This window comes from Erythranthe guttata, chromosome 12 (genome assembly GCF_056151865.1).
Source record: "Erythranthe guttata isolate IM_541 chromosome 12, IM_541, whole genome shotgun sequence".
Taxonomy (NCBI): domain Eukaryota; kingdom Viridiplantae; phylum Streptophyta; class Magnoliopsida; order Lamiales; family Phrymaceae; genus Erythranthe; species Erythranthe guttata.
This window is the reverse complement of record NC_142544.1, coordinates 8,796,033-8,868,121: the sequence shown is the minus strand read 5'-3', so window position 1 is coordinate 8,868,121 and position 72,089 is coordinate 8,796,033. Positions and strand designations below refer to the sequence as shown.

The window sequence follows — 72,089 nt, the reverse complement described above, 5'->3', positions numbered from 1 at the left end:
ACATCTTAAGCTGCAACATAATTTACTGAAGCTTAGCTTCTTTAAATAATGACTTCACTGTGATGAATTATTTTTCTAAATCAGTAACTGGAAGTCTTTCACCTTGAAACGTGATCATGCTTCATGTAAACATTTGGGAAAAAATTCCACTCACATAAGTCAAACTCCTCTATTTTGATAGTCATATCTTAGTAACTGAGGAACCTTCAAACTGAACACTTGATCATGTTCCATGTGAATTGTTTGACTTGAAAATAAGAGTTTTTTTTTTTAAAAAAAAAAAAAAAAATATATATATATATATATATATATATATATATTATTAGATATATATAATAAAATCTATGCCTGTTAGCAAATTTTTCTCACACTATTAATCATTAATAAATTTGTTTTTTTATTTTTGTGAATATTTCGTGAGTGATACTGTTATTATTTTTATTACTATTATTTATATTGAATTATCACTAGTTATATGGGTCATGGGGTACATGGGTTAATCTTTCATTTTCCACTAAGTCCACTCCTTATTGTGCCATGTGTCACGTTTTGCCTTAAACTGCCAAAGGAAGTGTTATTCTCCTTAATCACACTTTCTCCAAGAAAAACGCACCCCACTTCTTCATCTTCCCCACTTCGATTTTTCTCAGCAAAAATTAGGGCTTATAAATTTCGTGCTTAATCTTTCGAAAATTCACACTTTCAAATCAAAAGCACAAAGAAGAAATTTTTATCTACTGTATCATGGCATCTCCACCTAGAAATCCCCTTCCAGCCGAAGATGATGTCCACAACGATGCTGCAGCACCTTAACCAGCAGACCCAAATCTGGCCATCATCGTTCATCCGGTCAACCTTGATGCTCTTCCTATCAGCTACATTGAGCCCGGCGACGAGTTGAATCCGATTGACCCAGACAACTTCGATTTCGTGGGTCCCTCTTCCACTGCCGGAAGATTTCCTACTCGCCGGTCCAAGCGCATGAACCCCTTTCCAGATCTGAATACTGCTGGTTCACAACGCCGGAGGGGTGAACACTCTCCCAGAAGAGGAAGCAGAGGTGGAAGAAAAGGAGGCAGAGGTGGCCGCACTCCAGTTCGGCCAAATCCACGAAGAGGTCTTCATTTGGTAGATGATGAAGCAGGGGATCCTACATTTGCAGTACCACATGCTCAAGTCTTGTCCTCCAGCTCCTCCGAGTCATCATCCAACAACTCCCCAGCATCAACTCAGGGGGAGACATCTCAGCCCAGCATGGCAACAACAGCCTCTCAACATCCTGTTCCTGAAGGTGTTGCTGCACCTGTTTCTGAAGGTGTTGCTGAACCTGTTCCAGAAGATGCTGCTGCACCCATTGCTTCAGCAAATGTTCCTCAGAATGCTGCTGAGGGTGCTGCTCCTTATCAGGATGAAGAAATGCCTGATTTTTCTGGGATGTCTTCTGCAGAGCATGTTGACATTCCCACTGTTGATGCTCAGGAATTCACCACTACTGAAGAAACTCCATCAGTACCTCATGCAGACCCTCTGGAAACCTTGGCAGAAGCAGCAGTTCAAGCAAATACATCTCCTCCTCAGGCTGAAGAACCAGAGAAAAGTGATGACAGCTGGGAGGTTCCTCTAGCTGCTTTTCGCAAAAACTTGCCCTCTTCAGATTCAGACAGTGAATCTTCTGAAGACTCTTCTCAGCAGGAAGAAGATGTTGTCCCACCTGCTGCATCACCTGAACCAGCATACATTCCTGATGAACTGGAAGATTCAGAAGATGAGGACTCCTCCTCAGAAGAAGAACCAGACTTGGATGGGACCTTTTGAGGTAAACAATGCCTTCAGTCCTAATTTTTATTTTGAATCTGATTCCATTTTGAGTCCTCAAGTCATGAATTGTCAATTCATTGAGGAAAAGAAAATTTCCAAGGAAGAGTTTGATAGGCATAGAATCACAGCTTTTCTTCATCAAAGAAACATTCTTAGCCTTGTTGACATTGCCTGCTCCTATGATCCCACTGTGGTAAAGGAATTTTATGCAAATTTGCAAACCTCTTTTTTAAAGAAAAACTCTCCAAACTTTGGCAAAGTTTTTGTGAGAAATTCAATCTTCTCTTTTTCTCCCAAAATTATCAACTCTCATCTACAAACTCCTACTGTGATTGATGAGGATAATTATGGTGATTTTACTGAGGTTTGTAAAGTTATTTCTGGAAACTGTTTAAAAAGTTGGCCTGCACACCCTAGAAAATTTAAGGTTTCTCAACTCACTGCATTCTACTCTGTCCTGTTTAGACTCACAGTGATGAATTGGATTCCATCCAAAAATGTCTCTGTGGTAACTAAACCTCATGCAGTACTCATGTACAAATTGGGGATGGGATTACCAGTTGATTTTGGCAAACTTTTCTTCAATACTATAGGTCATCTTGCCCAGAAAATTTCACCCTCTACTCATCTTCCTTATCCTTCTCTCATCTATTCCATCTTACTCTCTCAAAATTTGGGACAAGATGACTCTGAGTATCTTCACACTCCACAAGGCATGATCACTGTATCTCAAAATTTTCTAAGAGCTCCTCATGTCCAAGACCTTCCCTGGAATGGAAATAATTTTCTCTCAAGTGAATCAGGTCAAAATAATCTGGGTACTGAAGGTGTTGCTCCCAATGTTGACAACACTTCTAACATTCTTGTGTCTGTTCCTAGAGATCTTCTGTTACAGCAGCTTACTCACTCTCTAGCTCAGATTACCTATCACCTGACCATGGTGGACATGCTCCAAAAGGCTCTTTCTGATCAAAAAGGGGGAGAAAAAGGTCATGAAGCTGAAGCAGGAACTTCCCACCCTTTGGATGCCAGAGGCAGAGGGCAAGGAGTTAATGAAGAAGGAGCAAAGAATGAGGGTGAAGAGGAGAGCAGTGGATCCAGTGCAAGTGATGGAGGAGCAGCAGCAGCTGACACTGAGGAGACTTTGGAGATTCTACTTTAAATGTTTTCATGAACAATACTTTGATTTTGTTCTGTTTTTATTTTCCCCTGAACTTTTAATTAGGATTGCGCTTTGGTTATTTCTTGTTTAAGTTTTTGTTGGACTATCTTGCTGAATTTGTTTTGAATTGATCTTTCTATATTTTTTTTGTATTCTCAAATTCAGGGGGAGTTCAAGCAATATCTCAGGGGGAGTTCTAGCTAAAATTTAGTTTTGATCAGAAAGTTAAAAAGGGGGAGTTTGAAACACGTTGTTATTTACAAAAGTGTTTTTTAACTCTCTTACTTTCAAACTAAATTTTAGTTATTACTTAGTGGGCTAAGTGTTATGACTTAGTGGGCTAAGTAGTGATTAGTGGGTTTAATTGTGGGTTTTATTCTAACTTCCTAACTAACCCACTAACCCATTATCTTGAGTGCTCTTGTGGTTGGTTTCCTTGCAGATCATGGGCTGGGGAGTGGAAGCTTGGCAAGTCTATAAATACCAAACTCAAGACTCAAGAACATCACAGATTTCGAAGAAACAAAAAGAGACCTGAAGTTTTAATCTCGAGAATTTTAGTGTGTTTCTAGGATCTGTTGTACGTACTCCTTATGAGTACATTCTTTGAAATCTAGAATTTTTAATATTTTTCTTTTAGTATCTAGATTTGATTGTAAGAATGATCTTGAAAAAGATTCATTCATAAGGAAGAAGTTTTCGCACCTCTTCTGTTTGTATTCTCAGAATACTGATTTTAATATATTTTTCCGTCCTGTAAAGGGCAAGTTCACAAGTCTTTACTTGTGAACATTTTTAATTCTGAGTACTGTCTTTTAATCTTTATATTTCCGCTGCCTGTTGTCTCAAGTGTCACAACATTTCAGATAACATCTCTGTATTATACGAATTCGGGACCATAAATTCTTTCAAATCTTTAATCTCTTGATTGATTAGATGATGAGTGTGATCGAGCTGATTGAGAGCAATTAAATCACTTGAATATGGTAAGCATTTGAATTTTGAAACTCAAAAGGAGTGTTCTTCCTTAAAAAACGATTTTCAGCAAAACATCTTCCAGCCAGCTTCAGCAACGTCCGGGCTAACTTCCGGACAGCTTATATATTTTGAAACTTTGATTGAGGATTGATTTAAAATCTTTCCAAGTCCGAAAATATGATTCGTTTAAATCAATGAAAAAACTTTTTTCAAACAATTCAAATAATTTTGAATATTAGACCATTTTCCAAAGATAGAAGATCTTGAATTTCGAAAAAACCTTTTGCTTCCAAAATCCCATGGATATTTTCTTTCAAATCTCAGCAGACCCTTTTGAAATAATTTTCAAATAAAAAAGATTAATTTTCGAAAATAAATTATCATTTTATAAAGGGCTAATTTTCGAAAATAAAGACCAAACAAATTGGGCTTATTATTTGATCCAAGAAAGAAGAATTTGGACCAAGACTAGAAAGCCGTATGGAGGATCGTTTGGATCTTGTTCTCGGGATAGTTCAAGGACACTAGGCCTCTAATGGATTCTGTCACTCTGGTCTTGATTAATTCCGCCTTGATTAATTTGTCTAATAAAACCACGACTTAAAGAAATACTATTAGATCAAATTAATTGTTTGTAAATCATCACATTCGAAATTCGAAAGTAACCTTTCGGCTAACTAAAATATTGATTGTGTTTTAGATTTTTTTAATCATCTTAAGTTTAACTTCACATTTGTGGTCTTTATTCCTCAAATCCAGAGTCCGGAAAAATTAACAGAATACTGCCCCCATTAGCCTATGTAATGTGTTATATAAATTTGGTTCGAAGAGAATTGCAAATCGTACTAAACCTGTCCTTAACGATTTAATTTTGCAAACCCAGTCAACCTTTGTTCCTAAATGCCTTATCACTGACAACGTCCTTGTTGCCTATGAGATCAATCACTTTATTAAATCAAATTATTGGAGGCGGACTAATTACATGGCTCTTAAATTGGACATTAGTAAGGCTTACGATAGAATTGAACGTGTTTTCGTTAAGAAAGTTCTGTGTAGACTAGTCTTTCCTAATCATTTGGTCGAGCTAATCATGTTGTGTATTTCATCTGTTTCTTAATCATTTCAATTTAATGGTTCTCAGTTTGGTTTTGTCCAACCGACCAGGGGGCTTAGACAAGGGGATACGATCTCTCCATATTTGTTTATATGCTGCACCGAAGCCTTGATTGCCATGATAAAAGGATCTGTAGAAGCGGGGGAGTTGAAAGGAGTACAAATTCAACCTACTGCGCCTACGGTTTGTACATTGTGTTTTGCCGATGCCACGCTGATTTTCAGCCATGCAACGTCGGATGATGCACAAATGCTGAGACGTATTCTTTCATCTTATTTGTTAGCTTCGGGTCAGGAAATAAATCTCGAGAAATCTACTATGGCATTTTGCCCGCGTACACAGGAAATAAATCTCGAGAATTATTACTCGTCGGCCTATCCACTCGGATTTCCCAAACACTGTGGCAGACTTAATTGTGACGGGTACTCGCTTATGGATATGGACCTTCTAGAAGAGACATTTTGGCCAGTTGATCGAGATCGAATTATGGCGACTCCAATAGGTGATATTTACGCACATGATAAACTTATTTGGCACTTAACAAAATCTGGGCAGTTTACGGTAAAGAGGTCTTATCATGCCATATTGACACAACAAAGTCTGGGAAACCGAGCGAGAGGGATGGATTCGAACGGTGGGGGTCTGAATCGAAGGTGTAAGTTCATATGGCAGCTAAAAGTTCCACCGAAACTTCAGATTTTCTTGTGGACGGGCGTGTCTTGATATATTACCCACCAATATCGAACTTTTTTGTAGGAAAGTGATATCATCTCCGTTTTGCAGCCATTGCCCAACCAAACCGGAAACCGTTATGCATGTCTTATGTCATTGTCGAGGAATGCTATATGGAGTTTGGCGAGCACCACCGTTTAATCTCCGTGCCTTGAATATGGAGGAAAGCTCATCGGTTTGGCAGTGGCTGGACTTGCTCCAAAAATTCTCTAGATAGAAAGCATTTTTTTATTGGCGATGGTGGTAAGCTGGGCTGCGTGGGATACAAGGAACATAATGATGCATGCTGAAGATTGTAGAGGAATCCATGAGATGGTCTGCTGGAGCGTCTCATACCTCAAAGCTTTTGAATGGGCAAACCTGAACCCACCGGAAGGAGAAGTCAAGGTCAAAGTAGATGCCGCTTTTCCTCCCGATCAAGATTATTTTCTTGTAGCGATGGTTGCAAGAGATTCGTCGGGCGCCTGCCTCTGGTGGAGTGTTAAAAAAGTACAAGGCCGTCCGGATATCGTAGTAGACGAAGCTCAAGCTGCTCAACATGGTATGTCGGTAGCGATGGAGAAGTGGTGGCCCTCTTTAATTCTCGAAAGCGATTGTAGTCAAGTCATAGATGCATTGCAAGATGGAGTTCATGCATTCCTTCCTCTTGGCACGTTTATTGAAGACATTTTAGAAGTTAGTAGTTATTTTCATGCTTGTTCGTTTTCGTTTGTTAGGAGACAAAGTAATCGTCTTGCTCATGCTTAGCCTATTCAACAAACCATGTATCTTGCGAAGGCGCTGCCTTAGCCCATCTTTGGCGGATTTAGCCTAATAAATGTGGTCTTCCTATTCGAAAAAAAAAGGAAAAGAAAAAAAATAAAAAATTAAACTTATTTGAGATGGAAATGCAATGGGAATTCGAATTGAATGTGTCGACAAAACTTTAATAGAAATAATTCAATCTAACAATTCTAGGGTCGAATAACAAAATTGGACATCAAATATCAATTTAATTTATCCTACAATATTTTGATAGCTAAAAATAAACAAACTATACATACACACTAAAAATTACTATTATAAAAATTCCCTCAAAAAAAAAAAAAAGAAAAGAAAAATAAGTAAGCATAAACATGAGGAATACGAGAATTTGAAGGGGTGTGTGCGGGTGGGGCTGGGAGTGTGTATGAGAGAGAGTATATTTAAAACTCGGGCTATTCGACAAAACCTAGACATGGCCATGGGCGGGTCGGTCCAGCTGGGTCCGGGTCCGACTTTTAGAGGACCCAAAACCAACCCGTGGGAGGCGGGTCCGGGTCCAAATCTGTTTTCCAAATTATTATTTTTTTTTTCAAATTATTATAAGAAAGAAAAAAAAATTGTAACTTGAAAAAACTTGAGATTAACTTTAAATTAAAAAAAAAAGTTAAACACGAAACAATTTTAGAAAAAAAATGAAACGATTAAGACCTTGAGACATAAACTAAATAAATTAAAAGTTGTGAATATTGGATAGGGGTATTTATAAGTGAAACTAATAATTGAATTTTTTTTTTTCAAAATATCAAAATTCAATCTTTCTTTTAAATTAAATCATAATTTTTTATATTTTTAAAATTCAATATATATGCATTTGTTATTAGTGAAGATTTTTAATATCAATGACGATAAATATGACAATTAATAATTTATTAAACATTAGTTATACAATTATTATAATCAGTTTACAGTGTTATTTATATTTATATACTTATAGTTACGCTTATTATAACAATTAGTTATTTTGCTTGAGTGGTTAGTACTCTGCTAAACCATTCGGGCCATCCGGGATGAAGCCCCAAACCCATCATTTTTGTGTTATTTCACATAAAATTCGCGTGGATCCGATGGATACTCGGGTCGGGTCGGCGCAGTCGTCCGGGCCAGAGCCGTTATGTGGCTGTGTCTAACAAAACCCCCTCATTGAATTTTGACTTCACCATAAATCATTTTTTATTAATTGATATTTGTTATAAACCCAACTAACTCGAATTATCCAAATTGGCCCCATTTAATATTACTGAAAGTTACCATATTATATTATTATGGAAAATCAATTAATTTTTTTCTCGATATGCAAATCCCCTTGATATCTCCCTATATCACGCCATTTCAGTTTCTATTTTTTCTTTCTTTTTAATGGTTTTCTTTATTTCAATTTAAAACAAGAATTGATTATTTTTATTTTTATTTTTATTTTATTTTGAATTATTTTTTTCTTATTTAAAATTTTCATGTTTTTCATTTTAATTTTTTTAAATGACATTTTTAATGGTTTTTTCCTTCTTAATTTCGATCTTTTATAATTTGGTTTTTTTAATTTCTTTTTTCCCCCTTTTTTGAATAAAAAAATCTTCTGTTTAATTATTTTTTCCTTATTTCGATTAAAAACATTAATGTCTTACAATATTTAAAAAAAATCCACCAGGTTTATCAAAGTGGAATCCACTATACAGTTATCGAAATCTGCTATAAATTTGTTAAAAACCACTATAAATTTATTGAAACCCACTACGAACGTTGAAATTCACTATAAATTTGTTGAAAACCACTATAAATATATCGAAACCCATTACGAACTTGTCAAAATCCACTATAAACTTACTGAAATCCACTATAAATTTTGTTGAAAACCACTATATTTTTTGTTGAAAACGACTATAAATTTTGTTGAAATCCACTATAAATTTGTTGAAATCCACTATAAACTTATCGAAATCCACTATAAATTTGTTGAAATCCACTATAAAGTTAGCGAAATCCACTATAAATTTGTTGAAATCCACTATAAACTCATTGAAATCTACTATAAATTTGTTAAAATCCACTATAAATTTATCGAAATCCACTATAAATTTGTTGAAATCCACCATAAATTTATTGAAATCCACTATAAAGTTATCGAAATTCACTACAAATTAGTCAAAATCCGTGTATAGTGGATTCCACTTTGATAAACTAGTTGTATTTTTTTAATATTAAAAAAAAGAATTAATTTTTTTAATCGAAATATAAAAAAGAATAATTAAAAAAAAATTTATAACTGAAAAAAAAAAGAAACTTAAAAAAAATCAAAATTAAGAAAGAAAAAAAACGAAAAATAAACATAACCATTTTTTTTAAAATGAAAATGAAAAGTTTTAATAAGAAAATATAATTTAAAATTAAAACCAAAAATAAAAATAAAGAAAAATTATTTTTTAAAAAAAAATAATCAATTTATGTTTTAATCGAAATAAGGAAAACCATTAAAAATCAAGAAGAAAAAGGAAAAAAAATTGGTGTGAGATGGGGAGAAATTAGAGGAAGTTGTATAGTTATAAAAAACGTAATTGATTTTCCATAAAAAGTGATATGAGGGTATAATAGTGAAACTTAATTATTTTTTAGGGCAAATGGCAAATAGGCCAATACAAGGGCATTTAACTAAAAGAAGGACATCCTACTTTTTTGTCTATCAAATAAATCCAGCTCATTCAAATTTATTTGCAAATAAGGAAAAAATCCTTTTATATGTACCAAAATTACCCCCAATTCATTGAAACCCAATTCAACTCAAATTTCATGATTTACACTCCAATTTAGCCCAATTTCATCAATTAACCAATTTTAACCTTCATTTCAATTTTGACCCCAGTTTTGACCCGCTACCACCGGAGACCGCCGGTCTCCGGCGTAAACATTTTTTTTATTTTTGAATTTAGTTTTTTCTTAAAAAAAATATTTTAATTAATATTACTGTCTTGGCTACTAAATTACTATCTCCCACAGTTATTTAACTGTTAATTAATTTTTTTTTTCAAAAATATTTTAATTAATATTACCGTCTTTGCCGCTAAATTATTGTCTCCAGCAGTTATTTAACTGTCGGAGACGGTAATTTAACTGTTAATTGATTTTTTTTTAAAATTATTTTAATTAATATTACTGTATTCGTTGCTAAATTACTGTCTCCAGCAGTTATTTAGCAGCCGGAGATAGTATTTAACTGTTAATTGACTTTTTTTTCTTAAAAAAAATATTTTAATTAATATTACTGTCTTGGCTGCTAAATTACTGTCTCCAGCAGTTATTTAACTATCGGAGACAATAATTTAACTGTTAATTGACTTTCTTTTTTTTTTTTTGAATTTTTTTTCCTTAAAAAAAATTATTTTAATTAATACTACTGTCTTGGCTGCTAAATTACTGTCTCCAACAGTAATATTAATAATAGGGTAAATAGCACTTAGCCCCCTTGTGGTTTCCACGTTGTGCACTTTACCCCCATTTGATATGAATTTGGTCATTTTACCCCCTTGTGGTTGACAAGTTGTAGCGGCCGTTTGATATACCGTTAAAGTTAACAGAAAATGTTAAATATCTGAACTACCCCATTATATTTCTTTTTATAAATAAATAAAAATTCAATTGGATTAAATTAGAAATAACACCAATTTGTAGGAATAAAGTACAGTTATCATAATTGTTTCTTCTCCTTGCCTTCAAATCCTCTTGAACTGTTCGAGACCCCTTCAACAAAATAACATTCCAAGAAAACTCAGAAAATTACATAGAAAAAACAGAGGAAAAAACCCAAAGATTTCATGTCAAAAACCACTGTTCGAGTTTTTTTTTCTGGGCGAACATCTTAGATTCCTAGGGTTTGGTGAGCTTGGCCGAGAGAGAATCGAAGACTGCTAATGAAGAGAAGATTCAGAGGAGGTTGTCGGAATCTGGGCTGGAAATGCTCGGTAAAATTAATGAGCAGAATGAGGTGAAGGTGGCGGCGGCGGCGGCGGTGGTGGGGCCAGCGGCGATGAAGACTAAGAAGAAGAAGAACATGCTTTACAGGAGTGAGCTAGCGCTGGCGTTTCGGCTGCTGACGGCGGCGGTGATACGCGTAAAACCTACGTATGAAAAACCGCAAGTGTACAGTATCGCGTTTTGTAGAATAGTGTATTCCAGATATCGATCCACAGGGAATTAAGTTCCTAAATTTACAAAGTACCGTAATTATACTATCATAAACTTTATCTAGACGATCGAAAGGGTGGGGGATGAAGCTAAAAAGAGAGAAACAATAAATAAAAACAACGGTCCGCCAGAACAAGCGAAGAATTCCGACGTGTGATGGCTTCTAGGGTAAAATCCACCAGTGTACTATCGATAAAGATCTACAAATCGAAATCTATTGTCAATTCTATGTTCGCTAACCCAGACACTAAAGTACCCTAACCCCCGTCTCCAGTGTAGTTAGAGTCTACCCACAGGTCCGACGTCTCCGTTCAGAACCTGGTATTAAGAGAGCATTTAGGTCAAGTCCTTAAGGGCTACCCGAGGTGCATCACGTCTCCGTTTCCACAACCCGAGCTATGTTTTCCTAAAATCAAACGAGAAATCCTCTCTCGAGTTCATTCCCATTTACAATCAATTCAACTGTTGGCCAAACAATCGAAAGCATTTAATACAGGAAAACATAAACAGAATCAAAGAACGACAAATAGATCACAGATCTGGAAATCAAAATCAATATATACAAGGTTTCATTTCCCTAAAAGAAAATGCTTAGTTCATTAAAAACATAGCATCAAAATGAAGAACACGAGAAATCATAAACTAAACGTAAAGAAAAAGCTTATGAAAAACCCGAGTCGAAACCCTCGTCGAAGCTTCCCGCGAAGAACTGGCGAGAACCGAAGAGAAAACCGAAGAAGAAGTCGAAGAGCGGTCCCAGCAACCGTAGAAGAATGAGGCTTGGTTCTATTTATAGTAAGGCAAAGCTTCTTGAGGAAGCTTTGCCTTTTTAGATATTTTTTACACATCCCGAGGCCATATCGCGATATGGGCATCAGTATCGGGCGATATGGTAAAATTGCAAGCTCTCTGTTTCGTTTCTCCCCATATCGCGATATGGAATGGAATATCGCGCGATATGGCAAAAATGCAAGCTCTCTGTTTCGTTTTCTCCCATATCGCGATATGGAAGTTAATATCGCGATATGGTCGCTGCAATAACTTCAAACTCTGTTTTGACCCTTTTGTAGCCCGAATTTGACAATTTTGCATTTCACGAAAGTTGTAGCCCTTGCAGTTGGCTTTCTAAATCCGTTTGAATCAGCTCAATCGGAGGTCGTATGAAGAAGTTATGCATAAAATACCGAACGCTGCCACCATCCACTTGATTGCAATTTTTGCTCTTGTTTGACTTGATTCTCGGCTTCGCTTTCAAAATCGTTTCGAATCGGCAAAAATAGCTAACAAAACCTGAAAATATAAATAAAACAAGAAACGCATAATATAAACAAATAAAGCCGAAAACTCGTACGAACGAAGACCAAAACTTGAAGAATTGATAAGTGAAAATCATGCAAAATGAACACTTATCAGGCGGCGAGGAGTTTGTTGTCGGTGCAGGGGATTCATTCTATTACTTGCTGTTTCAGGGGCTGTCTTTTTTGGTGGTGGAATTGAATTTGATTAGGAAGCAAGTCAGCTGATTTTTTTTTTTTTTTAATTTTTTCGTTTTGTATTTTATATTAGGCAATCAGCCATTAAACCTTATTTGTAACTGATTTTTTAGGGATTTTCTTTCTAATTTTTTAATTGATTTCTTATTTATATATATATATATATATATATATATATATATATATATATATATATATATATATATATATATATATATATATATATATATATATATATATATATGGGCAAATGGCAAAAAAGCCCATCACAAGGGATTTAAATGCATTTTGGTCTACAAAAAAAACAGTCTCTCAATTAAGCCCATCCCCATATCTTTAGGTTAAAATACCCTCAATAATATAATTCTTATCAATTTCACCCATTATGATCTAACTTCCTTAAAATTACACATTGACCCCGGATTTAAACAAATATATCACATTAACCCCCAAAACTTTTTTTTTTCAGAAAATAATTTTTTTTCTAAAATGTCCAGATTCCGGCGCTGACCGCCGGTCTCGGGCGTTGACGTTTTTTTTTTTTTTTTTTTTTTTTTTTTTTTTTATTCGAAAACTTTTTTTTTTCCTGAAATTTTTTCCGGTCGGTCAACCACCGTTGACCGCTGGTCTCCGGCGTTGACTTTTTTTTTTTTTTTTTTTTTTGAATTTTTTTTTTCTTAGAAGAAAAAAATATTTTAATTAATATTACTGTTTTAGCTACTAAATTACTGTCTCAGACAGTAATATTACTGTTTGGGACAGTAATATTATGAATATTATTTTTTCCGAACAGTAATATTATGAATATTATTTTTCCGAACAGTAATATTATTAATATTATTGTCTAAGACAGTTAAATTACTGTTGAAGACAGTAATTTAACATCTAAGGCAGTACTATTAATTAAAATATTTTTTTTAAGAAAAAAAATGAAAAAAAGCCAATTAACAGTTAAATTACTGTCTCCGACAGTTAAATAACTGCTGGAGACAGTAATTTAGCAAACGAATACAGTAATATTAATGAAAAATAATTTTTTTAAGAATAAAAAAGTCAATTAACAGTTAAATCACTGTCTCCACTAGTTAAATTACTGCTGGAGACAGTAATTTAGTAACGAATACAGTAAATATTAATTAAAATATTTTTGAAGAAAAAAAAAAGTCAATTAACAGCTAAATTACTGTCTCCGGCAGTTAAATAACTGCCGGAGACAGTAATTTAGCAGCCAAGACAGTAATATTTATTAAAACAAATTAAGAAAAAACAAAATTATAAAAAAAAAAAAAAAAAAAAAGTCAACGTCGGAATCTGGCCGGAAAAAAAACATTTCAGAAAAAAAAAAAATCTGAAAAAAAAAATTGGGGGGTTAATGTAATATATTTGTTTAAATCCGGGGTCAATGTGTAATATTAAGAAAGTTAGAGCACAATTGGTGGAATTGATAAGAATTAGGGTTAAAATTGGGGTCAAAATTGAAATTTGGGTTAAAATTGGTTAATTGATGAAATTGAGCTAAATTGGGGTGTAAATCATGAAATTGGAGTTGAATTGAGTTTCAATGAATTGGGGGTAATTTTGGTATATATAAAGGGATTTTCCTTATTTGCAAATAAGTTTGAATGGGGTGGATTTATTTGAAAGACAAAAAAGTTGGATGTCCCTCTTTTAATTAAGTGCCCTTGTCATGGGCCTATTTGCCATTACCCCTATATATATATATATATATATATATATATATATATATATATATATATATATATATATATATATATATATATATATATATATATATATATATATATATATATATAATATAATTTTATTATTTAGCATCAGTTGTAAATTTGTTTTCGCAGATGATGATTATTACCTGTAAAAGGGTTCATATATGTATTTAAACAGTAATAAACAATAATTAATCTAATATTTAAAAAATTATGTAGTATATAATTTAAAAAAACTATTTTGTTATTTTAATTAAAAGAAAAATGAGAGATTGGTGTAGGGGTTTTTATTGAAGGAAAAGGGGCAATATGGATATTACCAGGAATTTTAGCTTCCAAAACCTTCAACCACTTCAATTTTGGGCGAGTGAGATGCACTTGCCATTAACTTTAACGGATTATTAGACGGCCGCTACAAACTGACAACCACAGAGGGGTTAAGTGCTTAAATTGATATCAAAGGGGGGTAAAGTGCACAACGTGGAAACCACAGGGGGGTTAAGTGCTATTTACCCTTAATAATATTACTGTTCGGGAAAATAATATTCATAATATTACTGTCTGAGACAGTAATTAGTAGCCAAGATAGTAATTTTAATTAAAATATTTTTCTAAGAAAACAAATGTCGAAAAAAAAGTCAACGTCAAAGACCAGCGGTCTCGAAAAAAATTTCAGAAAAAAAAAGTTTTCAAAAAAAAAAAAAAAAGTCAAAGCCGGAATCTGGCTGGAAAAAATAATCAGCAAAAAAATATTAAAAAAAATTCAAAAAATTATTAATATGAGGGTTAATGTGATATATTTGTTTAAATCCGGGTCAATGTGCAATATTAAGGAACTTAGAGCATAATGGATGAAAGTGGTAAGAATTATATTATGAAGGGTATTTTATAATAAAGCCATGGGGATGAGTTTATTTGATAGACTGGTTTTTTTTGGACAAACATGCATTTAAATCCCTTGTCAAGGACCTATTTACCATTCGCCCTATTTTTTATTCATTAAAAATATTTTGAACTTACCTTAAAAATCTGATTTTTTTTGGTTGACTTTAACTACACATGTCTAATAAGGATTTGTCAAATTCTCTCTCTCTCTCTCTCTCTCTCTCTCTCTCTCTCTCTCTCTATATATATATATATATATATATATATATATATGACTATTTTTTAAATACCCCTATTGAGATTTCACTTCTTCATAAATCCTGAATTTGTAATTGGTATCTAACATAAATCCATTGGGCCTAAAAGACCTTATATGCCCGACTAATTAGTATAATTATTTTAAATTAAAAATACGCTGAATTAAATGTTGAATCTCTCCAAAAATCGCATTACCTAAAAATCCTCTCAAATCCCCCCCCACAATCCTCCCAATATTTATCCATCTCTCCACAAATCTCACGCCAACTTTCCCAGTATCTCGAAAACCTGTTTCATCCTTTTTCTCTTGATCTAAAAAAACTGCAACAATTGGTTCATGTTTACAGTAAGAAAATCTACTATAATTTTCGGGCAAAAACTTCTACTCTTTAGGGCAAACAACATACATACTATATTGGTTCAACGTCACACAAGCTTTTTCGGTAAAAAATGACGTGTATTAGTGTAAATGGTAAAATTCATTGTGCACAATACTGGATTTAATAAAATGGGAAGGTTAAAATCCATGGATCTAATAAGGGAAGGGCATAAACCACTCTGCGCGCGAAAACCATTATGTGCGCGAAAAACACTATGCGTTCAAAAACCACTATGCGTGCAAAAACCACTCTTCCATTTATTTAAGCATCAACAAAACGTGTACAGTGCACCAGACACACACAAATCTTATATACATCAACTAAACGTGTACAAGCGCATACAAATTTAGTTCCCAACGTAAATCAATACAAAACCTCACATACAACCCACCTTAAATTCTCATGTGAGCCGAAAACCACCATGTGAATCAGCACCGCCGCCGCTTATCCAATGACAAAAACAAATTATTATTTTTGGAGTTACAATTCTGATTCCACATAAACGGAAATGTGCAATCAATAAGCGTTAATGATGGAATTAATTGACAAAGTGCTAATTAAAATATTTATGTAGAAGATATTATGTATCTTCTAATAACATATATTATAAACATGTGTATTAATTAGTTAGGGGCATAATAGTGATAATTAATGATTTTTAATTAATAAAATCTCTTAGGGATTTATCTTAAAAATGAAAAATTAAAATTGGGCCTAATGTAATGACCCTTGTATAATGGGGTTTTTGTCATATATATATATATATATATATATATATATATTTATATATATATATATATATATATATGTATATATATGGATTATTTGAGATGAATCTAAGTTTTAATTTACCAACTTTTTTTTTATTACGATTTCCCTATAATACCCTTATGTATTGTTTGGAATAGATCCAATTTTATTTTCTACTTGATTAAATCTATAATTTAATATTAAATTATAATAATTCAATCACACCCTATTCTAATCCTATTTAAATTGCAGAATAGTAACATTTTTTTTCTTAGATTTCATTTCTCATTATCTTCTCTATTCACGGTCGTCGCCATCTTCTTCTCTCCACCGCCGCTCTTATCTCTTCTCTCTACCGTCGTCGTTATCCCTCTTCACCCTCTCTCCACCGCAGCCGTGCAATTTTCTTGAGGTGGTAAAAAAATTCCTACACTTTTGCAGCCCGGCGTAGACCTCATCTCCCGTCGGCAAGGCAAGGTTGCCTTTTTATATGGTGCCCAGAATGGTCATAGTTTTCTACAAAAAGTTGAGTTTATAATTTTTGGGATCAGGCTTCGCCTAAAATCGATATGATTTGTGGGGTAAACGGTGTTCCGTATCTGACTTGGAGTCGTCGTTGTTTGCCGACAACTATACATGATGCAAGCGCGAGCAGTAGAGGTGTGGGTGTCGATGCACTTGCAGTAAATAGTGGTTTTCCAATTCTCACGCAACATTAAGTAGTGGATTACGCTATAGGGATGGAGGTTGACAACGCGTACAATGAATAGTGAATTTCAAACAGTGAATAGTGGATTTCAAATTCAGGTAGTGAATAGTGGATTACGTTAAACTAGTATTTCACCCGTGCGTTGCACGGAGGTGAGTTTCAAAATGAGAAAAATAAACTTATGTAAACGACTATCTCTTTATCACAATACCAATTCAAGTAAAACAAAATGGAAGGAAATAAAAAACATAAACTTTATCTCTTAATTTAGAGTTGTAACATATGAAATTAAGTTAAATACTACAAATAAGAAAACATGAGGCGCGCAAAGCAAGTAAATCATTTAAAACATATGGTATAACTCTATTTCTTGGATTGCAATCTACTACACTATGCGAGTCTTCTGCAAAATAACTAAGGTAACAACAAACACGGTAGCGGAGAAGTAACACAATAGATATTCAAATAACCAGCAAGTTTATCACTAATGGCGTTCAATTAGTGATGCACATTACTCAAACAACAATAAAACTTATAAATATTGCAAAAGAGATATGATGTATACGCCACTACCAGTACTGATACCAATATTGATACCAATACGGATACCAATACTAATACCAATATTGTTACCAATAGTGATACTAATTCAATTAATACTGGTACTCATACTATTACTGATACTCATACTAATACTAATACTAATACTAATACTAATACTAATACTAATACTAATACTAATACTAATACTAATACTAATACTAATACAATACTAATACTAATATTAATACTAATGTTAATACTAATAGTGGTACTAATACTAATATTGGTTCTAATACTGGTACTAATATATACTAATACTAATACTGATACTAATACTGATACTAATGCTAATACTAATACTAATACTAATACTAATACTAATACTAATACTAATGCTAATACTAATACTAATACTAATACTAATATTAATATTGATACTAATATTGATACTAATACAAATATTAATACTAATACTGGTAATAATAATAATAATACTGATACTAATACTAATACACATACACGTACCAATACTAATACTAATACTAATAATAAAACTAATACTAATACTAATATTTATATTGATAATAATACTAATACTAAGAATAAGAATAATGTTGATAGTAATACTAATAATAATATTGATACTTACATTGATAATGATAGTTATATTGATACTAATACTAATACTAATACTAATACTAATACTAATACTAATACTAATACTAAGACTGCTATTGATACTAATACTAATAATAATATTGATACTTATAGTGATACGAATAGTGATATTGATACCAATAGTAATACTCATACTAATTATTAAGACTAATACTGATACTAATAACAATAATAATTTTGATACTGATACTAATACTTATACTCATACTGATACTCATATTAATATTATATTAATACTAATATTAATACTGATACTGATATTGACACTAATATTGATACTCATAGCAATATTAATATTAATACTAATACTTATACTAATACTAATACTAATATTGATATTGATACTGATACTAATATCGATACTCATACTGATACTCATAGTAATATTAATACTAATATTGATACTCATATTGATACTCATATTAATACTCATACTCATACTTATACTCACAATCATACTGATACTCATACTAATACTGATACTAATATTGATATTGATATTGATATTGATACTGATACTGATACTGATAATGATACTAATATCGATACTGATACTGATATTTACTTGATATTGATACTCATACTGATACTGATATTGATACAAATGATGATACTGATACTGATACTCATACTCATACTGATACTGATACTGATATTGATACAAATGTTGATACTGATACTGATGCTAATACTGATACTGATACGGATACGAATACTGAGACTGAAACTGACTAAGACTGATACTGATACTGATACTGATATTGATACTGATAATGATACTGATATTGATATTGATATTGATACTGATACCGATACCAATACCGATACTGATGCCGATACTAATGCCGATACTGATAATGATACCGATACTAATATTGATATTAATACTGATATTTAGACTAATATTAATATTAATATTAATACTAATATTAATACTAATACTAAAACTAATATTAATACTAATACTAAAAACTAATATTAATACTAATACTATTACTAATACTATTATTAATCCTAATATTAATACTAATACTAATACTAATATTAATACTATTTGTAATACTAATATGTTAATATTGTTAATGATAATGCTAATGTACATATTCTAATGCTAATATTAATTTTAATGTTAATGTTAATCAGGATATGTCGCTTATGTTGATTATAATTGTAATACTAATATAATCCAAATCCTTATCTTATTCCTAATCCTATTCATAATACTAATCATGATTCTAATCCTAAACCTATTTCTAACATTAATTATAATCCTAATAATTTTACTACTAATAATACTTATGCTATGCTAATGTTAATTCTAACTATAATTCTAACCATATTAATCCTAATTTTAATGCTAATCATAACCATAAAACTAATACATGTCACTAATTGTAGTACAAATCAATAATCATAATCTTAATTATAATTCTAATAATAATATTAATCGTAATCCTAATATTAATTATAATACTATATTAATCCGAATCCTAATCCTAGTATATTAATACTAATACTAATTCAAAGAATATTAATTATAATCCTAATTCTAATGCTAATACTAATCACAATCCTAATTATAATTTTGCATCAATGTTTTTGCAATTATCTATTATTTTGTATCAAAAAAAAATTCTATTCAATCTCGCAACTTTTATATCAAATTCCTTATGTGTGGTACCTGAAACATCAAGAAAAACATATTAAATATATTAGAAATTAATATTTAATTATATTATCAAACTGACATTAATATTATTTAAAATAATATAAGGGTTTAAGCAAACGTTAAGACGTAATAACGATAATCGTTGTTAATAGGATAAATTACGAAAATCCTCATGAACTAAGGCTAAATTACGGAAATCAACCCCACCTATCGGTAATTACCAAAATCCCCCAGATGTTTGTTTATGTCTTACACGACCCCCTTATAGTGTGATTTTTTACGGAATCTTTTTTATTCCACGTAATATCCCAAAAATTGTGGATTCTACCCTTGATGACATGACATTTCTTTTATCTTACTTTTTAAATACAAAAATTACCCTTAGGGGAGGTATAGTAATACTAAAAAGTTGTGAAAAAGTTATTTAAGAAAAATAAATATTTCGTGTAAAGTCCCCCTCAGGGTAATTTTTGTCTTTAAAAAGTACCATAAACAAATGTCGCGTGCATGGTAGAATCTGCATTTTTGGGGGAATATTCCATGTAATAAAAAAAAATCCGTGAAAAATCATACCGTAAGGGGGTCAATGTAAGACGAAAACAAACTTCAGGGAGATTTTGGTAATTACGAATATAATATTAAATTAGTAAAAATGATAAACATATTCTCTGGTCATGTTCATGTAAAATGTATAATATCAAATGATTTATTCTGCAATATTTTTTTTATATAAACCCAAGTTTATGAATTAAAATACAAAATTTTCGTAACACCGTCAATCATACAATTATAATAAGTGAAGATTTTAAATAGAATTTAAATAAATTTAAATTAAATTAATTACTATTAAAATTAAATTAAAAAATAGAAACTATTTAGAGTTTCCAAGAAAATTGATATATTCAGTGCATTTTATAAATGGTATGATATAAATATATAATAAAATAATTAAATATCTTTTTAATTTGGAAAATGGTGACATGTTTTTTGATGATTTATTTTCACCAATCAATTTGCCACGTGGGATGAAATTGAATACATGTCGCCAATTGAAATTGACAAATGTCAATCAATTAGGTGTGGAATTCAACTTTTATATATTATATAGATTATATTATCAAACTGACATTAATATTATTTAAAATAATATAAGGGTATAAGCAAACGTTAAGACGTGAAAATAACGATAATCGTTGTTAATAGGATAAATTACGAAAATCCTCATGAACTTAGGCTAAATTACGGAAATCACCCCCACTTATCGGTAATTACCATAATCCCCCAGATGCTTGTTTATGTCTTACACGACCCCCTTATGGTGTGATTTTTTACGGAATCTTTTTTATTCCACGTAATATCCCAAAAATTGGGGATTCTACCCTTGCAAACATGACATTTCTTTTATCTTACTTTTTAAATGCAAAAATAACCCTTAGGGGAGGTAATAGTAATACTAAAAAGTCGTGAAAATGTTATTTAAGAAGAATAAATATTTCGTGTAAAATCCCCCTTAGGGTAATTTTTGTCTTTAAAAAGTACCATAAACAAATTTCGTGTGCATGGTAGAATCTGCATTTTTCGGGGAATATTCCACGTAATAAAAAAAATCCGTGAAAAATCATACCGTAAGGGGGTCGATGTAAGACGAAAACAAACATCAGGGAGATTTTGGTAATTACGAATATAATATTAAATTAGTAAAAATGATAAACATATTCTCTGGTCATGTTCATGTAAAATGTATAATATCAAATGATTTATTCTGCAATATTTTTTTTATATAAATCCAAGTTTATGAATTAAAATACAAAATTTTCGTAACACCGTCAATCATACAATTATAATAAGTGGTGATTTTAAATAGAATTTAAATAAATTTAAATTAAATTAATTACTATTAAAATTAAATTAAAAAATAGAAACTATTTAGAGTTTCCAAGAAAGTTGATATATTTAGGGCATTTTATATATGGTATGATATAAATATATAATAAAATAATTAAATATCTTTTTAATTTGGAAAATGGTGACATGTTTTTTGATGATTTATTTTCACCAATCAATTTGCCACGTGGGATGAAATTGAATACATGTCACCAATTGAAATTGACAAATGTCAATCAATTAGGTGTGGAATTCAACTTTTATATATTATATAGATTTACACTGAATTACGATAATCTTTCATTGAATTTTACGTTAAATATTTTTAGATACTGAATGTTCATAAATTTTGATATGTAGCGGATTTCCTTTTTTGGTAAACCGGCTGGAAATTTTTTATTTTAAAAAACTAACATAAAAAAATAAGAAAAACGTAAGAAAAAAATGCATAGTGTTATGTTGATTACATAGTGGAAAAAAATATAACAAAAAACCATTTGAAACAAAATTAAAATTAGATTTTTTGTTACACGAAAGTTAAAAAGAAATAAAAATAATAAAAAGAAAAAAATTTAAATACCCGCAATTCAAAAGATTATCTCAAATAAGAGATTTAAATTTGAGTATTATACATAAATATTTTATTTCCGTTTTTTTGATATAACATGGGTAAATGAGATATTGTGCTATGAGAGGGGTTATCACCAAATCCCACACCAATTTTACCAAATTATACACACAATTGAAAAAATTCTCTCTCTAAAATCTTATCTTCTCCTTCCCCACCCTTCTTCTTTTTCTCTAACTTTTTTCACAAAATCACACACTAAAAACGTCCATATCGTTCCAAGTTCAAATTAGAGAAAAATCTTCATGTGTTCAAACTAAAATAAAGTTAGAATTTGAGAAAAAAAATCGAATTGATATGAATTTAAATAATTAAAAAGGCATAATGAAATTGAAAAATATTAAATAAACCTAAACTCACTTTTTATCATTATTCACTTGAAAGATTAACGAATTTTGAGTGACATGGAAAAATTCATCATAGAAAAAATTAGAGAAAATATAATTAGAGAGAGATTTTTTTTTTAATTTATGTGTGGGGTTTAGTAAATTTTAATGTGGGATTTAACATGCCCATATATATAATATATAGGACCGACAATTGAGCCGGGCCTGCCCGAAGCCCGATGGCTCGGCCCGATTTTATTTGAGCCGAGCTTGATAAATTGTGAGCCGGGCCGAGTATGAGCCTTTTTATTAAACCCGATTAAACTATGAGCAGAGTTTGAGCTTAACATGGCTCAACCCGAATAAAGCTCGACTAAGTATATATATATATATATATATATATATATATATATATATATATATATATATATATATATATATATATATATATATATATATATATACACACACACACACACACACACACGCGAATGGATGTGAACAAGTTAACAACTAGTAGTAATTAATTCATATATTTAATCACATATAATCTCGAGAATCTGAAAAGTTTTTTAATGTAAAATATATTAATTTTTTCTTCATTCATATAAATATAAAACCTAGTATATGCAAAACCTAACGTTAACGTACAGTATGTTGCAAAATTTAAGTTGAGGGTTTCTCTTGTCATCAATGGAGGTAATCTTAATGTATCACTGTTTTTTACTTTCAATGATTATTCTAGATATAAGTTTTATCTTAATTTATCATTGTTTTCGACTTGCAATGAGTATTTTAAATTTATCATAGTATAAGTTTTTTTTTTTTAACATGTTCAGTTACAAAGTTGTAAAATATGTAATTTATATATTGCCCGATAATAGCCCGATATAAACCCAAAACCCGAAAAAATAAGTGAGCCGAGTTTGAGCCTATAGGCATGAGGCCCGATGGTATTTGAGTTTGAGCCTATAAAAACGAGGCCCGATGGTATATGAGCTTGAGCCGACCCAAGCTCGGCTCACATGGCCCGATTGCCAGCCCTATATATATATATATATATATATATATATATATATATATATATATATATATATATATATATATATATATATATATATATATATATATATAGAGAGAGAGAGAGAGAGAGAGAGAGAGAGAGAGAGAGAGAGAGAGAGAGCAGTATCTATAATAATTTTTGAAATAATTTTTTTTTTTTCTGATTGAAATGTGTTTCGAGTCACTAATTTTGTTAAAATGATTTAAGTCAACAGAAAAAAATTAGTAAAAAAATATGGCCAAGATTTCTTATTCCAGAAAAAATAAACTCGCAACTTTTTAGATTTTTATTGACCTGTCAAAAGACCCAAAACACCAAGTACTCTCAAATTCATTAACTCTTGTTATTTCTTGTTATTATGAAAGATGGAATTATGGGGATGACGAAAAAATAAATTCAATTTTCAGACCATTGAAATTCAACAAGGAGAGAGCTATTTTGTATTATATATAGGGGAAAGTACAGTTTGCACCCATGAACTATGGGGTTTGTCGCAAACACCCCCTGAATTACAAAACGTACCAAAGCGACGCCTGTCATTTACGGTCAACGTTAACAAAATTAACACCATTAGTTTTATTGTACATTTACTTAATTGCCCTCAAAATTTTCTTACTAAATTGGACCCAGTCAACAACCACTTCTCTCTCTCTCTCACCTATTTTTCTTTTTCATTTGCAGGTGGTGCCCCTCTCACCACTTCCACACTCTTATTCTTTGTTCTTCATTTCTGCAGGCGGTGCCCCACTCTCTCTCTCTACTTCCACCCCTTTGAAGAGCTCAACCACATCTCAGTCTTCACTCGAATCCGACCAATTAGCCCAACTCAGTCTTAAATGAGGAAATACTTAATCGTATGGCCTCCGTCAGTGATCCAAACAATCCCGCCGTCGTCACTGCTAATAATATCTTCAATAATGAAGACCTCGTCGACGGAGATGATGAAGAAAGTTCCAACCGAAGACGATTATGCCTCGCCGCTGTCACCGTTGTCCCAGCCGCCCAAGTCACCGTCGTCTTCCCCGATCCCCACAACAGACTACCACAATCAGAAAACGATCAACATAAACCCATCGTCGCCAAAAAAGGGTCCCACCAGACGAATCCCACAAGCTTTTTCGGCGCCTGTGGATCGACGAAGACGAAATTGAGCTCTTATACAGGGATTTATCGACTAAACCACCCAACAATTTGGGGTCCACAATCTCTCCCAACACTTGGGGATTAATTTATAATTACAAAAGCAATTTAAGGTCAGTGGTAGGAAGATTTGGAAGCAGAGGGTTGTTGTGTTTGAACGAATTCTAAATGCCAAAATTTCAGTTTTTGCAATTTCTTTTATTTGTCTATAAATTTTTACGATATTTTTAAATTCATTTTCTGATTTAATTTAGTTTAGTGTATTTGTTATTGATATTAGTTAATAATTCATTTGATTTTTGCTTAACTGTAATTATATATATATATATATTATTCAAAACATTCAATGTTATGGTCGAGAATACAACTATTTTTCTCAAAATTTAAATTAATAAATTTGAAATAAAACTTATACATCTGTAGTCGATAACGTACCGACAATGTGTTGGTATTCAATTCCTCATTCCATATATAATTCGTGAGAATCCACCAAAGGATTGCACAATTCGTATAATATCCAACTTGGAACATTATTTTTTTTCTCCATATATTTCAACCATATCGATTAAAATGCAATTCACAATGTTTTTTAGAATAATGGATTTTTTAACTCGGAAAAAAGCAATCGACTATACCATTAAGAATTAATTCATTTGTCCTTCAATAAAATGATAATACTAGGAGAGAAAATAAATATACAAAATGAAAAGTAAAAAGGAAACCAAAAGGAAAAAGGAAAAAAAGGAAAACTATGATAATGATTTTATTTAAAATAGTTCTTTTTTTTCTTTCTGGAAATATTAAAATATTTAAATATCCGGGTTTTTCTAGGGTGAGATACCCCATGTTCTAAACTTTTATGAGATATGCATTAATCACCATTAATTTTCTAAGATTAAATCTGGATCCTAGGAAAATAACATGGCTTATGTTCTAAAAAATGAAGTACTTTACCAAATTATCCTTCGATTATTTTTTTTATTAAATTAATATAAAATTGATTAACATTGAATTGTCTAATTTACCCCTACTATATTTTAATTAAATAATTAATTTAAATACATTGTGACTGAGTTTTATTTGATAAATAATCGAAAAAAATGCATTCATTGGAAATCAAACTTGTAACCTCATAATACATTTATCACTCCTAACCATCCAAGCACATTAACTTATTATGAAATATTTAACCATAATTGTATAAATACTGTTAATGCAAATATTAATTGCAACATTCATTATTATTAAATGGTATTAAATAAATTATTAACAAATTTAATAAAATAAAGTTTGAAAAATATAAAGAATTGCAGTTCAATACGCCAAACATCTATCATTAATTATATAATATTAGAAGTATTAATAAAATCCACAATTTAAAAATGTAAAGAATGCTCAATTAAATAAAAAAAATGCATAACTTAATTCAAACTCACTTATGTTATTTAGTCGATAGTGTGGCAAATCCAAATAAAAATTAAAATAATATGTTTATTTAGAAGAAGAAAAAATTATAACTCATTCAAAGTAGTAGTTTTCTTACTTTAAAATAAAATTATATACTACAAATACTATATTGTGAATTTTCTTTTAATATTTAATTTAATCAACTAGTAAGATTTGAATCGATGCAGTACAAACCCTTTCAATTAGTAAACATTATTCAAATTTTTGAATCAGTTGCTTAACTATTGACATAACATGTTACAAAATTGATTTAACTATTTATAAGTAATGTCTAATATCTTTTTAATTCAATTTTGTCATAAAAATAATAAATTTAATTCCTAACACATGTAAGAACCTAATCGTAAATCATAATATTTTATCAAAGCGTAATATTTGAACCAATTAAGCTCAAGTCCTTTCAATTCGTAAACATTATTCAAATATTTGAATCGATTCATTAGCGCGCTCAACTATTGACAAGAACGTCTTAATCAAATTAACTATTATTAATTAAAGTGTAATACATTTTTAATTCAATTTTATCATAAAAAAATAATTCCTAAATTACGCAAGAATCAAATCATAAGATTAATTAAAGCGTATGATTTGAATCAATTAAGCGCAAATCCTTTTAATTTGTAAATATTATTCAAAAATTTGAATCGATTAAGTTCAACCACTGACAAGAACGTATTAATCGAGTTAACTATTTATAATTAAAGTCTACTATCCTTTTAGTTCAATTTTAACAACAAAATAATAATTTAATTCGTAAAATCGTAAGAATCAGATCGTAAATCGTAAGATTTAATCTAACCATGAACCGATTAAATATTACGATTTTTACCAATTAAATTTTATTATTTTTTATAATAAAATTCAATAAAAAAAACGTTACTAAACTTTAACTATACACAGATTGATTAATACGCTATTATAAATTATTGAGTTTAACCGATTCAAATATTTGAATATTGTCTACGAATTGAAATGAGTTGAGCTTAATCTATCAAATCTTTGAATATTGTTTTTGAATTTAAAACACATGAGTTTAATTGATTCAAATATTACGATTTAATTAAATCTTACAATTTACGATTCAATTCAAACTTCAAATTCTTTCGAAATTAATTTTTAAATTACACGAGTCGAACAACATTTACTTAGATTTTTAAATTATATTATATAAAGATTTGTTAGTATGGGATATTTTTAATATATAATAATAATAATTATTATATGAGAATTAATAATTTATTTAACATTATTTATATAAGTTTTATAACCATTATAAATTGTAGCTTTGTGATATATATCCGTATTGTTAGTTTATTGTCAATTATGTGTTGTGTCTTAATGGTAAGTATTCTTGTGTGTTTTCAGATGGTCACGAGTTCGAATTCAGGTTGATGCAATTTTGGATCGGTGGTTTAATGATTTTTATAAATAATGATATAATTGACATTAAAAATTTTAATTCAGCAATAAATAAATATATAAAATTGCATTAAAAATATAGAGGGTAAAATTGACATTAAATTAATAATATATAGTGGCCGATTTTTTGAAAATATTAATTATACGAAGGGTATTTACGACAATACATAAATGAGAAAAAAATGGATTTTTTGGCAGGGACACGTGGCGCAATATAAAGGGGTATCTCATAAAAGTTTAGAACATGAGATCTCACCCTAGAAAGACCCTAAATATCCTGATTAGTTAGTGATTATTCTATGTTCTTTATGTTCTATACCTGCAAATTCCCAAAAAAATAAAATAGAATCTAAAAGGTTATTGTTTGAATATTGTGAAATATTATAACATTATATCCCTATAAAGCACACACTCACATAGAAAACAAGACAACCATTTATTGATTTCATTTCTCCCTTTTGCCTTTTCTATATAGGGTCGATCTTTCGGTCGGTTTTATATATATAATAATTTTATAGAAGCACGTTTGAAGACACAACGGTATGTGTATTTGTGTGGGTTATTTGTGGATGTTCGGTAACTGTTAATTAAATCATGAGTTTTGTTGCCTTTTCAGTTGATTAAATTAATAAAAGATTGTTTAATGTTTTTAAGACTAGAATGGAGGGTTTATGCATTGAAAACACTATCCCGCAACATATCGAACCAGCTGTGGATGTTGCCGCCGTTGCTCCTCCGGAGGAGAAGTTGGAGAATGTCGGCGTAGATGATCATAGATTGGCAGAGGAGAGAGTTTCCGACGGCGGCATCGGCACAAGTAATAAACATGTCATCTGTAGCAAGACAAAGAGAGAGCGCCCGAGGAAACAACCGCCGATGGAGATGCCACAACAATTTGTGGCGATGCCGGAATATTTCATCACTCCACCTACGCGGGGAAGAGGCCGGCCTAGGGGTTCCGGTAAGTGGCAGAGGTTGGCTGTCTCTTTCGGTAAGTTTTTTTAATCTTTAATATGGTTATTAATTTGTGAATCAATGTTGTTGAAAACGAATCGGACTGGTCGATCTGACATGTTTGACAGCAAATCGGCCGCACAAACGAGTTATTGACAAATTAGGGTTGGGGTGGTTTGGGAATTTTTTGTGTATTTATTATTGATTTAATTTGGTTATTAATTTGTTAAGCAATGTATTTTAACAATTAAACGAATCGAACTGGTCGATCCGACCTATTTAACAGTGAATCGGCTGCCGGTATGAGTTATTGACAACTTAGGGTTTGAGAAATTTTCTTGTACTTATTATCGATTTTTAATTTGGTTATTAATGTGTTAAGGAATGTTGTTAAAAATTAAACAAATAGGACTGGTCGATCCGACCTATTTAACAACAAAGCGACTGCCGCGAGTTATTGACAAATTAGGGTTTGAGTGGTTTGGAAATTTTCTTGTACTTATTATATTGATTTATAGAACTTTAATCAATGATCATAAATTTGTTGATTAAGGGTATGTAAAGTAATATATGAAATTAAATACATTTTTTTGTTGGAAACATTGGAATATATTTTTGCTAAGTATTTGTATATTTATTATTTCGATGTAATTTCTAGAATATACTTTTGTTATTGTAGAAGTTAAAATTTTAAATATTCCTTTTAGGCACCATATTTGTGCAATTCAAGTGCATCGAATGCTCTCACTGTGCACAACACATACGTATTTAATTTATGAAATAAATTTTCCATATTTATGTTCAAAATCTATTTCTAGTTATGTCAAATGAAAAAAAGGGCCAAAAAACAAAGTATTCTTCAATTTACACAATTTATTGTCATTATGAAGGTGGGATTGTTGCGCAGACTGAAGGAAGCAACTTCACTCCTCATAGAATAGAGATTCAAAAAGGAGAGGTAACCAATAATTATATTGCCTTGAATTATCGATAACTTGGATATATATTCAATAAGAATCACATGTAACAATAAGTAATTAATACTATATATTTTTTTGTTTGTGCAGAACATAGTTGAAAGGATCAAGTCATTTTCTATGACGACTCGTGATTCAATTTGCATTGTCTCGGCTTTCGGATCAGTATCCACTGCAGAAATTTTTGTACGTGCTTCTCCCGGTGGCATTTCTCGATACGAGGTATGACTCTTTGTAATTTTTTTATATTCCTACTTATAATTGTTCGGTATCTAATAAGATAGACCTATATAAAACTTGTTTATTAATTCACTTGAAACAATGCATGATAATTTATGTTTCTTTCTTTCTACATGTTATGAGCGACAACATTTTGTTATCATCAACAGACTAGCGAGTTTTCAGTTTGATCTAATTTGACGAGTGTATGATTGATATGAAAACTAGAATGTTAGTGTATGTGTATGTGTATGTGAAACAATGTAGTTTATCATATATATATATATATATGTGTAATTATATATATATATATATATATATATATATATATATATATATATATATATATATATATATATATATATATATATATATATATATATATATATATATATATATATATATATAATGTGTAATTCTTGTTTGAGTCAATATTTATTTTCCTCGTGCAGGGCAATTTTTCCATTGTACATCTAAATGGATCGCACACATATAATGGAACTAGACACGTCAAAAGATGCGTATTGAGTGTTCAATTGGCTAACCCTGAAGGCCTCTTTTATGGTGGTGTTGTAGCCAATTTGCTTATTGCTGCCGGTCCAACTCAAGTAAGCTCTAAAAACATTTTCAAATGCGGAAATATATATATTTTTTAATATGTATTATCAATGGTGGGGGCATAATTGTATAACATGTTTGGCTAATTCTAAAAATAAACAGAGTTCAAGGGTAGCACATTTTTTTTTAGGATTATTAATATAAAAGTGAGGGATGGAGGTTAGATATGTGTAGATAATTTATCTTCAACTTATGTAAATGATGTAAGTTGTGTGGGAAGAATAAATACATAAATAAATGTGTTGTTATATGTAGTTTAAAAATAATTTGACTGCACTAAATCCACTAGACATGTATGTGATCTAGTTGCGTGCACACATATGGCGCATAACTAACACTAATGCCTCACTCTTTCCATGTAGCCATAAATATGCTTTTATTTGGGCATAACTGCTCTTTGTAGTACTCTTGATGTGTCGACTGTGAAAAAAATTAAAAAGTTTTGTGTCCTCTCGTAGCATTTTCCACTATAATACATATTACATAGTAATTGATTGACTCCGGCATTTAAACCTATTGATCATCAACAATTTTATGCCATTTTTTACTACGGTTTTGTGTCCTCTCATAGCATTTTCCATTATAATACAAAGTAATTGATTGACTCCAGCTTTTAAACCTATTGATCATCATCAAATTTATGCCATTTTTTACTACGATTTTGTGTCCTCTCATAGCATTTTCCACTATAATACATAGTAATTGATTGACTCCAGCGTTTAAACCTATTGATCATCAACAAATTTATGCCATTTTTTACTCCGGTTTTGTGTCCTCTCATAGCATTTTCTACTATAATATATAGTAATTGATTCACTCCGGCATTTAAACCTATTGATCATCAACAAATTTATGCGATTTTTCATTATATGAATAATTACATTTGTAGTCTATTATTATTTTATTTTAATTTCCTCTAGCTTGAGATTTGTTCACATGTAAATAATGACGATATTTTATCATTTTCTAGCTTATCATAGCTTTACATTTGAATATTAACATTTTTTTTATTACTTTCCAGCTTGTCATAGCTACGTTCAGCCAAAATCCACAGCAACTGAGTATGTTTTCTTGAATCTCCCCCGGTTGATGAAGAATATTCATTGGCACCTACACTAAACCAAAAAGGAGATTTTTTAACAGCAAGAAATAAACAATTCTTACGGATTATATCCGTTAGCAATTTCTAATAGCTATATCCATTAAGAGTCTAAATTATCTGTTACTCTTAATATTAACTAACATATATTAATATTTTAGACATTTAAATTTTTTTCTAACAGATGATGACTGTAGGAAATGAGAAAACTTAAATTAGGCTTTTTTCCTTATTCGCTTTTTTTGTTTATTCACTTTGTGTACGACTGGAGAAAAAGTGTTGTAGAACTATTTGGTTAAAACTACAAAAAATTGTCCGTGTACCCTAAATTTTCTTGCATTTTCCTCCAAATACTTTTATAAAGATAGAAAAAAAAATTAATTATTTCAAATTTGAAACAAGAGATTATAAACTAATGTAATTTCTGAAATTCCGCCGGTTCGAAGACATTCTGAAGTCGGAATGAATTTTTGCATTATGATTTTTTTGGAATAGAAATTGGAACCCATTTTTTACTTCCGAAAAAAATTGAAAAAATTCCGAAAAAGTCATTTCCGATCCATTTCGTCTGATTTCCAACCCTAATAATACAATACTTGATTTATAAACATAAAGCACATATGCTCCATTGGCAAGAACCCTCTTCTAGCAAGAGGTCATGGGTTCTACTTCATCTATAATTATTAATTTTTTTTTTAAACTAGGCTTTATTTAGGCATAGCAAGCCAAAAAGGAGGAAAGATTACACCTTCGGTACAAGAGAAATCATGAGTTTTTGCAATAGCGTTAGCTAAACCATTGCGCATAACGTTTGATAAACTTGAAAGAAATTGAGTAAAAGCTTTTGGCCAACTCTAGACAATCTTGATAAGGGTCCCGAACGTAGCCACGACAGGAGCTCCTTCTTGCAATGCTTGGATAACCTGCAAACAATCTCCGGGGCAATTTTTTTTTGGTGTTGTTTTAGAAAAGAATTTTTAAAATGGTGTCGTTTTGTAGGGAGTAAACGAATTGGGGTTGAGCGCCACCCCCCACGGCGGCACCGGTAGGAGGATATGGTAGTGTCTATAAAGGTGTATTACCTGATGGAACCCTCGTTGCTGTCAAAGTTCTGATCGAGGCTGATAGCAATGGAGAAGAGTTCGTAAATGAAGTTGCTAGCATCAGTAGAACTTCCTATGTCAATATTGTCAACCTCTTGGGATTTTCCTTTAATAGAAATAAGAGAGCTCTAATGTACGAGTTTATGCCCAATAAATCTTTGGACAAGTTCATCAACAACAATAATAATTGTCTGGATTTGGAGAAACTGTACGAGATTGCAGTCGGAGTTGCCAAGGGACTGGAATATCTGCACATAGGCTGCAAGACTAGGATTGTTCATTTTGACATCAAGCCTCAAAACATCCTTTTAGATGATGAGTTATGTCCGAAAATATCTGATTTTGGGCTTGCTAAGTTGTGTAAGAAAAAGCAAAGCATATTATCAGTGCTTGGGACAAGAGGGACTATTGGGTATATTGCTCCTGAAGTGTTTTCGAGAAATTTTGGAGGAGTTTCTCATAAATCTGACGTCTATAGCTATGGAATGACGCTTCTTGAAATGGCTGGTGCGAAAAAATTTGCCGGAAACGAAGAAGTTCAATCCAGTGAGAATTATTTTCCAGACAAAATCTACAAGTATGTAGTTGATGCCACCGAGAAAGCAAACGATTTCATTGTGATTGATGATGACGATGAAGTAGCAAGGAAAATGTTTTTGATCGGATTTTGGTGCATTCAGACAACTCCATCGGATAAGCCATCAATGTCGAAGGTTGTTGAAATGTTAGAAGGAAGTATTCAATCCATACAAGTTCCTCCAAAGCCAGTCTTGTGTACTCCTACACTTGGGAAGAAAGAAATTTCTTCATTTTCAGTATATGTGATGACAGAAAATTCAGATGAAGATTAAGTATTGATTTGAATATATCATCGAAATATTTGATGGTGATCGACATTGAATTATCTCAAATGTTATATGGATTATCTCCAATCCGGAGTTCACATTTCATTTTTTCTTTTGTTTTAGAGCTGCTATTTAAAATAAGATCAAATTCTTATAGTGAAACTTTTCTTTCCAAAACTCGTATACAAAATTCATACATAGTGCTTATCAACTTTCATCTAAACCCATGTCTAACTTAACTTGTATGTTAAGATAAAAAGCATTATGATTTAGTATATATATATATATATATATATATATATATATATATATATATATATATATATATATATATATATATATATATATATATATATATATATATATATATATATATATATATATATATATATATATATATATATATGGAATAAATTCAGAACGGATCCGCTGCTTTTTGGAGATAAGTGGATTCCATTTAACTCATGACACGTGGAGATTTAATTAGCTGTAAAATTTAATTTAACCCTTAATCTTACCCTTAATTGATTTATTTTTATTTTTTAGAAAATAACAAACCCTTATTGTGTAGGGGCCATTTAATATACACCACTAGAATGGAAAATATATAGGGATAAGTCCACCCCTAAAATTCTTTCTTTGAGATACACCCCTGGAGGGGCAAAAGTACAATTGTGCCCTTATTTGTAAATTTTAACTAACTCCATTCAGCTTTTCCAACTGCATTCAGCATTATTGCTAACTGCACTCCACATTTTTAGACCTGCATTTATCATTTTTTCAGATTTTTTAATAAAAAATTATAAATTTTTATTTTATTATTATTTTTTATACGTACCCTCTTTTTGTATTTTTTTAATTTTTTTAATTTTTTTATTTTTTTATCTTTTTAATTTTTTTTAATTTTTAATTTTTAATTTTTAATTTTTTTTAATTTTTTTTTAATTTTTTTTTAATTTTTTTAATATTTTTTTTAATATTTTTTTTAATTTTTTAATATTTTTTTTTAAATTTTTTAATTTACTATACTGCAATTGACTACACATGACTATAGTATACCACACTCATGTATAGTTATATATAGCCATGTACTGTTTTTTTACCCCAAAGTTATGGTCGATGGATTATAAAAACCATTGATTAAATATATAAAAAATCATCTATACCAATAAAAATATATTCAAACTTTGATTCTTGATATTATAAATAATTTAATGCCTAACAAAAAAGTGAAAAAAAAACACAATCATCAAGATCACTATACATCAGAAAAACCACATAGCTTGTATATAAATATATATAACTACATGGAACTATACATGACTACAGTTATCTATACGACTAAATTTGACTCAAATCGCACTTGTCAACACGAGAACCGCTTGTTTTGAACAACGAACACAATCCACTCCGCAAAAACTTACTACATAGTAGTTCAAACACCAGGACCTGTGAAAACGAAAAAGAGTTAAACAAACAACGAATTTTGCTTCAAATTTAAATGTGCACACACGCACTATCACCTACTGGTATACATAGATACTCCCCACATAATTCATACATGACTACATATGACTACATGACTACATAGTTTATATATAACTATATATCACTACATGTGACTACACCATATATTACTGTATGTTACTACACGTGACTATATATTACTACATGTGACTACACCATATATTAATGTATGTTACTACACATGACTATATATGACTACATGTATACGACCACATGTGACTATAGACATGCATGTGACTTTATTTGTCCCTTCAAGTACCTGACTTTGTTCTCCAGGCGATACGAGACAGCTTATATTATCAAAATCAAATTACAAACAGAGTATGCTAGTCATTATTCTTCGTATAACCAAAGGTCAAAGATCAAAGCAAGTTGAAGTGGAACACCATAGATAAAATAATAGTTGAAACACACGTAAAGTAGTCACCTATTTCATTCTCGATAAATAAAATATCAATATCATATTACCAACAAAATATTCTCATCACGAATATAAATATACTCCAAAGTATAAAAACAAAAGTAAACAAATCATTTGAGGACCAATAAACAGTGATTCAATATATTAAGAAGCACATTAAAATTCATTACCTTTTCTATGCCTTCAATGGATGAACAGTCAGTTTTGTCGCACCACCACCAGGAACAAGTTTCGAGTTTTTTTTTTATATTTCTTGCCACAAAAATCGCGTTTTATGTGCAAGTCGACTCCTAAAATTAAACTCACTGCTTCACACGAAAAAAAAAAGAAAAAAAATTAAAAGAAAAACTCAAAAAATAACTGCAAAATTCGATGATGGTTGTACAAAAAATACTTTGGTGAACTCAAAAAATACCTGCAAAATTTGAATTACATTACATGAAAAATACAACTATAGTCAGATGTAGTTATGTTCATTCTTGTTACTACATGTCACTATATATGACTACAGGTATACGATCACATGTGACTATATATGTATATGAATAAAATTCTTCTACACCACTAAAAAAGTTCCCAGCAGTTTAAGATAATGAATTATGCTATGTTCTACTTTCCTCGATTGTCGTTGTCGAATGTTGTTGCAACATTCATTATACATTATTAAAAAAAACATGCATACATCAGACAATTGTAAATAAATAGAAAAGAACCTAAGTGTTGAAAGAATCAAGAAGAAAGTTTCCAATATATCCATAGAAGAACAATTGAATAGTCAATATAATATCATAAATGATGATATTTGAAGTGTTAGCACCAGAATGTTTAACAGGACATCAATAGCCAAATTTCTATTAAAAAATAAAAAAAAATAAAAAAATTGAAATCAGTGGCCAAAATTCCTATTAAAAAATTAAAATTAAAAAATTGAAAAATAATAACAAATTATTGACTACAAATCAATTGATTTTTTTATCAAGGAACGTAATCCAAATTAAAAAGTTCAGGAACCCTAATTAAAAAGTTCAATCAGTAATGTTGTGTACCATTGAATACATATATGTATTCCTCCAGGCGTGTACTCTCCTTTCGTGCACCTAGAATGAGGCGATCCCAGTCCTCGCCATTTCCCGAGCCAGAAACTTGTGCGCGGAATACGGATCTCGTTCTTCTTGTTGTCGCCGTCCTCGTAATTGTCGACGATCTCCCTTAACCTTCCTCCGCCTTACCTTTTTGTCGGCCTCTGGCTTCTTCTCCGCCACCACTGTCGCCGGAGACTTTTTCACTGCGGTAGTTTTCTTTTCTGGCGAGATAAAATTAGAGAGAGAGCGAAAGATGAAGAGAGAGATATAAATGTAACGGCGGTTTTGGTGTGAGTGGTAGAGAGAGAACGCTGATTAGGGTTAATATTGAATTGAAATTAAAAAGGGCAAAATAGGTATTTTAAGTTATCCAGAGGGGTCTCACAAATTAAGATCAGAATTTGGGTTTTTGGCTAGAAGAGAAAAAATCTTAGGACCTCCTCATATAATGTGGTCGGGTCCGCTCTTGGGGACTTGAGTATTCTTGTACTCATTTTTTCCTTGTACTCATTTTATTTTTACTATTGGACATATTTATTTTGTATAACTCTTTTATTTTCTAGAACTCCTTTTATTTTTGTCTACATGTTTTTAAGATTGTACATTATTTTAGTGTGTTAATTAGATAAAAAATGCAATGATTAATTTAATACTAATGAATAAAATATATAAAATATAATAAATTTAATACTACCATCAAACTAATGAATTTAGTTAGAATTTTTTTATTTTGTAAAAACAAAAATTAAAAATAAAAAAATATTAAAATATTAAAATACTAAAATATAAATATTTAAAATATTAAAATATTAAAATATAAATATTAGAAGACGCCATTGGTGGTGGCGTCTTCTTCCGGTGCCGCCGTTGGAGTTGGCGTCTCCTACTGGTGCCGCCGTTGGTGGTGGTGCCTCCTGCCGGTGCCGCCGTGGGGGGTGGCGCTCAACTCCAATTCGTTTACTCCTTACAAAACAACACCATTTTAAAAACTCTTTTCTAAAACAACACCAAAACAAAATTGCCCCCAATAACATCCTTCCCAATGATGGAGACCGACCCTCTATCTTTGCCCTCCTCATCGCTTGTAATATCGCTCTTGCTTCTCCGACCCTCCGGTTTCGGGCGACCCAAAAATTTCTCGACTGCCCACCAAATACATTCGACCCTCCCATCACGAACGACCATCAAGGTGGTAAAAAAGTCTCTTCCTATGGGAAAAGTTGCGTCCACATTAATCTGAACTGCTCTAACATCGGGATGTATCCAAGTCGTGGGGTGTGCCGGTCGGATGCTAGGAATACGTACCATTTTCGCTTGCTTATAGATAGTGAGGTCTGAGGAATTCCACAATAGTAGATTGTCCGACTTTATCGTCTTCTTCCCATGCAACTCTTGATTACAAGTATCCTAGGCCTTCCACATAATGATTGTTGCTAAAGAAACCGTATCACTACTAAAAACATTTTGGAGACACTCCAGCTATTTTACAATGTTTGGAAGACTATTCATGTCAATACTGTCGAATGGGTGTCTATTCCACACATGATTCAATCCCCGACATTCTAAAAGAACATGCATGACAGTTCAATACGTCCACAAACATGGCAGAACGGCGAATTGGAAATTTTGCGTCAAACCAGCTCAGCGTTCGTTGGGATCATGTCCAGGCACGCTCTCCAAAGGAATAGGCGCGTCCTCGGAGGGACGTCGTACCGCCAAATCTGCTGCAAAACATCATTTGGGGGACCACCGGAGGGCCAACCATCTTGAGCGTTGTTTCCTGTCCCCATATTAAGTTTCAAAAGAATGTTACTGTAGAACGAGTTAACCGTGAATCTCCCGTGAGTGGTGTAATGCCAGATGTTCGTATCCATTGCTCGAGAAATGCCAATTGGGACCGAGAGGATCCTATCTCTATCAACCGGCCAAAAGACGTTCTCGATAAGAGACAGATTCCATGTACACCAGGTAGGGTCGATGATATCCGTGACTTTGTCCGAAAAGGAGCTATGAATTGGCCTCTTTGGAATCACCCGAGAGCAGCCCTCATCCACGAGCCATTTGTCCGTCCAAATTGCTTGTCCCATCACCATTTCTCACTCTAATTTATGCCTCCAAGTGGGGGCATGCCATCATGATGCTCCTCCAAATCTCCGAAGGGCGAGTTCCCATACCTACCAAGAAAATTCCCCATTCGCGAAAGAAAATGGCTTTAAGGATTCTCGATAGTAGCGATTCCGCTTGTGAGATAATCCGCACGCCAATAATGCCAGGTTGAAGCTCTTCATCTCTCTAAACCCAATGGCGCCTAAACTTTTAGGTGTACAGAGTTTCTTCCACGAGATCCACGCTAAAACCTTGCGGCTGCCATTGCCCCACCAATATTGCAACATTGCCGATTCAATCTCTTGGAGAAGTCCACTTGGCGACAAGAAACAACTCATGATGTACGTGGGAATGGATTGGAAGACGGATTTAATCAACACTTCTTTGCCGGCACGAGATAGCTGTTTTTCGCCCCACCCCTTAATCTTTGCCCAAGTACGATCCCTAATATAGGCGAAAATATCCTTTTTGGTCCGACCCAATGAGGCTGGCATACCCAGGTACTTGTCGTGTCGGTCCACAATCTTGAATCCGAGTATATAATGAATGGATTCCTGCTAAGCTGACGGAATTTTCGGACTAAACACCATGGTGGACTTGTCAAGGTTGATTACTTGTCCATAGGATCTTGCGTACTTATACATAATATCCTTGAGCACGGTAGTGCCCAAGTCCGAAGCCTCACAGAACAAATGTGTGTCGTCTGCGAAGCAAAGATTGGAAATTGGTGGTTTTGATGGCGCCACACGCACACCCTATATCTCGTTATTGTCCACCGCCATGTGCACCATCGCGATAAAAGCTTCTGTACAGCAAATAAATAGATAGGGAGATAGTGGGTCGCCTTGGCAGAAGCCTCTCGAAGGTCAAAACAAACCAAACTGTGTACCATTAAAGATGAAAGCATATGAGACCGAAGTAATACAAACCATAATAAGATCAACAAAAGTAGAAGGAAGACCAAGCCGACAAAGATTTTTTTAAGGGAAATCCATTCAATCCGATCGTAGGATTTACTAATATCTAATTTAAGATCCATATAATTCCTACGATTTTTTGAATTAAGCTTTATAAAGTGGTTTATCTCAAAAGCTACAATGACATTATCCGTGATAAGGCGTTTCGGCACAAAAGTAGATTGGGTTGGGGATATCAACTGATTCAAGACTAATTTTAGTCTATTGGCTAGCATTTTCGAAGCAAGTTTATAGATAATGTTGCATAAGATTATAGGTCTGTAGTCGGTGATTCTTTCGGGGAGTTTCACCTTTGGAATTAAAACAATATAGGTGAAATTCAACGGAGTAGGAAGGGATCTATGATTCAGAAACTCTAAGATGGAAGTAGTAACATCATAGCCCAAAATATGCCAGTATTTAGTGTAAAAGAGGACCGGTAAACAATTGGGGCCAGGGGATTTAAGAGGGGCCATTTGTGAAATGACCTGATTTACCTCAACTACCGTGAAAGGGCGGGAAAGCATCTGACTTTCTAGAAATCCTTGGTTCAATATACCCCATCACCTCATCTATCGCATCATAGTTGGGGTTTGTGGTCCTTGAAATCCGGTTAAAGTAACTAGATACCACATGCTCTATATCCTCTACTCTATCTCTCCACACCCCCGTACTATCCCTGATTTTGTCAACCTTGTTTGCCCGTTGCCTCGCAGTTGCCTAGGCATGAAAAAACTCGGTGTTTTTGTCTCCATATTTCATCCATTGAACATGACTCCTCTAGCGCTAATACATATCTTTGTGTTCACACAACTGCTCCAATTCATTTCGAAGGGCTTGTGTCTCAAGTCTACTACCCTCGGTCTGCATAGCATGGAAAATGATGTTCAATATTTTCTGAATTTCTTCGATTATGCGTTGAGGCTGTTTGAGTGTGCTTTTGCTCCATTCCATCAGTTCCAACCGAAAATCCTCATTTTTCTTCAGCACCGCTTCGATGGAATCAATTTCCATCTGTGACGCCCACTGTTAGTTAACTTTTTCTTCACACTCGTCCCTTCGAATCAACATCGCCTCAAACCGAAATAGTTTTCTTCTTCTCCGGTGGTGCGAATATGACGGGGCTCCAAGTGCCAACATAATGGGTGTATGATCTGACCCATATAACTCTAATTGATTCACGTGGGCATGAGGGAATTGAGAGTGCCAGTGTTTCTTGCACAGACTCTGTCCAGTCGGGATCGAATCGTGTGTGGGTCTTGTCTGTTATTTGACCAAGTGAAGGAATGGGCAACAACTATATCCTATATCAGCCAAGTTGCATGTTTGAAGACCATGTCGAAACGCCCCAATATGGCTAGGATTCTTAGGATTTCCCCCAGATTTCTCTGAGTTGTCAAGAATTTTGTTAAAATCATCGCCAATGATCCACGGCAGGTCACTAAGATTTCGAAGATTACAGAGAAGCTCCCAAGAACGATGCCGCTGTGATTTCTCAAGGAAACCATAAAATCCCGTGAAAGGCCAACCATTGCTACCATTGTAAGGAAGAATCTCTATGTCAATATGGTTTGTTGAATAGCTACTCAAAATAACCCTCACATCTTTACGCCATAATAAAGCAAGCCTTCCTGACTTTCCAACTTTGTCGACCACCACTCTAAACAAGTTTCATATCTTCTCAATCTTTCAATCTCATGTGGTGAACACCTCGTTTCCGAGAGGAACACCAGATCGGGGTTTTGCTTTCGGAGAAAATCTCCGAGGTTATGAATGTTAAGGAAATCCCGAGCCCTTGACAATTCCAGAATAAGTAACTCATTGGGATTGGCGGGACTACTTCGCAGTCTCCGCCGTTGAATTGGTATCCTTGTCCATTAGTTTCAAACTTTGTCTCTTATTTTGCCTATTAGAATCAACCTCCGAGTTGGCTTGTCACTTAGTGCTTTGGTTTTTATTTGGGACCACCACCTTTTTCCTTATTGATTGGCCTCTACGCTCCCCTTAACATCCAAGAGTACCATATTTGTAACAAGGTGTGCTTCTTTCATTGCCAACAGCGGATTATTTTCCTTGCTATCACAACGGCCCAGCTGACACTTGCTGCCCCCTGCTAGGGTAGTGTTGGTGGTAATACATACACGCAAGTGCACGTGTCGTACAAGTAATATATAGTAGACAATTAAGTCCGGATATCGATCCCACGAGGAATATTCAACTGTCTAATCGTAAGCGCTAGATTCTCACAACTATGTTCAAACCCACTCTAAACAGTCTAATTAAAGATGATTAACTAAATTAAACTAAAATATTAAATGCAAATTAAATAGCAAGAAAAATAAATAATGACGAAGATTATCAAACTAAACGAGCCTAGGATTTTATTATTCCCCCTATGTGATTATTAATACCCTAATTCCTTCAATTATGCAAGTAATCAACTTAGATTATTAACCTGAGATGCTAAATTAATCATAACATGCTTCTCCATGTTTATTTTGGAATTTATTAGAGTCCTATTTTATAAAACTTCTATTAGGACTTAGATTTATTTCTATGTATTTTATTCTAGTTAGGTATCTTTTGTACTTATCTAGAATAGAAGTAGAAATCGACTAGGATTCTATTACCTAGTTAGATAGATTTCTTAGGGTTCAAGTTAGGTCTTAGGGCTTATTTTCGTGGCTATATAAGCCTCCAAGACATACAAGAACCGCGCACATTATTTGGAAGAAAAACCACTTCATAGCGTCGAAGGTTTGCTAAGGCGTTCTGCGAGGCAGGATTGTGCCATCGTTGCACTGTGCCATCGTTGTGTGTGCCATTATATACAAATCTGCTGTATAGATCTCAAGGGAGATCAACCGCGTTTCTGAAGGGAGTTTAGGCCTGAAGGGAGTTCGAGGCACGCGGTGTGGAGCTGCTGTTGGAAGAGACACGGAGTTCAAGTTGTGTACAAGAACGGCATATTACATAAAGAGGGAGTCTTTAGTGTTTTTAATAAGTCCTATTAATGTACACTGTAAATCTGAACTAGTGAAATCGTGTTTGCAGGTCCACGTGGATGTAGGGCACATTTGTGTCTGGACCACATTAAGTTCTTGTGTTTGTTTACTCGCTTCCAGTAGTTTATAACTGTGTTAACACAAGAATTGTAGTTGTAACTGCATACTGTTCCCACAACAACTGTTACACCTTCGGTTAACTGATTTTCATAGGCATTTAAAATCAACAATTGGCATCAAGAGCCGGTCACTAGATATACTTAGTGTCTGATTTTGGGAAGTTGATTATTTGCTTTACTTGTTGTAGGATGAGTATTCACAAGGAAGGCAGTTCAACTACACGTCCCCCATTGCTAGATGGAATGAACTATACGTATTGGAAAACCAAGATGAAGATGTTCATCAAATCAATGGATGAAGATTCATGGCGTACAGTTCTAACAGGGTGGACGAGACCAGTGGCCAAAACCAGAGAAGGTGTTGAGTATGAAAAACACGAAGAAAACTGGAGCAAGAAAGAACAGATAGTGGAAAATACCAATTCGAAGGCTTTAAATGCTATATTTAATGCGGTTGGCACCAACCAATTTAAATTGATATCCGGTTGTGAATGTGCCAAAAGGGCATGGGATATTCTTCAGACTGCGTATGAAGGAACAACCTCAGTAAGACTGTCAAAAATCCAGATGCTTGCCACTCGCTTCGAAGATCTTAGAATGAAAGAAGATGAGACTGTAGGTGACTTCAATTCAAAGTTGTGTGACATTGCTAATGAAGCTCATGGCCTTGGAGAAACATATCCTGAAGAGAAACTTGTGCGCAAAGTTCTAAGATCCCTTCCAGATCGATTTGCATACAAGATAACTGCAATTGAAGAGGCTACTAATGTTGACGAACATCATCTTGACGAGCTCATAGGAAACTTGCAGACATTTGAGAACAAGTTGAGTATGAGTAGAATGGACAAAGAAAGAAATTTAGCTTTGCATTCAACCAATGTTCCAACTACTGTTGTTTCCACTCCTGATGTCCCAACATTGTCTGCTGTTGAAGTAGAACTTATCAAATTAATGGCACGTATTGCTGAAAATTTTGATAAGATGGTCAAAGTAAATGAGAATCCCTCAAAGGTTGACACACGCCTCAAGAAAAGAAGAATTCAGTGTAAAGAATGTCAAGGATTTGGTCATACTCATTACGAGTGTACCAATAGACTAAAGAAACACGAAAAATGTGTTACTACTGCCAAGCGTGATGACATGAAAGACTCCAATGAGGAGGAACACAAAAAGGATGGAAACCTTTTCTGTGGGACTAGCACGATTGTTCAACCAATAGCTGAAGTGCCTGTGTAGACATCCGTCAGGTACGAACATTCCCTGTCTGATCACCTTGTTAGTCTAAACTCTTCTTTTAATTCAGGTGAAACCAGCACAGATGATGAAGAGGAGATCACTGCAGAAATGATTCAGCAACAGCAAGATGAATTGCTCAAAACATGTCTTGCTGTAGATGAAATGAATAAGGCCTTGAAGACACAAGTTGCTGAGCTCGAGAAAGATAAAGAGGTGCTTTTGTTCAAATTGAATACTGCTACAAAAGAAGTTTAGAAACTAAAACAACAGTTAAATTTAAAAACATCTCAATCTCTTGCAAGTAAGAAAAAACATGTGTGTAAGTTTGACAAAAATGTTGATCCTAAAAATACTTTTGTGAAGAAAATTGATTGTCCTAACAACTCGCATGTCTTAACAAACCAAAAGTTTTCTCGTAAAACTAATGGAAAAAGGTTTGTTCCAACTTGTCACTTCTGCCATAAATTGGGTCACATCAGACCAAAATGTTTTTTAAGATGGAAGTTGATAAATAAGAGTTTGTCACAACATTTACCCAATTCCGCTGCGTTTCTACATGCTCCTAAGATGGGACACTCTGATATAAAACAAAAATGGGTGAAAAAAGATGACATTAACTGTTTTTCCGCTGCAAATACTCTTAAAGCTTGTGCTAGTAACTTGTGGTACTGTGATAGTGGTTGTTCTAAGTATGTCACAGGTAATCCGAAGCACTTGAAGGACTATCAGAAATGTGCAAGTGGACATGCAACACTTGGTGTTGGCACTAAGAAACAGGTAAGAGGTAAAAGAACTATTAATCTTGGTAGAGATCTAGTTGAACAAAAGGTTGTGTCAATAGGTTGTGTGTCAATAAATAATCAGTTTGTTGATTCTTTTAGAAAACCTTTAGATTCCCCTCGATTTAATTCCTTGCGTAAATCGCTTGGAACTTGTTGTGTTCATAAATGAACAATGAAATGATAGTGTAACCATCCTTCTGTTATGTCCGGGTTACACTTGAAAGTTTTATAGGACATACTAAGTTACCACACATATCTTGCGGTAACATGTTTCAACCTTTGTTGATCCTTGTTTTACTTTGAATGGTTTGATTGTTTATTCTTGTTATCTGAATTTGGGTCGATACTTTTTGTGGATTAATTTTTTGTTCCTGCGAGGACTCTAGATAGAAGAGAGCTGCCACCCTCTATCGGGAGTGATCAATGCCTATGACCTCATTCATCTCAAAGATCATACTTCTATAGGCAGAATTATGCCATTTGCATATGCGTTCCTGACTTCTAATTAAAAGCTATGTGAATTCTTAAGAATGTTACCCTCCTAATATTTGGTTGAACTACATATCAAGAATCACCAAAAAAAAAAAAAAAAAAAGGAGGTCATGTATCTGCCAAATCTATGTATTAATATGATATTTAAAAAAAAAGAAGAAAGAAAGAAAATGTTGAATTTGAATGCCTATCAAAGTCCACTCATCTGTTGAGACAGACTACATGTTACGACATTAAGTGACGTAACAGAATTGTTGTGTTGTCACAGTAATAAATCTACGAAAAGCAGAATAAAGAACACAACAATTTAATGTGGTTCGGATACAAATGTACCCTACATCCACGAGGACTTGCAAAACTAGTTCAGATTTAAGTGTACATTAATAGGACTTAATAAAACACTAAAGACTCCCTCTTTATGTGATACGCCGTTCTTGCACACGACTCGAACTTGTTGATAATCAAAGCAATTCCTCCTCCGCACTCTTGGGCTTCCTCCAATGTTGAACTTCCTTCAAACGGCGGATCGACCTCTCCCGAGATCTTTTAAGCACTTCTCCCGAAACGCCGATCTTCTTTATGGCCTGGTAGAAGAAACCTGTTCTGTTGCCACACCTGCCGTGCAGACAGGGCTGCAGCACGGGCTTCACCCTTCAAAGCCTTTATGCTGGGATTTTTCTTATTAAAGCTCCATCGGACTCATATGAGGTTGAGGGTCTTATATAGGCACGAAATCTCCACCCTAAACCTAACTTGAGCCCTAAGAAATCGATTAACTAGGTAATAGAATCCTAGTCGATTTCTACTTCTATTCTAGATAAGTACAAAAGATACCTTACTAGAATATAATACATGGAAATAAATCTAAGTCCTAATAAAAATGTTACAAGAATAGGACTTTAATTAATTCCAAAATAAACATGGAAAACAAATCTTTGCCAATCTTTAATTTCCACGTATGACGGATTTCTTCAATCTTCACAAACGGAAATTTGGTGCCAACAATCTCCCCCTTTGGCATAGATTGGTTAGAATCCATGTTTAACAAGAACTCCCCCTGCAGATGAGATTTACTCCCCCTGCAACAAAGATATCACTTTTCTTCACCCGTCTTGGTCTTCTATCAGAGTGTCCCATCACGGGGCACGTTACAACGCAGCGGAATTGGGTGAATGTTGTGACAGACTTCCGTCTCAACCTTCCTTGTGAACACACGTCATCCAATAAGCAAAGCAAACAAATCAAAACCCAAAATCGGACACTAAGTATATCTAGTGACCCGCTCTGATACCAATTGTTGAATTTGAATGCCTATCAAAGTCCACTCATCTGTTGAGACAGACTACATGTTACGACATTAGGTGACGTAACAGAATTGTTGTGTTGTCACAGTAATAAATCTACGAAAAGCAGAATAAAGAACACAGCAATTTAATGTGGTTCGGATACAAATGTACCCTACATCCACGAGGACTTGCAAAACTAGTTCAGATTTAAGTGTACATTAATATGACTTAATAAAACACTAAAGACTCCCTCTTTATGTGATACGCCATTCTTGCACACGACTCGAACTTGTTGATAATCAAAGCAATTCCTCCTCCGCACTCTTGGACTTCCTCCAATGTTGAACTTCCTTCAAACGGCGGATCGACCTCTCCCGAGATCTTTTAAGCACTTCTCCCGAAACGCCGATCTTCTTTATGGCCTGGTAGAAGAAACCTGTTCTGTTGCCACACCTGCCGTGCAGACAGGGCTGCAGCACGGGCTGCACCCTTCAAAGCCTTTATGCTGGGATTTTTCTTATTAAAGCTCCATCGGACTCATATGAGGTTGAGGGTCTTATATAGGCACGAAATCTCCACCCTAAACCTAACTTGAGCCCTAAGAAATCGATTAACTAGGTAATAGAATCCTAGTCGATTTCTACTTCTATTCTAGATAAGTACAAAAGATACCTTACTAGAATATAATACATGGAAATAAATCTAAGTCCTAATAAAAATGTTACAAGAATAGGACTTTAATTAATTCCAAAATAAACATGGAAAACAAATCTTTGCCAATCTTTAATTTCCACGTATGGCGGATTTCTTCAATCTTCACAAACGGAAATTTGGTGCCAACAGAAAAAAACGGGCAGAATAAACAAGGGTGTGATTTCTTGGGATGTTGTTCAGCTATTTATTAGTGAAATTCTTCTTGAAGTTCACGATCGAATTGCTATGTTAATTGCATATGCATTCATAACCCCATTAAAATACCTAATTTATGATTTCTTGAGTATGGTCATGAGGCTATAGGTATATCGTGCATCCAAGAGCTTGTTGATAGCATTTTATCTAGTTTCTTTCAATGTGCTTTTGATTAATCCTTGAAAAGAATCTTTCTATTTGGCTAACTTGGTCTACTTGATTTCCTTCATTTTTCAAACTTGGTTCATACTTGGGCTGATTTTCTTTTATTTTTTAGAAAATATTTTAAATACCAGATTTATGAGGATTTTTGAATTAAGGGGATCTAGATATTTTGTATTTTTTGCGGCTTACCTTATTTGCTGACTGCGTGTCTTAACAGACCTTTGTTCTAACTAGGACTCTAAGTCTATCTTTGGCACAAACTGATCAGAAAGGGGAGTAGTAATAACTTCTGCCGTCACAACTTGCGTTGTGACACAAATAGTAACTTGCGTTGTGATTTCCTGCGCTTTGAATATTTTTATTTGATATGTCATGCGTTTAAGTTTATATTCTGACATTGCAGTAACATTTAGTTGGTTACGACATTTTTATGTCGAAACATTTAGTGTCCTAACAGTCTGTGTTACAAGGGGAGTATATCTCTTCTGCAGGGGGAGTAGTTCTATTTTGCAAAGAGAGTTCTTGTTAAACATGGATTCTGACCAATCTCTGCCAAAGGGGGAGATTGTTAGCGCCAGATTTCCGACTATTGAAGATCGAGGAAATCCGTCGAGTTTTGGAATTAAAAGATTGGCAAAGATTTGTTTTCCATGTTTATTTTGGAATTTATTAGAGTCCTATTTTATAATACTTCTATTAGGACTTAGATTTATTTCTATGTATTTTATTCTAGTTAGGTATCTTTTGTACTTATCTAGAATAGAAGTAGAAATCGACTAGGATTCTATTACCTCGTTAAATAGATTTCTTAGGGTTCAAGTTAGGTCTTAGGGCTTATTTTCGTGGCTATATAAGCCTCCAAGACATACAAGAACCGCGCGCATTATTTGGAAGAAAAACCACTTCATAGCGTCGAAGGTTTGCTAAGGCGTTCTGCGGAGCAGGACTGTGCCATCGTTGCACTGTGCCATCGTTGTGTGTACCATTATATACAGATCTGCTGTATAGATCTCAAGGGAGATCAACCGCGTTTCTGAAGGGAGTTTAGGCCTGAAGGGAGTTCGAGGCACGCGGTGTGGAGCTGCTGTTGGAAGAGACACGGAGTTCAAGTTGTGTACAAGAACGGCATATTACATAAAGAGGGAGTCTTTAGTGTTTTTAATAAGCCTATTAATGTACACTGTAAATCTCAACTAGTGAAATCGTGTTTGCAGGTCCACGTGGATGTAGGGCACATTTGTGTCTTAACCACATTAAATTCTTGTGTTTGTTTACTCGCTTTCAGTAGTTTATAACTGTGTTAACACAAGAATTGTAGTTGTAAATACATATTGTTCCCACAACAACTGTTACATCTTCGGTTAACAGATTTTCATAGGCATTTAAAATCAACAACTATATTCCTACACAATTAATTCTAGAACACATCATTTAGCATAAATCTCAATAATGTCTACCTAAGAGATTAACTGTATTCCTATGTTAAAACCACAAATGCTCTTCCACCACAGTTCTAATTATTAACCTGGTCTTCCGATTCATGCGATTAATAATAGCATAAAAGCACATAAAGTGGCCAGTTTCATGAACATAATAAAACAAGTAGAAGAAATAATACAGAATTAAAACTTCCATAAAATCATAGAATTGAGTTCATAAATCCCACATAGGGTTCAAAATAAAATCCTAGAAATAAAGACTTGGCTACTCGTAGTTCTTTTGATAAAGAAAATAAAATAAATAAATTAAATAAGAAAAACTATGCTTGAGTCTTCGTTGATCTTCTTTGCTCTTGAATTTCTGTAAAAAGATTTATCTCCAATTGTGTGCTTGACTTGATCTTATATCGGGTGGAAAATTTGGAGAAGAAGGTAGTTTCCTTGTGCAATTAGAATTCTTTTACTGTGCTTCAACGCATTCTCGGACGGCCGTCTGGATATTCAGCTATAATTCCAGACGGTCGTCTCAATTCCAGTGACTTTATTCTTTAACATCTGAAATTCGATCGGCCGTCTGAGATTTAAGTGTATTTCTCAGATGGCCGTCTGGGCTATAATTCTTCAGATTTTTGACCTCTTCACTTTTCGCCCATATTTTCTCCAATATTGCAGTTTTGACCCCCTTTTTATCTTCAATTTGTACATAAAACACAATAAATCAACATTTTAAGCACCAATTATCAATAAAACACACCAAAAGCTCCAATTAAAAGGTACGGTTAAGTGTAAAAATATACACTTAACAGGTAGCAAACTCAAAAATCCCTGTACCACGCTGAGTGGTCCTCCCCGGAGATCTAGAGACAGCTGTGGTGTTGGACTTGGTGGCTTGAAGAGGGAGCCTCAGCTTCTCTTCGTCCTTGATGTTCGTAGCTCGAAGCCAAACACCATAGGGGAGTTGTCCTCCGGGGTCAACGAACCGTTCTTCGTACCGTGTTGGACATTTGTTCTCTATGTGGCCAATTACACCACACAAAAAACAGAAGTTTTGTAGTCGCTCGTAGGTAAAGCTCACCCATATCTTCTCTCCCCTAGAATGCAGATAAATCCTTATCTTAATGCATCGTGTTATGTCAACCTCGATCTTCACCCTCGCGTACTGGCCAAACCCAATTTGTGTTCGGTTGAGCACTTCATAAACTAACTCTATTTTGTTGCCTATCTGTGTCATCACCTCGACGGATGTCTGGTTCATTGGGAGCTGGTTTATGCGAACCACTATGTTCATGCGAGTGAGAACCATTGTAGACGGGTCTAATCGAGGAACAAGTTCAGAGAAAATGAGGGCATGCTTCTCCAACAACCATGGGCACCCCCCTACTGCATGCTTCTGATCCTATGGGTGATGAAATTCAATGAGGAACTTGTTAGGGCCTAGTGGGTGAATGTCAAAACCCTTGATCGGTTGTAACAGTTAGAGGATGTTTTCCGATAGCGTATGGACATAAATTCCTTGGACGAAACCACCCTACCCACAAGACAATGGCTACCGGTGGATTTCACATTGGTGGTCTGAGTTTGCTCAATAGTAACCCCTTCTTCCTCGTCTTCCGTCAGACCAAACTTATTAGCCAAGATCTCTGTGATATTATCCATGGCCTAGCGGAGAGATAGATGAGATGAGAGGTAAAGAGCGTGGATCTACAGTGTTGCTTCCCAGACGCCGATCTGACAAAGAAACGAGAAGGGATGCACAAGCGGGAAATAATAGGTTAGGGTTTTGAATGTCAAAAAAACATAAAAAGAAAATCACGGATAAGATAAACCACAATATTAATATATGGTCCACTAGCAAGAACTCTCTTCTAGCAAGAGGTCATGGGTTCTACTCCATCCATAATTATTAATTTTTTTGATGTACAATACATAAACAATAACCCTCATTTTCAATTCGAATTCCAATTTCCAATTTAAAATTTCTAAAACCCAATTATGGTCTACAGTGGTCGGCAGCAGCCATGGTGAGTGGTGGTCGGCGAAGGCCGGCGGTGGGTGGTGGCGGTGAAAAATGGGTTAATATGTAATATTTAATTAAAATTAGGGTTAATGTGTAAATATTAAATAAATTATGGCATAATGGATGAAATTGATGAAAATTATATTATGAACACAATATTTGAATTCAATATTTGAATTTCCTAATTTATATTATTTAGCAGTTTTTCACTTTATGGTATTAAGAGAGAGAGAGAGAGAGAGATTTGATATAATTTTTTTGTTTTTTTTTCCTGGCGAAAAGAATGCAAGGTTGTGCTCGGGGGTTCGTTTATTATCTGCGGCAGAGGTTGCTGCTAACGGTGTTGCGACACTGGAGATTAAGGGCATACAGAGGGCTTTAAGGGCCGCCATGCTGAAAACAAGATTTGCAGAGGGCAGACGTCATCTTCAAAGCCACACATCAGAAATGGGTAATTCATAATATGAAACAAGAGAGAGAGGGTAGAAAAAGGAAAAGATACGAGCCAAACGATGGATCGAAGCCGAACTCGAAGCTGCTCGGAAACCAGCCTTGCTCGCTCAGGTCAAAGTTGAAGATTATGAAGATTATTCAAAGAACAAGACGACGCGTCAGATTCAAAGAGATGCTGCCATGATCGCTCTTGAGAAGATGGAGAAAACTGTTTTTATTCATGACGACTATGTCAGTGTCCTGCAAGATTTGAAGGTTTTGTTCGGCGACTCTGTCGCCTATGATATATTCTATGGAAACGGCACTACTTGTGCAGGGGTCAATTTCTTGGAATACGAAGAAGATGCACTACTATTTACGGAGTTTCGACAAGGGGAAATTTTGTTATTTTAGACATTTTCTTTCTCGAATTTGTAATTTCTTCGAATTTTCTTATATATATATATATTTTATCTGTTGTTTTGTTTATGCTAATGCTAATGGGGTTTCTTGTGTAAATTCTCTATATAATGTAGTGTTTCAAACTTCTAGTTATGTATATTATTGATTTCCATATATAGTTGTTCTTGGTTACAAGCTTACTAGTCATTTTTACTTTTGATTATTTCTAATTTCAGTTTTTAATATTTTCAGCAGAAAGTTTGATAATATTTACTTGTTGCTTTCTATTCGTGAACACAGGATCGATCCTCGTCGCAACAAATTTGCCAATGTTTTTTTAGGCTACTTGCAGTAATGTAATGGACACAACTTAATTTAAGACATTTGTTTTCATTGAAAATTAACATCATATCGGTGTTTGCCGGTGGTACTTCTCTTCCTTCAGCTGCGTCGCCCTCATCTGTTCCAACAGCTTCGCCATAATTAATCAATCCGCTAGGTCGCACGTTCGCTCAAGTAAAGATTCCTACAGCCCCTAATAAGCCTCCTCCATCCTGGTTTCATCCCTATGTTTAGAATCTCACGCTGGACTAGAGACTTTAATTTTGATAAAGATAGTACCCAAGTTGCTGTTTGGATTCGGCTTCCTAAGCTGCCGTTTTATTATTTCAGTTTACCTTACTTGGAGAGGATTGGGAAACAAATTGAAACATTCCTTCGACCTGACGAACGTAGCATTAATTTCCAGAATCTTCTTCATGCTCGGCTGTGTGTGGAGGTGGACGTCTCTTCGTACCTTCCCCAACGTATTTGGATAGGGGAGTCGAAAAATAAATGTTTTTGGCAAAAGATTGACTATGAAGGCAATATTGTTTTTTGCCTTCATTGTGGCCTATTGGGTCACACTCATGAAGTTTGCAGGAAGAAGAATAATCGTAAGCCACCAATCAATAATCAAAATCCAAATCCTAGTGGTGTTGTGGCTGAAAATAAAAAGAAGTAACAGCAAGAATGGGTACGTAAGAGTATTCGTATCCTTAGTAAGGATACAAGGAAAAACATAATATCACCTAGACTCACAGTATGTTGATAAAGGTTCACTTTCCGACGGTCAACAAGAGGATGCGAAGTCGGTGAGATGACCGATGAATCGGATGAAGAACAAATCCCACGCTTGGATAATTCTTTGGAAGAAGAAGCTACAACGGTTGGAGATCAACTACATAAATCGTCTCTCAATAGTAACCGAGGTCCATGCCGTCCAAGGAAGGAACGAATCACGGGGCCTGGTCGTCCAAGAAAGAACCGAATCATCGAGAAACCTCAAAATTCAATTGTTTCCTGATGCCGTTTCTAATATGGAATATCAGGGGTATTGGGAACCCTAACTCGCTGTTGTATTTAAAAAAATTAATATCTCAGCAGGACCGTTAATTGTAGTTCTCCTAGAAGCAAAACATCATTATTCCAAAATTGCTCGATTTTCTCATAAGATTGGGTTCAAAAACTTTCTTCATGGTGAGTTAATCAATCCATATATTTGGGTTTTCTGGAGGGATGAGGTTAATTTGCAGGTTTTTGAGATTCATAATCAAGCTATTACAGTGGAGGTTTGTTTGTCAAATATCTTAAGTAGCAAATTATCTTTTATTTACGCCAGATGTAAGCGGCAAGAGAGAGTCGTGTTATGGGAATATCTCACTGATCTTAGTAATTCTTTTACGGAGCCACGGCTATTAGGTGGAGATTTCAACGTTATTAAAAACTTGGACGAGAAAAAGGGAGGGTCGAATGCTCATTTACTTGGGGTGCATGAGTTTAATGAAATTCTTATTGAAGTCAGGCTCTCCGATGCGGGTTTTGTGGGTAATATGTTCACATGGAGCAATAATCAACGGGGTCAGAAATGTACTTGGTAGAGAATTGATAGGGTTTTGCTGAATGCGGAGGCGGTGGCTTATTCCGTTACGGTTCATCATCTTCCTCGATTGGAATCTGATCATGCTCCTTTGCTCACAAAATTCAGCAAGTTGCAGCACCATAAATCTCGTTTTTACTTTAAAAATGTATGGCTAGAACACCCCGACTTTCAGCATTTCGTTGAGCCACCTGGCAGCAGGCACATGTCGATGGGAATCTCAATCTCGAGGGGAAACTTAGATATCTCCGTAAAGCTATAAAACAGTGGAATTGGAATACGTTTGGAAACATCATCAATAATAAAAAGGTCCTGCAGTTGAGAATTGAGGAGTTGGAAAGTCAGATTTCCAGTGCATGGAATGAGGCCTTATTCGACGAATGATAACATGCCAAAGAATCGCTCAAACAAGAGATGGTGTGGGAACATGAGATTCTAGTAAGTAAAGCTAGGATTAAATGGCTTGAGGAGGGAGATCGAAACACTAAGTATTTTCATGCAAGGATAAAAGCGCGTCGAAAATAGAATATCATATCTCTAAAATTGACGGACGGCTCTTTCACTTTCAACGGCCGGATAATTGGAGCAAAAGTTTTGGAGTATTTCTCGGACCTTTTTCATACGTCGCCGTATCACTTGGATGCATTCCCGATGAAGAGGAAGTTGTGCATGCAATTAAAGCATTATCTCCTGACAGTGCCCCGGGTCAAGATGGCTTCACTGGTTATTTTTATGTTCATTGTTGGCAGAACATCTTGAGAAAATCCCCATTGCCGTACCCGCAAACATCCACCACCGCGCGCGGTACCACGACCAGCCACCACCAAGGCGCCACGGGAAGCCACCACCATGTACGCCACGAGCGACGCCTCTCTTGAAATTTTGTGTATGTGAAATTGATGCTTCAATTAATTCTTTTACCTATTGATTATGTGAATTTGAGATAGTCCAGATATAAAAGAAAATTGTTTACCAATGACACTTTTCCTCTCTTGCCTATATTTCACATTTAGTTGGATTGATAGGGTAAATTTACTTTCTTGTTTCATGCCTTTATATTTGGTGGAAAAAATGGAAAATAAATTAAAACAATTCAAATTTTAGTGAGAAAATTATGTGGCTTTGTTTCTTCTTAGCTCTCAATGATGATTATATTCTTATCTTAGATTTTTGGTGTTTCTCTAAGAAAGGATTATCATGTCCATCACAATTGTTGTCAACCTGGGAAAAAAAAGACCTTTTATTTTTGTGCCATGTCTTGTACTGATGTGTTTATGTGTTTCCAGTGTGTAACCTCTTTTTGTCAATCCGTTTTGCCCTGCGGTTTTTTATTGCATTATTGATGTGCATGGCTGAACAAATCACTTGAATTATCATTAACTGTTATCTTAAAGTATCATCTACTTCTTCCAAATTGAAGATATTATTGAATGTTTTAACTTGTCTAATTTTTTATGAGATTTGTCATTTTTTTGTTGTTATTTTCCTTATTAGTTAATTTAGTCCATATTTTGGATGTAGCTGAACATGAGTTCATTTAGAGATGACCGTATTTGGATGTATAATAGACTTGTATCAAGTCGAAAAAGCTCGACTGAGGAATTTATCAGGGGTGTTGATGAATTTATTGTTTTTGGATTCTCACACGATGATTTTGTATCATGTAGCAAGATAAGATGCCGATGTTCAAGGTGTGACAATATGAAATTTCTTGATATAGATGACGTAAAAACTCATCTATATAAGCATGGTTTTATCCCTAACTATTATAAATGGATATCACACGGGGAGCCATCCGTAAATGTCGTTTCCCCGCAGTTTTATACCGACAAAGAAAACGAAGCAAATGTTCACAATACACCATCAAATCCATATCGCACAATGATTCTGGAAGCAGCTGGGCCTAACTACAATTTTGAGTTCGATGGAAATAATTCTGAAAGAGATGAGGCAGAGCTTCCTAATAGTGAAGCAAACCAATTTTATGATTTGCTTAAGGCTACAGAAGAACCACTGTATGAGGGGTGTAAATCACACACTCCACTATTAGTGATGTAATGTAGAGGTTGTTGAACATTAAATCTGAGTTTAATATGAGCGAGTCATGTTTTAATCGCCTATTACAATTGGTGAAAGAGCTTTTACATGACAAGACTAAGTTACGTAACGACTTTTACAAGACTAAACAAATGGTTAGAAAACTTGGTTTAGGGTATCACAAGATAGATGTGTGTCTAACTGAATGTGTTATGTATTATAAAGAAAACCAAGATTTGAAGATTTTTCCTATTTGTGGTCACTCCCGGTATAAACTGAAAAGAAAGGGAGAAGCAAAGCAAAATGACATTCCTCATAAGGTATTACGATACTTTTCTCTCACATCAAGGCTTCAAAGATTATTCATGTCCTCTAAAACATCAGAACATATGACACGGCATACGGAAAGTCGTCGAGAAAACGAGACAATGAGTGAGTCATCCATGCGATGGAGAGGCATGCAAACATTTTGATAAATCTTATCATCATTCGCTATTCAGCCTCATAATGTTCGATTAGCTTTTTCATCTGATGGGTTTAGTCCATATGGACAAAAAAGCCATCCATATTCTTGTTGGCCGGTAATTATAACACCATATAATCTACCTCCTAGAATGTGTATGACAACCCCTTATATATTCTTAACTCTTGTTATTCCTGGTCCGAAGAGTACCGGTAAGAAAATAGACCTGTATTTGCAGCCTCTCATAAATGAGTTGAATGAATTGTGGGCTGTGGGTATAGAAACTTATGATGCATATAGAAAACAAAATTTTCAAGTGAGGGCTACACTTATGTGGACTATCGGTGATTTTCCAGCATATTGAATGTTATCCCGATGGAGTACACACGGTGTTTTGTCGCGTCCTATATGTATGGGCCATAGCAAAGCTTTTTATTTAAATGAAGGAAAAAAACCAACATATTTTGATTGCCATCGTCAATTTCTACCTGAGAATCATTCTTTTCGAAAGGATAAAAATTCTTTTCGTAAAGGAATGATCGAGAAGTCTACGACACCGGGTTTGGCGAGCATCATAATTGGACAAAACATTCTATATGTTGGCAATTGCCTTATTGGCGTACGCACCTCATTTGACACAATTTCGATGTGATGCATATTGAAAAGAATGTTTTTGATAATGTCTTTAATACTCTGATGGATTTTAAGGACAAGACCAAGGACAACTTGAAAGCTTGAAAGGACTTAATAATCTTATGTAATCGTCCGGATTTAGAACGGAGGGAACAAAATCGGAATTTTTTTGTACTCAAAGCACTTTACTCATTGTCGAAGGATAAAAAAAAGATGGTATGTGAATAGGTTAAAAATATTAGATTACCCGATGGATATGCCTCAAACCTAGTGAAATATGTGGACATGAAAGATTACAAAATATAAAATGTCATGATTATATTGTCATGTTTGGATGGAGAGATTACTGCCAATTGCATTTGGAGATTTATTGGCTGAGATCGGTGTGGAATGCACTAACAGAGTTGAGTCTATTTTCAAAAGGATTGTGCTCAACCGTGTTGAAAGTTCAGAATATACGAACACTAGAAGAAAGCATTGTGGTGGCACTTTGCAAGTTAGAAAAAATATTCCCTCCTGATTTCTTTGACTCGACGGACCATTTACCCATCCATCATCCTTACGAAGCTAGAGTTGGTGGTCCTGTGCAGTACTGTTGGTGCTGGATGTATCCATTTGAACGGTAATAATTTAATTATTTAATTTTATAAAATTTATATTTTTTCACCAATATATAATATTAATTATTATAGGTATTTGCACCATCTAAAGAAGAGAGTAAACAATAAAGCTTTCGTGGAGGGTTCCATATGTGAATAGTATCTTATTGAAGAAACCTCTTCCTTTTGTTCTCTTTATTTTGAGCCTCATATTCAAACGAAACTAACCACTGTCAGTCCTCATCATGATGGGGGTGAGGTTGATGTTCCTGATGGATGTTTGTCTATCTTCACTCACGTCGTCCGTCTGGTTGGATGTTATACGATAATTTATAGATGAAGAATCGAATGCTGCCACAATTTATGTTCTATTGAATTGTGTCGAGATTCAACCTTTCCTCAAGTAAGTCTAATTTTTAATTTAATGCAGTACATTGAGTGAATTCTAATTAAAATCGACAGTCTTTTCGAGGATGAAGTGATTGCGAGATCGCCTCATTTATCAGGAAAAGATATAGATGATCGAATAAACAATGAGTTTTCAACATGGCTTAACAAGTTATATTCCAATTTTCTTTCACGTTATTTAAACAAGTTTTTCGTGATTGCAATGAGTCAATTGACAGTCGAGTAAAAGATTTGTCTCTTGGTCCCTCAAGAGAAGTTCACACATTGCCTCGATACAATATAAATGGCTACAAGTTCCATATGACAACATATGGTTCAAATAAGAGAACCATGAACAGTGGTGTTTGCATAAATGGTACAAATTATGCAGAGCTTGAAAGTGACTATTATGTCTAATTTATCGAAGTCATAGAATTATAATATTCTAATTCTACCATAAAAAAAACAAGGGTAGTATTGTTCAAGTGTGACTGGTTTGATCCGACTATAGAACGAGGTTGGAGAATGCATAATCGATATGACCTATGACAAGGGACTTAAATGCACATTGGTCCACACAAAAAAAACAGTCTTTCAAGTAAACCCATCGCCATGTCTTTATTCCAAAATACCCTCCATAATATATTTTTTTATCAATTCCATCCATTATACTCTAACTTCCTCAATATTACACATTGATCCCGGATTTAAACAAATATATCACATTGACACCCCATTTTAATAATTGTTTGAAAAAATAATTTTTTTTTTCAGAAAATAATTTTTTTTCTGAAATTATTTTACTCCGACCAGATTCCGGAGTTGATTTTTTTTTAATGTTTTTTTTATGAATTTGTTTTTCGGCCGGTCAACCGCCAGTCTCCGCCGGTCTCGAGCATGATGCAGAAGTCTTGGAGAACCACGTCGCTGAGCAACTCGACTTGTTTAGAGACAATGAGATGTTGCGGGAGGAACGGTTGGATCAATTGGAGGCCATCCTCCAATCCCTCCAAGAGAGCATCGAGGGGATGCACGACGACTTGGCCTTGTGCAAAAAGGTCGCCGCTAGCAGAAGCGTTAGCGTTACTTTGAGTCCAAGGGTGGAATGCCCGAAGCCAACGGGATTAAACGTCGTAAGGGACGCCAAGGAAGTTGAGGACTTCCTATGAAGGATGGAGCAATACTTTGAGGGTATTGGCTTAGTCGATGAAACAACTAAGGTAAGAACTGCTTCCCTATATCTCTCCGACACGGCTATATTGTTGTAAGGCACTTGCCGGATCGATACTTGGGAAGAGTTCAAGAGGGAACTCAAACGACACTTCTACCCAGAGAACGTCGTTTATGAGGCTCGAAGGAAGTTAAGGGAACTCAAACAACGAAGTTCAATCCGCGAGTAGGTGAAAGAGTTCAAAACCCTCACCCTTGAAATTCCCATCCTTTCCGAGGAGGATTTATTCCGCAAGGTAATGGCTATCCCGATGCCTTGTTTCAATTATGTTTGCATCTTAGAGAAGGGAACACCTTGCATGGTGCTGGCCACCAACAACACCACTAAGGAAGAAGGCTCACAACCAAGGCAACTATCGGCCATGGGGTTTCGAAGGGGCGAGCCAACATTTCTAGCCGCTTTAAAAGAGGACAGCCCGCCCGTCAACAAAGAGGAGGACGTACCACTAATCATCCAAACCGTCTTGGAGGCCAACCAAGACGTGATGCCGTCGACCTTACCCAAAAAGCTTCCACCTAGAAAGGAGGTGGATCATGCTATTGAGTTGGAACCGGGAGCCAAGCCACCCGCCATGGCTCCCTACCGCATGAGGAACTCCGAAAACAACTCAACAAGTTGGTCGAGACGGGGAAGATCTCACCATCGAAGGCACCTTACAACGCACTGGTTTTATTCCAAAAGAAGCACGACGGCTCCTTGAGGATGTGTGTGGACTATCGGGCGTTAAACAAGGTAACTGTTAAGAACAAGTACCCAATTCCCTTGATAGCCGATTTGTTCGATAGACTCGGTAAAGCCAAGATATAAACAAAGATGGACTTACAAAAGGGCTATTACCAAGTCCGCATTGCCAAAGGGGACGAGCCAAAGACAACATGCATCACTCGATACGGTTCCTACGAGTGGCTTGTCGTGCCGTTCGGGTTAACCAACGCCCCGACCACATTTTGCACTCTCATGAAAAAGATCTTCCATCCATACTTGGATTGGTTCATAGTGGTATACCTAGATGACATCATCGTTCATAGCGACACCATGGAGGAACATGTCAACAACCTTCGCACCATCTTCCAAGTACTTTGGGAGAACGAGCTATTCGTGAAGAAGGAGAAGTGCGATTTGGGGCACATAATCGGGCACGGGCGACTCCAAATGGTTGGAGCAAAGACAAGGCTATCACCGAGTGGGTGTTGGGAATCGTGAACGTGTACGCAGCGGAAAACAAAAATTTATATGAAAAACACGATTTAATTCATATAAACACATGCTCGACTCATATTAAGCAATTAATTACGTACCTTAACGCTTCCAGCGAAAATTAAAAACAACATGCATATTAATTCGATAATTAAAAACACATAGCACGCTCACAACGAAACATAATATGCATACATATAATTTCATGAAAAACGATCAAGTAAATCATACAAAATCCATTTCATGCAAAACATATAACGTGCAATTTAATCTAATTGAATAAATCTTTATATCTAACGGATCCGAAAGATTAACTCTTGAAGCGTGAGGCGAACTATCGGATCGAAGCAAACTGCCACGGAAACCAATCCGTGCAGTCGGGAGGAGCAGCAGCGACGGACGCGCTCAACGGCGGCGGCGCGTGAGATCCACGCGTTGTCTTCAGGCAGCGCGTGGAGGCACGTGCGGCAGTGCTTCCGCGATGGATTCTCGTAATTTGACTCATTGGTCTTCCTCCTCTCGGATTTCACCTCGTATACTGAGATCTACCAAATACGTGGCACTAGACATGCAAAAGTTAGAATAGACGGAAGAAAAAGACAAAAGGATATAAACTACCAACGACGAACGGCGCATGAGGCCGATTCCGGCGACGAGTGGAGGTTGTGGCGACGGCCGTGAGTGAGATTGGCCGAGGGTTGTGAGATTGAGCGGCTAGGGTTTTGATTGTCTGTTGTGTTTTGTGCAAGACGTATAAATCTTGTATTTATAGTGTCTTGTATAAAACCCCTAACGGGCTTAAGTTGGACAGGGCCCAACAACTTAAGTTCATTAGTCTATACTCGCTCGTTTCTCACAACTCAATGATCGGAAAATTACAACAATTATATTTTCGGAAATCATTGAAACGTCCTCGTCATTACGAGTGCCGATTCTCGATTTCCAATTCCTAAAAGTGGAAACCCTAATTCAGTGGACCTTCTAAATTTGAAAACTTCCCAATTTAGAAAGTTCACTAAGATGTTAGCCTAGTTATTTTCCTTTTCTTATTATCATTCATAATTCCAAATTACGAATGTTGGACCCAATCACATTGACTTCCAATAATGCAAAAATTAAACATTTTTATCCTTGACCGTTATTCAAAGATCTCACGAGCAGTGTGACCCTCGATGGTTCAGGTGTAAGCTAGCCTTGGGTCCACAACCCTTCGTGGTTCAAACTCGTCCCTAGAGTTACGAGTAAGATGAAGCTCGTTTCAAATTAATCACTCAACGAATCAAGATTGGCGTCTAGCAATTATGCGTCATGATTCCCAAGACACAAATGAAGAGCATGCAAGAACCTTTTGATATAGTTAACGTACAGTACGATCCCTTCGATTCATATGTCCCGATTGAACTAGAGGTATTGGTTCATGGAGACCTCCTTAGTAGTTCAATAATTGTGTGATCGTTCTAAGTGTTGTAATCGGTACGTGCATGACTTAGAGAATCGAATTCTCTAATCATCACTTAGTCAGTTCTGGCCATAGACTTAAAGATTACAAACTATGAGATCACACAGGACATCCAAGACTATTCTAGCGATCGAATCCCCGACTACAATGCACAGACCTCCCACTAGATTTCAGACTGCACGAACACTGGCCCTTGGGGCGGTCCTTGGTGGAACTCAGGGACAGGTCACGATACAGTTGGTCCTCTAGTGAAGTCACGGTGATGTCTAGGTCTTAACGACTAATGGTGTACAACTATACCATAGAGATCTCTACTCGATTATTGAGAACCACTTAGAGATTTCTAGGGTGAGGGAGCTCAGTGAACTCGTCATCTTACGAGCACCCACTTATGCATGTCGATATCACAATACCATTTACTGATGAGACGCAGTACACATGCACTAAGTGCTAGTCTCTTAATGGGAAAGGACGATATCCTCTTAGGTGGCGTAATCCTTCGACTAGGAACACGTTTAACAGTTATAATACTTAAGTAAATATCTCACGACCCTAAAAGATCGATCAATTACAATTACTTGTAATAACTATAAGGACTATATCTATGTTTGAAAAGGGGACAAATATATAGAATGCCGAGGTGTTTTATCATTAATACGAAAAATGATTATTTATTAAAAGAATAAATGGAAAGTACACAGCCACAAGTTGGATTTTTGGTGGCCTACTCTAACAGTGGGAACTGCCGACGAAGGTAACCGAGTTACGTTCCTTCCTTGGTTTGACTAATTACTATCGGCGGTTCATAAAAGGGTACTCGGCACGAGCGGCACCACTAACCGACTTGCTTAAGAAGAACAAGACGTGGGAGTGGTCTGTCTCATGTCAACGGGCGTTCTAGGACTTAAAGGAAGTGGTGAGCCAAGAGGCGGTCCTCGCCTTACCGGATTTTGGGAAGTCATTCGAACTTCACACGGACGCTTCTGACTTTGCCAGTGGAGGGGTCTTGATGCAAGAGGAGAATCCGATCGCCTTCGAGAGCCAAATACACAATGAGACGGAACGACGCTACACGGTCCAAGATAAGGAGTTGATCGCCATCATCAATGTCCTTCGAGTGTGGCGGCACTACTTATTAGGAGCACCGTTCCTGGTCAAGACAAACAACGTTGCCACAAGCTACTTCCAAACGCAGAAGAAACTCTCGCCAAAGCAAGCACGGTGGCAAGACTTTTTGGCGGAGTTCGACTATGTCTTGGAGTATAAACCAAGGAAGGAAAACTTTGTGGCCAACGCATTGAGTAGAAAGGCCGAAATCGCAGCTATTAGCTCAACAAAGGGGAACATGGCCGACATGATCTGATAAGGGCTCGAACATGATCCAATGGCCTAAGAGCTAATTCGACTCGTCAAGGAGGCCATGATGAGGCAATTTTGGGTAGAGAACGGCCTACTCTACACAAAGGGACAATGACTTTTCGTTCCGAAGTAAGGCAGCTTGAGGAAGGACCTCATGAGGGAATGCCACGACACCAAGTGGGTGGGGCATCCGGACCAAAGGTGAACCATGGCGTTGCTCGAGACGGCCTACTTTTGGCCTCACATGCGGGACACTGTTGAAGCCTTATGACGAAGAAAATGAAGAAAAGGAAGACCTAAGCCAAAGAGAGTCACACCGAGCACCACCCATCATGACTAAGTCATACGACAACGAGATCGAGGAAGTGCTCGGCCGACAACTGAAGCGACGTAGGGGTGTTCCACCAAGTATTCAATACCTCATCAAATGGAAAGGACTATCCAAGTCCGAGGCAACGTGGGAGACTGTTAAGTGTATATTTATACACTTAATTGTACCTTTAAATTGGAGCTTTTGGTGCGTTTTAACGATAATTGGTGCTTAAAATGGTTATTATTTGTATTTTAGGTGCAAATTGAAGAATTGGCAACTTATGGGGTAAAAACTGCAAATTCGGAGAAAAAGTGGGCCAAAAGTAGAAAAATCAAAACTCTGAAGAATTAAAGACCGGACGGCCGTCCGAATTTAAGAACGAATTCTCGCACGGCCGTCCGGGTTCACGAAGTGGCGCAGTGAAGGAAGTTTAATTTACTTTTATTTCTCGATTTTTATGAACTTTCGTATTTTTATATGGTTTTCGTAGAGAACATGAGTAGCTAAGTTTTGTTTATCTAGGATTTTCTTGGAACCCTATGTGGTAATTCGAACCTATTTTTCTAATATTATGCAAGTTTAATTTCTTCAATTATTTCTTCTATCTGATCTTATTTAGCGCATGAACCTAGCTAATTTATGTTGCTATACGTTATTGTTAGAATTGATTGATAGATCGTTTTAATAAGTAGAACAGGGATATAAGAGCCTTCGAGTAGTTTTCACTGGATGAGTGTGTTAATTGCATGTATTATCGTAGACATATAGATAATACCTTAGGTAGCCATTTACGAGACTTGTTATTTAATGCTTTATTCATAATTGGTTTGCATAGACATATAGTGAATCGTTTATGAATAATAGACTCATAATACACGCGTCAGCGGGTTATGAGTAATTTAGTGTCCCGGGTTAATAATTAGGAATTGTAACTTGCATGATAGTGGTTTAATTGGGTGATGAATTATCGCATAGGGGGAAGATAAAATCCTAGATCCGTTTTTATATTGATATTATTTCTTGTTTATTTGCTTTCATCATTAGTTTAATTAATTAGTTGATTAAATTTGACAACCTTGCGTAGGCTGGATAAGAATCATAATTGTTAGAATTTGGTACTTAGGATTAGATAATTTGAGTATTCACTGTGGGATCGACATCCGACTCTCACGAGTCCACTTTTACTACTTGTTTGAGATACGTGCACTTGCGTGTTAGGTATTTAGCACCCAACAAGTTTTTGGCGCCGTTGCCGGGGAATACGGCTAAATTATTTATTTATCCTAATATTAAATCTGAGCAATTTTTCTTACTTAGCCGTTTTATTTATTTTATTTAATTTTTTTATTTTATTTTGATTTAGGTACTTTTTAAGCGAAGAAGACACGACACGAACTTGCTACCTCTTGATCCCGAAATTGAGCGAACGTTTAGGGAAGCCAGGAGAAATCAACGGTTAGCTCAAAACGCTCCCGCAGCGATGGAAGAAGAGATTAATCGTAGGGGAGATGACCAAGGGCGCCTACCGAATGCGGTGGGGGAAGTCGTTATTGAGCAAGAGCAACGCCAGCTAATTAATCCACCACAGCGTCAACGAGCACTGCATGAGTACACCGTTCCAACACTCAATGGGTTTCAATCAAGTATCCAGCAGCCCCCCATTGAAGCCAACAATTCGAACAAGATGAACGGAGTATCACCTGAAGCACTGCAACTCCGTTTGTTCAAGCACTCTTTACAAGGACCAGCCCGGGAATGGCTACAAACTCGAGCGTCGCACTCCATCTCGTCTTGGTCCCAACTAGCACAACTTTTCATGAACACATACAACTCCCTAACAAAAACTGAGAGAATCTGGAGAGAAATTCAAAACTTCATACAAGAAGCCGGTGAAGCATTATTCGAGACGTGGGAGCGGTTCAAACAGTTAGTAAGGAGGTGCCCGAATCACGAACTTCAAGAGTGGCGCCAACTGGAAATATTTTACGATGGATTGCAAGACAACTCGAGACTCGTGATCGATTCTGCAGCTGGCGGAATGTTCATGAGTTTAACTTACGACGAAGCATACGAACTCTTGGAGCGAATCGCTAGAAATAAATACATGCGGGCATCGGACCGGTCGAATAGCGGAGCAGTCAAGACGGGAGGAATTTTGGAATAGGACAGGGTCACTGCAATCACGGCCCAGTTCGAGAAGCTATCAAAGCAAGTAGCGGCTTTGCAAACTCAGCAAGTCCATACAGTCCAAGTTCCCGACCAGCGCGTAGAAGAAACGGAGTCTCTAAAGTATGTGCATGACACCAACCGACAACAGAGGAACCCGTACTCCAACACGTATAATCCGGGATGGAAGGATCACCCTAACTTTGTGTGGGGAGGAAATCAGCAAGGACAAAGGCAAGCACCACCTCAAGGTCAACCGCTTAATTATTCACGACCAGCTCCCGGATTCCAAAATCCACCTCAAGCTCAAACTCAAGGTGGAGATCTCGCAAATATCTTGGTACAATTTATGACAACCACCCAAGCCTCCATTCGAAATTTGGAAACACAGATGGGTCAACTGGCAACCCAGCTAACCGCGAGGCCATCGGGAGCCTTGCCGTCGAGTACAGAAGATCCTCGAAAGAGCGACATCGAGCAGTGCAACGCTGTAAGTTTAATGAATGGGAGACAATTGGAGGAAGCCCCACGACAAGAGAAGCAAAACACGGTAATCGAGACGCCGAGAGTGATCGGGGAAAAAGAAGCAACTCACGAAGAACCACAATCATCTACAGTGAAATCACGAGCCCCTCAAGTCCCATATCCGCAAAAGCTGCTAAAGAAGAAACTCGATGCCGAGTACCAAAGATTTTTGGACAAGTTGAAGGAAATCCATATAAATATCCCGTTTATCGAAGCCCTTCAAAAGATGCCAAAGTGGGTGAAATTTCTCAAGGATCTCGTGACGAAGAGGAAGAAATTGCAAGGGAACGAGATGATCCAACTCATGGAGCAATGCAGTGCAATTCTTACACGGCCCCTCCCACAAAACTCGGCGATCCAGGTAAGTTCACTATCCCTTGTACTATAGGAGGTAAAAATTTCAGATCTCTCATTGATTTAGGTGCTATCATTAATCTTATGCCTTATTCCACTTATAAAAATCTTGGGTAAGGTGAGATTGAACCTACGGCTATAACTCTTCAATTAGCCGATAGGTCTTTAGTTTACCCAAAAGGTATTTTAGAGAATGTGCTAGTAAAGGTTAACAAATTTATCTTCTCGGTTGATTTTGTTGTACTCGATATAGATGAAGATAGGGAGATACCTCTTATTTTAGGGAGACCGTTTTTAGCCACTTCGAAGACTCTAATTGATTGTGCTAGTGGTGATCTTACAATGACGGTGCATGATCAAACGATCAAATTTAATGTTTTTAGTAAAAATCCCTTCGATAATAATGAGTGCTTTACTACTGATCTTATGGATTTTACAAATTATGAAAAATTTGATGTTTCGATTTTGGACCATGGGAAAGCATCGTTGAGTGAAGGAGATGACGGCGGAAAAGGGAATCGGAAGGAGCACGTTTATTGTGCGGACTCAATTTCAACTCGTCCGAGAGATAGTCAAAAGAGTTGGGGTGCTAACGGTGATGAACGTGCAAGGAGGATGTGGCCACCTAAAGAACCAAACGAGCATTATCGGAGAGAAGAATTCAATCGCCAAGTGACTTCGGTCACGTTAGCTTGAACAGAGAAGCAGACAAAGTCCGGCTGAAGACTGTAAACTTAGCGCTTCTCGGGAGGCAACCCGAGATTTCGTTTTTCTTTCTTTTATTTTATTTTTATTTTTTCTTTATTTATCTTGTTATTTTTAGTTCTTATTTTATTTTAACTAAAAAAAAAAAAAGTTTCAGGGACACTAATAAGAAGTTTTTATTTTTTCAGGGGTTTAATTGCAATTTCTGCAACTATTCACACAGCCGTGCAAGAAAAAGGGCGAAATCTCACACGGCCTTGTGAGATTTCGGTGGTGCTACTGGACAAAATCAGCAAAGGGCGCGGCCGTGCGGATTTTATACCTAAATCTCGCACGACCGTCCGAGGAAAAAAAGAGGCTACTGCCCAAAATTGAGAAACGGCGCGGCCGTGCGGATTTTATACATAAATCTCGCACGGCCGTCCGAGATTAAAAATGGGCAGATTTAAAAAGGGTTTTCCACACAACAATTCTCACAATTTCCATACCCCTCTCTCTCCTACTTCGAACCCTAGCCCTCCCCCTTCAATTTTTTTTTTTCCTTTTCTTTGACAAATTTCACCAAAAATTCACCAATTACACACATATAATACTTAATCACGGTGGTTTGTTGTTGATTTGCGCAGGGAGGATTCAAGAACGGTGCAATTTTCTCTAAAAACCCATTCCACCAAGAACGCCCACAAGGTGTTCGACGATTTGCCCGAGTCAAGTTTGGGGGAAATTTTGCACATCCATTCACTTCAAATCCCTTCCACACGCATTATCACATCATGGGGAAACGAGGACGTGACGGGGAGGGCACCTCACAAGGCGAAGGCACTTCAAAAGGCAAGGGGAAGGGCAAGAAAGCCGATCAAATTCCAACCCCCGATGACGATGCTTTTTGTGTCGAAGGCTCCAATGTTCGTTTTTAAAAACAAAAAGTGAAGAAACTTGTGACGGAGCGCGCGTATGATATCACCCTTCCACAATTTTCACCGTTGCATCAAGAATTCCTACGACGCGGGTGGCAAGCATTATTGGAAACGGAGGGGTCGATCAACTTATCTTTGGTCCGCGAGTTCTACGGCAACACCCGTATTCTCCTAACTTCGGATAGAAAGACGAGCACAGTTCGAGGGAAGCGGGTCGATTGGTGTGCCAAGGCCATCAACTCCTTCTATAACCTCCGACATGAGCCATTCAATTGGGAACAAATGCAACTCGCGGTTACAAGAGATCAACTCGGCGAGGTGTTGTGCGATGGGCCCCCAATTTGGTCCGAACTCTCAACGGAGGAGGCATACGAGTTAGAGTGGAAATGCATCCACCAAATAGGCAAGGCGTGCCTTACTTTCATATGTGCCAACCTCATCCCCACCCGCTCGTGGACTCACGTGGATCCTGAACGGTGTGCTCTTGCATATTACATTCTCAAGGGCACACCGATCAATATTGGCGAAATTATATCCGACCGATTTTGGACCTCCGTGGTCACCAACTCCAAAGGGTTTTATTTCCCTTGCCTCGTTACCGGTCTATGCAAGAAGGCGAAGGTCCCAACCAAAACGACGGATATTCTCACATTAATTCGGAAGCCAATGAGTAACCTTGCGGCCCGACAATTCAAGGCACCCATCCACGATGGCGAGCACCCCGTCGATAACCAACCATTAGCCCCACCCGAGGGTCCAAGCACAAGTTCGGACCGCCGTTTTCAAAGAAGAATGGAGCGAGAGTTGGTGATTACTAGAAATCGGCTTGCCACGGTGGAACACAAGGTGAGCACAATCGAATCCCTTCAACGGTGGTCGGGGAAGATGATCCAAGCCATTGTGCGCCATTTAGCATGCGGTACTCCTGAGTGCGCCGAACCGGCCCCGTTGCCCGCACCGATTCTTGAGCCGGTACCCGAGCTTTTGGATGATGAGGAGGATGGTGATGCTCATGTGCAAGGTGGAGTTGGTGAGCAACCCGATGATGGTCCAGACGCTTAAACAAGTGTTTTCTATCCTTAAACTCCGGGCAAATCACATTGAGGGCAATGTGAATTTTATGTTTGGGGGTGGTTAACTATTTGTTTTCTTTTATGTGCACCTTATTTGTGTTTTACTTGTTTGTTAGTTTGCATGCTTTAGTTTTTGTTTGAGTTGTCGTTTTATTATTTTCGTTTTATTATTTGCTTTGAAAAAAAAAAAAAAAAAAAAATATATATATATATATATATATATATATTATTTTTTTTTGGATCGACACATCGATGAATTATGATGATGGGAGATGGACAATGTTTGATGATGAGATTACTTGTTTTATGTTGATAAGGAGTAGATATTGGTTTAGCTTTCGATTCAACGGAATGTAGAAGTGAATTATTGCTAGGAATCACACCTTATGCATTGCTTTGGTTGAATGTTTTGTATTTTAAATTTGGAATTTATTTGTGCTAAATCATGCTTTGTTCGGTTTTAAATCTCACCTTAGGACATTTATGAAACGAAGTATTGGGTAGTAATTGATTTGGGATATGATTTGGGCCTTCTTTGAACCGTTTGAGCCTTTCAAGCCTACCATTTTTATCGAACTTATCCTTAGAACCTTGATTTGAGCCTCGGAGAAAAGGTGTTCTTTCTTTTAGCCAATATGTAGAAGGTAGAAAAGTGGAGATTTTTTAATAATTATCCCTTGGAGTTCGGTCGAAATTTTTTATAAGGTCTTCTTCTTCGAAAAAAAAAAAAAAAGATATAGATATAGATGTGCTTCTTTATATATATATATATATATATATATCTAAATTCTTCGATAAAAAAAAAAAACAAAAAAAATAAAAAATAAAAAATAAAATAAAAGAGAAGAAGAGCTTAGAAGGGAGAAATAAGGACTAGTTGTTGAATTGTGTTGAAAGTTCGATCCATTGCCTCAAAGGCAAAAGTGTAGACGTTTGAACTTTTGAGAATCGAGTTTATTAAAGTCCTTAGAGGTGAATTCAGTGTTTCAAACGCCTATCTTTCAATTTTTGGCGTAATCACCTCAATTCAAGAAATTAGCCACACTTACCCATATTACCTACCTCGGACCAAAGAGCCTTGCAATTGAAAGCCACAAAGTCCCAATGATCCCAATAGCTTAATGTTCAATATTAGTTGAGTAGAATAATTTGGTGAGTATTTGGAGTCAAATATATGCATGTAAGTATAAATTCTTTCTATCTTTAACTTGCAAATATGGGATACTTGAAGCAATTGTATGATTTGTGGTTTTTGGTAATAGTGAGTGACGAAGTGCCGTTGAATGTTAAGCTTACGAATACCTAGGAATTGTCATCATAATTGCAAGTTCTGAAAACGCGAAGTTGACCAATCGATCTATGTAATGAGATGTATGGTCGAGTTTTGTGCTCATAAATTGATTTCACTTAAGGACAAGCAAAAGTTCAAGTTTGGGGGTGTGTTAAGTGTATATTTATACACTTAATTGTACCTTTTAATTGGAGATTTTGGTGCGTTTTAACGATAATTGGTGCTTAAAATGGTTATTATTTGTATTTTAGGTGCAAATTGAAGAATTGGCAACTTATGGGGTAAAAACTGCAAATTCGGAGAAAAAGTGGGCCAAAAGTAGAAAAATCATAACTTTGAAGAATTAAAGACCGGACGACCGTCCGGATTTAAGAACGAATTTTCGCACGGCCGTCCGGGTTCACGAAGTGGCGCAGTGAAGGAAGTTTAATTACACAAGGAAACCGCCCTCTCATATCTTTGCACCCTATTTAAAGGCCAAAAAGCACACAATTAAGAATGGATCTTTACACACGCAATCTAGGAGCAAGAAAACAGAGCAACGAAGACGAAGACTTGACGAATCTTCATCATAGTTCTCCCTTTTTACTTTTATTTCTCGATTTTTATGAACTTTCGTATTTTTATTATGCTTTTCGCAGAGAACATGAGTAGCTAAGTTTTTTTTTATCTAGGATTTTCTTGGAACCCTATGTGGTAATTCGAACCTATTTTTCTAATATTATGCAAGTTTAATTTCTTCGATTATTTCTTCTATCTGATCTTATTTAGCGCATGAACCTAGCTAATTTATGTTTCTATACGTTATTGTTAGAATTGATTGACATATCGTTTTAATAAGTAGAACAGGGATAGAAGAGCCTTCGAGTAGTTTTCACCGGATGAGTGTGTTAATTGCATGTATTATCGTAGACATATAGATAATACCTTAGGTAGCCATTTACGAGACTTGTTATTTAATGATTTATTCATAATTGGTTTGCATAGACATATAGTGAATCGTTTATGAATAATAGACTCATAATGCATGCGACAGCGGGTTATGAGTAATTTAGTGTCCCGGGTTAATAATCAGGAATTGTAACTTGCATGATAGTGGTTTAATTGGGTGATGAATTATCGCATAGGGGGAAGATAAAATCCTAGATCCATTTTTATATTGATATTATTTCTTGTTTATTTGCTTTCATCATTAGTTTAATTAATTAGTTGATTAAATTTGACAACCTTGCGTAAGCTGGATAAGAATCATAATTGTTAGAATTTGGTACTTAGGATTAGATAATTTGAGTATTCCCTGTGGGATCGACATCCGACTGTCACGAGTCCACTTTTACTACTTGTTTGCGATACGTGCACTTGCGTGTTAGGTATTTAGCACCCAACAAAGACTAAGGAAGATTTGTGGCAATTTCAAGATCGTCTCCACTTGTTGAAGGCAACGAGGACGTTACCGGATTAGGCAGGGGAG

The 72,089-nt window shown here is 35.2% G+C and overlaps 3 protein-coding genes and 1 long non-coding RNA gene across 4 annotated transcripts; 3 read left to right on the top strand and 1 right to left on the bottom strand.

Annotated features, from left to right (window-relative positions):
• The first annotated feature begins 4,940 nt into the window (after positions 1-4,940).
• On the top strand, positions 4,941-5,945 carry LOC148766402 (uncharacterized). The gene is made up of 4 exons (XM_088827275.1): positions 4,941-5,003; positions 5,100-5,574; positions 5,628-5,725; positions 5,829-5,945. The coding sequence occupies exons 1-4, from the start codon at positions 4,941-4,943 to the stop codon at positions 5,943-5,945; spliced, it is 753 nt and encodes a 250-aa protein (XP_088683401.1).
• A 22,515-nt stretch (positions 5,946-28,460) lies between these two features.
• On the top strand, positions 28,461-31,678 carry LOC105965729 (AT-hook motif nuclear-localized protein 11-like). Its single transcript, XM_088827274.1, has 5 exons — positions 28,461-28,791; positions 29,645-29,712; positions 29,822-29,953; positions 30,403-30,558; positions 31,590-31,678. Exons 1-5 carry the CDS (start codon positions 28,461-28,463, stop codon positions 31,641-31,643), a joined length of 741 nt encoding a protein of 246 aa, XP_088683400.1. The 3' UTR covers positions 31,644-31,678.
• A 647-nt stretch (positions 31,679-32,325) lies between these two features.
• On the top strand, positions 32,326-33,756 carry LOC148766401 (LEAF RUST 10 DISEASE-RESISTANCE LOCUS RECEPTOR-LIKE PROTEIN KINASE-like 2.5). The gene is made up of 2 exons (XM_088827273.1): positions 32,326-32,329; positions 32,690-33,756. The coding sequence occupies exons 1-2, from the start codon at positions 32,326-32,328 to the stop codon at positions 33,619-33,621; spliced, it is 936 nt and encodes a 311-aa protein (XP_088683399.1). The 3' UTR covers positions 33,622-33,756.
• Positions 33,757-34,794: 1,038 nt separating this feature from the next.
• Positions 34,795-36,260, bottom strand: LOC148766400 (uncharacterized). Its single transcript, XR_016035050.1, has 2 exons — positions 35,734-36,260; positions 34,795-35,064 (listed from the first exon to the last, which is right to left on the bottom strand). It is a non-coding gene; the product is annotated as an uncharacterized LOC148766400 (long non-coding RNA).
• Positions 36,261-72,089: the final 35,829 nt, after the last annotated feature.

What these genes read in the sequence shown, in the direction of transcription:
- LOC148766402 (XM_088827275.1), top strand. Translation starts at nt 4,941, where the DNA reads ATGGCTCTTAAATTGGACATTAGTAAGGCTTACGATAGAATTGAACGT. An exon ending in AACGTGTTTTCGTTAAGAAA is followed by an intron (nt 5,004 to 5,099) that starts GTTCTGTGTAGA and finishes AATGGTTCTCAG; the next exon opens with TTTGGTTTTGTCCAACCGAC. An exon ending in GGTGGGGGTCTGAATCGAAG is followed by an intron (nt 5,726 to 5,828) that starts GTGTAAGTTCAT and finishes ACTTTTTTGTAG; the next exon opens with GAAAGTGATATCATCTCCGT.
- LOC105965729 (XM_088827274.1), top strand. Translation starts at nt 28,461, where the DNA reads ATGGAGGGTTTATGCATTGAAAACACTATCCCGCAACATATCGAACCA. An exon ending in GAGGTTGGCTGTCTCTTTCG is followed by an intron (nt 28,792 to 29,644) that starts GTAAGTTTTTTT and finishes GTCATTATGAAG; the next exon opens with GTGGGATTGTTGCGCAGACT. An exon ending in GTGGCATTTCTCGATACGAG is followed by an intron (nt 29,954 to 30,402) that starts GTATGACTCTTT and finishes TTCCTCGTGCAG; the next exon opens with GGCAATTTTTCCATTGTACA.